Raw genomic sequence first — 72,089 nt, forward strand, 5'->3', positions numbered from 1 at the left:
TTCTTAGGACGAAGAGGGGGAGATTTCCTAAGAAGGCTAAGCTTAAGGGAATGGAAGTAGAAGTACAAGCGGGGAGAGAGGGGGAGGGGAGAGAGGAAAGAAAAGAAGCGGAGCCCTACTTTTCTCTTTGGCTCCACACGTGCTAAGAGCGCTTTTAGGCTTCCTCAATCCTACTTAATCTTCAGCCACACAGTTTGCATCTCAATACCGTGCTGTTAGGTAACTAGGTGTGCTCCAATCCGGGACGACCTCGAGGGCAGGGAGACTCCACCCATCAGGTATCTCCGGGGGAGAGGCGGAAATACCCGAGCTAGCCGAGCTAGCTCGGTCTGACCTTCTCGAACCCCCGCTGTTCATGGAGGGCCTCGTAAGACTCTAAGATTTAGAAGTCCCACTTTTACCTGCCCGAGACTGTCCACACGGAATTGAGCTTCCAGTCCCAACAAATCTTCATAAGTTTAAATCTGGTCTCAGATGTTTGCTAGCTGTGTGACCCTGAGCAAGTCACTTCGCCCTGTTTGCCTCAGTTTTCTCATGTATAAAAGGATCTGGTGAGGGAACTGCTAGACCACTCCAATATCTTTGCCACAAAAACCCCAAATGGGGTCACAGAGTCAGATATGACTGAAAAATGACTCAACAACAACAATTTTTTTTTGGTTAACAAGCATCTTTTTTCCCTCTCCCTCCTGTATTTCCTCATCAGATAAAAAGAACAAAATATACTGTGATAGATAGGGACAGTTGAGCAAAATAAATTTCCACAATGACTGTGTCCAAAATGCATGTTTCATTCTATATTTTGAATCTATCACTTCTCTGACAGGAAGTGCATAGTGTGACTTTTCCTTAGACCTCTGGAATCTTGGTTCATCTTTTCATTGATCAGAGTTCTTTAAGTTTTAAGTTGTTTGACTTTATAATATGGTTGTTATCGTATAAGTTGTTCTACTTCTCACTCTACTGACTCTTCATCAGTTCATACAAATCTTTATAGGTTTCTTTTAAACTGTTCCTTTCGTCGTATTTCACAGTAAGAGAATTCCAATACTGGCATATGCCAGAGTATTTCAGTCATTCATCAATTTAGGATACTTCGTTTGTTTCTAGTTCTTTGTCATTACAAAAAAGAGTTCCTGTTAACATGTTTGTAGTGTGGGTCCAGTTTCTCTTTCTCTGATTTCTTTGAGCATAGGCAAATCAGTAGTATAGCTATGGCAATACATATGGGCAATTTAGCAACTTTGGGTGGCACATTTTCAAATTGCTTTTCAGCATGGCTGAACCAATTGACAACTTCATCAATAGTGTATTTTAGTGTACCATAGCCTCTAAAACCATTATAATTTTCCCTTTTTTCTCAAAAGGGAGTATATTGAGGTCTTTTTTCAATGACTGTAGTTTATTGTATACTTCCTGATGTAAATTATTTAAATTTTTCTTTAAGTAGTTAGATATGCTATTTGTTGCATACATGTAAACATACATATGGTATTGATGTTGACTCATATGGTGTCTTTAAGCACAATATAATTTCTTTATCTCTTTTAATCATCTGTTTTTTACTCGTTTTGTCTGAAATTATGATTTTTACCTCTCCTTTTTTTTGTATTCTCTTGGTTTTTGCTCTAGCTCCTTATTTTAGTTGTATAAGTCTTTTTTTCAAATGTATTTCCTGTTAATGACATATTGTTGGATTTTGCTTTCTAATTCATTTTGTTATCCTCTTTTGTTTTATGATTGAGTTTGTCTCATCCATATTCCAGGTTGTGATTGTTAATTGTATCTTTCCTTCTTATCTCCTATACTTTTTTTTCCCCTCTTCGGCCTCCCTTCCCTTCTTTTAAGACTCAAGTTCAAACATTGTTTCAGCAAGGTATCGTGAAAAATGTACTGACTTGGGAGAGTAAGGAAGCTTGACTTCCAGTCCAGCTCTGCCACTGCTAACTGTATGGACTTGGTCAAGTTGCTTGGTTTTTCTTTTCTCAGTTTTCTCATCTAAGAAAGTAGCTTGAACTAGGTGACCCCTAATGTCCCTTTTAGTTTTATGTCTATGATGTCTATGATCCTTTGGAATTTAAAAATCACTTATGGGCAGATGATATAGGCTTAGATGATTTAGCTGTATATAACTTCTCATGAATCTTTATCCCTACTTATATAAAAATAATAGTACTTCCAAAGTGAATAAATTATTTGGTTTTGGACATATGAGAACTCTTTGAAAAATACTGCAGTATGGGAATCTGATTAAAATATGATGTTGAGAATAGATTGTGCTTCAGTAGTGAGTGATGGAAGCAAAATGCTTAGATATTCTTAAAGTAATTCAGGCAAAATGATGAGATGTGCATTATCATCATCTTAATGAGAATTTTTAAAAATAGTACATTTTTTAGCTTTGTGCTTTCATAGATCATGCATTTGGATATATTCGTCTTTGATTCTGGAGACCTATTTTAAACTGTTTGTTTTGAAATGTAAAATTAATGAAATTCTAGTAGCAAAAAATTGGTCGTAAACTATATGCCTAATATTAGCAAATGGCTGAACGAATGATATATAAACATAATGGAATATCAATGTTATGTAAGAAATGATGGATATGAAGAATTCAGAGAAACGTGGGAAAGTCTGTACAATGGGAAGGACCTTTATATATCCCCTTTTAGACCAAGTGAAATCTAGTAAAAAAAAAAAAAAGATGAACAAGAAAGAAGTTGAAGCTCTTAAAAATAAATTTAGAAAAGTTAGGTTTAATAGAGCTCTAGAAATTATTCAAAGGGAGTAGAAAGAAATATTAACTGGTGTAGAGTAAATAAAGCAGAACAAAATGAACAGGATATGGTTAAATCTACAAATAACAGTGCAAATGATGCTAATACTAAAAAGGGACAAATAAGGTAAAATACAATGGCCAGTGTTGATGCTAAATTATTAAAATGAAAGTATATGTCCTTACTTCCTGTTAACATCTAGTAAACCATAGGAATAGAAAGAGATGTATACTATCAATAGCCATCTCTTTATTAAGTCATTTTGCTACTTGTAAGAGGTTTCTTTGAGCATGTGGGACACTGCATCTCTTGACTCTAGGCATTTTCTTTTGCTTTCTCCCATACTCTCTGTCCTTATCTCTGTTGCTCCTGGCTTCCCTTCAAGTTCCATCTAAAATCCCATCTTTTACAGTGGTAGTGCCACATTCAAATAAAAAGAGAACCCTGGGACCACAAAATGACTTAAAAAAACCTCAAGAGTTTTGTAGCCAAACTTTTATCTACAGGAATGGTCAAACCCTACAAACTCTTAATTTTAGTGCCTTCCCTCTTTAAATTATTTCCTATTTTTCCTGCATATAGGTTATTTGTACATGTTTATTTGCTTGTTGTCTCCCCTTTAAATTGTGAGCTTCTTGAGTGAAGTGAGTGTCTTTTGCCTCTTTTTGTATCCCACAGCCTTAGTACGGTGCCTGACACATAGTGGGCAGTTAATAATCATTTATTGATTGACTGACTGTCTCTAACACTTACTAGCTGAAAGAAAGTCATTCAACTTCCCTAGGCCTCTTTATGTGTTTCTTCATGTGTAAAATGAAGATAATAAAATGAGTAATACTGACTTCACAAGGTTGCAAGGCTCAACAAAGAATAGATGTAAAGTATATTACAAAGTTTAAAATGCTGTTTAAATGCGCACACTTATTATTAAAACAAAATGTATCCAATTAAAAAAAGACTCCTATGTAGAGCTAGCAGTGGCCTTGGAGGACATCTATTCCTGCCTTCACATTTTACAAGTGAGGAAACTGAGGCTCAGGAAGATTAAGTGATTTCCCCAAGTTTCAAAAAAGTTGTACATATCACAGCTAGGATTTGAACCTACATCCCCAGACTCTGAACACGGTACAGATGTTGCTGCAGCATAGACTATCCATTGGTACTCCCATAGCACACTGGTATTTCAAAGGCTTTTTCTTACTAGTAGATGCTGCTTATGCACCTAGTTTGTGCCAGTGAAGCTTGAGGATTTAAATTAAATTGTACAATCAAAGAGACTTCAAGAAGAAATATGTTTTCTATGACAATATCTCTATGGATATATGAGGCAGATTTCTACTATGCCATAAATGCATTCAAATCAAAATGATGAATTATGAGTACCTTGGCAGCACAAAATAAAACCAAGACCTGGTAGGAATTTGGTTATTTTTGTCAGTCTGATGATACATAAATGGCTTCGCTTCCTGCTGGGGATCCACAGCTGTAGTAGGCTTCCATGGAGTATAGTTTTAGGGCATTCCAGGCCTTTGAAGCTTATTTTTTTCTGTGACAAAGACTCCTAGATTTAGAGCTGCCTGGTCAGGGCAGCTAGGTGGTACGGTAGATGGAACACTGGGCTTGGAACCAAGAAGACTCATTGTCTTGTGTTCAAATCTGGCCTCAGACACTTACTAGCTTTGTGACCCTGGGCAAGTCATTTTAACCCTGTTTGCCAGTAAAAAGGCAAACCCTGTTCACCTCATCTGTTACAGAAACTGTTGCAGTTTTTCATCTGTGAAACCAACTGGAGGAATACATGGCAAACCACTCCAGCTGCTCTGCCAAGAAAACCCCAAATGGGGTCATGAAGTGTTGGATACAACTGAAATGACTCAACAACAAGTGGCCTAATATGACCCCTTCGTTTTACAGATGAGGAAACTGAGGCTCAAAGATGTTAAGTGACTTGCCTAAAGTCACACAGAGAGTAAAACAACAGAGATTGGAATGTGATCCAGGTTCTCTGACTCCAAATTCAGCATTCTTTCTACTGCCTTGGGCAGAGTGAATGGCTCTCTTTTCTGATTTTGTTTTATCAGTGATTAACAGTGGTATTTTGAGTAAAGCCAGGAGTTCCTTGCTGAAAACCCAAGCACATGTACACATAAATACATGCATACATGCACACACATATGAGTTTGAGCTAGAGAAAGGATTTTTTTCATTAGGCATATCTACATTGAGAAATGTAGTTGGTTCTGGTAGCAGTAGAATAAAATACGCTGAATATAAAAAACATGCTTTAACAAAATAAGAATCAGATTTTTGAAAATGAATTTTTGTCATTTTTGTCAAATTATGAGTATGACATTAATGCAAGTTTTTAATGACTTGAAGCTGTTTCAGATAACATAATTACTAATGTAGGTGCTAATGTGGAGAATATGAGTTACTTTGGATCAGTAGTGGGGAAAAAAGGCATTACGTACCAAGCTGCACAATTCCTTAAATAGCCTGAATTTATTTCAATTGCAAAACTACCCAACTGCAAAGAATGACAAAAATGCTATTGTTGGGAGGGGGGAGAGACCTTTGAGAAGTTATGAATGTCTAAAATTTTCTGGAGTTATTTTTTGCATAGATTGATTCATATTTAGATTAGCTTCCTGCCAGATGGAAGAAACACACAGTAAATCAGCCTTTTGCAGGAGATAATCCAAAAAGAAACTAGGAGCTGTTATTAAAAGGGTTTTCTCTCTCTCCTTTCATATTAATAGCACATTAGCTCACAGCAAGTGTCCTGGAAAGTTGAGAAATAACCAGGGGGTGGTCATCAATGCATTCTCTAGGAGCTCTGAATATTTTTCAATCTATCAAGTCTAATAAATAATAAACTAATTGAATCACATAGCTTGATCACATGACCGTGCCACTCACCACCAACATCCAGTTAATTGTCACATTTCGTCCATTCCACCTCTCCAATTTTTGCATTGTACTCCTCACTTATGCAGCCAAGACCTTAGGTCAAGGTCATATCACACCTTGCCTAGACTACTACAATAGCCTACTAATAGGTTATCTCTGCCTGCAGCCTTTTCTTACTCCAATTTCTTAGCCATATAGCTGCCAAACTGATAATGCAAAAGTACAGGTTTGATCGTTGCAGTCTTCTATTAGAGAATTTTCATTGGCTTTCCTTTGCCTCTAAGATAAAATACAAACTCCTCAACCTGTAATTTAAAGCCCTTCACAATCTGGCTCAATCCCATCTTTCCAGAATCATTTCACCTTACACTTCCCCACACTCAATATTCCTGTCAAATGGACCTATTTATTGTTTCCCATTCATTGTATTCTATCTTGTCTTATGCCTTTGCACAGGCTGATGCCCCCATGCCTGGAGAGGCCTCCTTCCTCATGTCTCCCAAGAGGCCATTATCAACTTTTCAAATGGCAAGAGTCAACAATGAATCAAGTCTCCACCTGAGAATGGACCCCCATTCCAGACAAATCCTAGAAGTTTTAACTTCGTAGCCCTGGAGAGGTCTATACTGGTTTCAACTTATCCTCTGTCCAGACTACTGGTTCTTTGGGTTGAGTTTCTCTCAAAAGTAAATCAACTCCATTGGGTTCAGCCCCAAATTCAACTGACCCTTGGGAATGGAGGAGACACCAATCATTTGCCTGTTTTGTATCATACATCTCATCTTAACAGAGCCTGTTAGCGATCATAAAGTTGACCAAGTTTAGTCTTCACTTCCAGGCTTCTCCTTCCAAGTTTTTCAGTTGATAAAAGTAAGAAAAAATGGGTCAGGGATGTTCCTGAGCCCCACAGTTGTTAACTCCCCCCTCCCCCAACCTGTTCAAATTATTCTGCACATGTCTTATACGTATTTTGTATTTAATTTTTTGTGTGCGTGCTTTCTCCTGGTAAAATTTGATCTCCTTGAGGGCGGAAGCTGTTTTGTTTTTGCCTAGGTGTCCTCAGTGTACGATGCCTTGCATCTAAAGATAAGAGACTGGAACTGTGATTTCATTGTTATGTGGAACTCGCAGAGAAGGAAACTCTCTCTCACTGCATTTTGGCATTCTCTGTGCCTCAGTGGTCTTAGAGAGTTGCTTAAAGATGCAGTAACTTGTTCAGAGTCACAGCCGGTATGTGCCACAGGTGGGACCAGTCTTCATGGTGCCAGTGTCAGCTCTCTTGCTTATAAAGAGCTTGATGTTTAAAGTAAAGTAGTAAATAAGTCATCTACAGGGGTCCCCTCACCTCCTTTTCTCCCTTATCTCATCATAATCTATTTATTTACCAACTTTCTCTCTATTTTCCTTTACTAAGCCCTTTTCTTTGTCTGTACTCTGACTTCAAATCCTTTAATGCCAGTGTTGGGGAACCTGTGTGGCCCTCTAGGTCCTCAAGTGCTGCCCTTTGACTGAATCCAAACTTCACAGAACAAATCCCCTTAATAAAAGGATAATAAAAAACTTGGACCCAGTCAAAAGGCCACACTTGAGGACCTAGAAAGCCACATGTGGCCTTGACACCACAGGTTCCCCACCCCTGCGAAAATCCCTTGGTTCTCTCTCAGGCCATATCCCCAAGTTTTACTGATTATTCTGTATCTCTCTCTATAATTAATCTATACCTATGTCACTGCTAATAAATTGCAGCAAAAATGCCTTCTTGATTGAATCATTTGAGAAAACAAAATTAGAGTCTGAAGGTGAATTAATCCATAAATTTTGCCTGTATTTAACTTAATTTATAAAATGATTCTGGTAAAACAGCAACTTTGTTTCTGAATATATTATTATGAAAATCAATGGACTTGAACAAAAATGATATTAGAAAAAAAGATAATTAGACAATGTGGAGGAAGAGATAATGACAAGTTAATAAAGGTCACGATGGGTATACTTTTGATTCACTCTCCTAAATTAAAATGTGAAATGGCAGCAAAAACCAGTTACCATTCTCCTTTTGGTTTAAAAACCGTAGCGTCATTGGAAAGTCATGGCAAATTAAAAAATGCCCTAAAATCTATGGCTCATATGAATCACATACACAGATATATACACATATGTATATATGTATATATATGTGTGTGAGTGTATACATACATTTTACATACATACATATTTATATAGATAGATAGATAGATAGATAGATAGATAGATAGATAGATAGATAAAATCAAGAACAGTTATCTTGATAACTTGGGGTAACTAGGTGGCCCGGTGAATAGACCTGGTGTCAGGAACACCTGAATTCAAATCCAGCCTCAGATACTTCCTAGCTTTTGCAGGACAGGTAACTTAACCTGTTTTTGCCTCAGTTTTCTCAACTGTAAAGTGGGGATAATAGTAGGATATTGTGAGGATCAAATGAGATAATATTTATAAAGTGCTTAGCATAGTGCCTGGCACATAGTAGGCACTATATAAATGCTTCCTCTCTTCCCATTCCCTTATCACCTCTATCAAGTCATAGACTTAATTTTTCTCTTTCTTAATTTCCCTTTTCATCTTTTCTTCAGACTCTTTTCTTTTTGACCTGGTTGGACCTCTTTGGGGAAAGGTTCGCAGTCTATGATTATGATCTGGAAGAAAACTCTGAGGGCATCTTGATCAGTGAACCACTAGTCAGTAAAGAATGATCCCCGTGGGCCACATATTGACTTAGTTTTAAAATGTTACGTTATCTACTTTTTATTTACTTTTTTATTTTTGCTTTTACTTTACTTTTTTTTATGTTTTATATTTTATTTTATTTATTTTTTATTTCATTCAGTATTTCTCAATAGTATTTTAATTTGGTTCAGTCTGATGCTGTTTGCTCAGGTGACAAGGGTAAAAAGTGATGCAGATCCCACAGGGAGCCTTTCTACTATGCTGTACCATGAAGCCAACTAGATGAAATGAAACTTTTGTATCCAGGGCTGGAAAAACCTTCATCCTTCCTCTTCTTAAAAACTATTTTTGAAACTTGAAGTGTGGTTGAATTATTTCTAAGATGTTATCAACCAAAAATAAACTCATCATTTGATGACGTTTGGTCTGGACCTAGGATTTCACTGTGTAGGGAATTTTGAATGTAGAAACTCACTCTGCAGATGCAGATCAGCTCCTCCTCTGTATCTTAGAATCTTAGAGACTTGTCCTGAGCACTTAGAGGTTAGATGATTTATCCATGGTCACATGACTAATATGGATTGGAGACTGAATTTAAGAGCAGGTCTCACTGACTCCAAGGCTTCCTATCTCTTCATGAACTACATACACTACACTGCCTCTATTTGAGGAAGTATTGATGTGAAATGTTCATATCCCGGCTACATTTTGTCTCTGTGCTAATCACTTTTCTTTCTTATTCTAGTTTTCGTTTTAGTAGAGTAATGAAATCTTCAAATATCACATTTGGAGAAGACCTTAGAAGTAATCTCACAGATAAGGAAACTTACAGTCAGAGAGAATGGACTGGCCAAAGATTGCTTCTGTACATGGTTTGGTGGAGTCAGCTCATACAAGCTCTTCCATGCAATACAAGCCGATTTTTAAATCTTCATCGTGAGCATTTACACAAACACTACAAATTAAGAACTGATTTTTTTTTATATTGCTGATTTCTAGACTTAAGAAAATGATGGAGGAAATGTTAATAATGCAGATTAAACTTAAAAGTGTGCCATGTGTAAAATGCCCCCTGCCCCTATTCAGTTGTTAAACATTTGCCAGGACATTCCTAGTTCAATCTTCTATTTGCCCTGTGCAGTAAAACGAGGTTAATATCCATTTCCCTCAAGAGAGTTATGGTAAGGATTTGAGAGGTGTGAATATTAAATATGGAAGCTGTTATCATAACCAGCCAACCAGAGCTTCTACATCTAGACTTGTGTTGTTGCCTCTAGGGGTTATGCACAGTTTGGCTGCCAACATTTCTATACTTCCTTTTGAGAATTCCCTTCAGAGCCAGCTAAAGAAACTAATGAGAAAGTCTGTGTCATCCCTTTGGAGTTACAGCTTGTTTTTGACCAAAATGTTACCCCTCCCTCCAAATCACCAGTTATATTCAGTTCAACAAACATGGGTCCTGGAAAATGGGTATACAAAACCAGAAATGAAATAATCCTTGCCCCCAAGGGGCTTGTATTCTTGGGGTGGGGATGGAGTGGGGATGGAGTGGGGAAACACAGGCAAAGAAATAAGAAAACACAAAATAATTTCATGAGGGCCATGACTTGGCTTCAAACAATTTTAATCTATTTCCAAAATCATATCTACCATCAGATTTGCTACCATTGAAAATAGTTTCAAGAATATGCAACATATTCCCTAATAGCTAACTGCAATTAATCAATTAGGAGTTAATCAATATAGGAAGCAAAGCTCTATGTGCCTCAGTTGCCTTATCTGTAAAATAGGAATAATAATTCTTCCACTGCCAACTTTTAATGGCTATTTTGAGACTCAAATAAAACCATAGATGTTATAATACTTTATAAATTGTAAAGCAATATGGGAATTTTTTAAAAACAGTGTGAATGGCTGGTGATTTCTGTGCCCTATGCTTATACTGATTATTCAGGCCACCATTGTTGTCCTTCACACTTGGACTTGTCCTCATGCTATCTAGTCCCCTTGCTCCTTTCTTGTGTTCCCATTAACTTCAATAACACCATTTATGAAGCACCTCTTATGTAAAAGACACTGTGCTACCACAGGAGGAACAGACAGTCTCACAAAACAGTCTCTGACACCTTACTTTCTGTTCTTTAAGGTAGTACCTAGATAAGCTGATAGACTAACTAACCCATGCCAGTGATCCAGTGGGTCCTAATGGGCTAATGTGGTGCTTCCTCTCATGGAGCAGGCAGTCTAAGGAAATGTCTTAAAAGAAGTGGTCTGAATAGGGATTTCAAATCTCATGACTAGCAAGTAGGGCAGAGAACTATGGGTAGGTAGTGAGGTAGTGCAGAAAGAGATGTGGACTTGGAGTTGAAAGATCTGATTCAAGTTTATGTGACTTTGAGTAAATCAGTTTCCCTCTTTAAATGGCAAATTTCTTTTTTTTTAACATTTAAAAAATATTTTGAGTTCCAAATTCTGCCCCTCCCTCCAACCTCCCACCACCCAGTGAGAAGACAAGAAATATGATGCCCACTATACATATGAAGTCATGCAAAACATATTTCCACTTTAGTCATGTTGTGGGGGGGGGGGAAAATAGAGAGGAAAAAATGCTTCGGTCTACACTTAGAGTCTATCAGTTCTCTCTGTGGAATTGGATAGCATTTTATATCATGAGTTAAATGGTTGGTTTCTTATCTGCAAAATGGGATTAATAATGCAAAGTGCTAAGTAATCACAAAGCAGAGATGGGGTAAGGCATTCGTATGCTTTTGGTAAGACTGAAAAATGACACCCCCTGTACCTCACTGGGCTCAGGAGAGTTCTGAACCTTAACAGTTCGATGGGTAGCTTGGCCCGTACTATAGTCTGATGAGGAACTCTTTAGAGCAAGTTTTCAAACTTGCTCCGAGTGTACCCCATCTGCTGGGGTACAGGACTCATGTTTGTTGAAATGAATATAATTGGTGATTTCGGGGGAGGGGTAACATTTTGGTCAAAAACAAGTTGTGACTCCAAAGGGATGACACAGACTTTCTCATATGTTTCTTTAGCTGGCTCTGAAAGGAATTCTCAAATGCATGTTTGGAGGGGCATAACTATTATATGGATATGAGCTTTACTCTGTGGGTCTACAAAATGAGGTATTGCTTCAGGGTAATAGATACTGCATATATATACCAGTGTTTTTAATGTGCCGATCTATTCATATTTCCTTAGGAACAAGCTAGAGGCTCTTGTGTTGAGGGTACTTCAGGCTAAGATGCACTTGATGTGCTTGCTGATTATAAATAGGAGTAACAGTATTAATGGCGATTTCTCCTCCTTTTTCCTCCTCAGATCTAGACTGCGTGGCTTATTGTAGATCATAAGTCCAGACAATTTGTCCGAGATACTAACTCAGACATACTGCTTGTGGCAGGCAGACAAACCAGCACACTCTGTGGGGTGATGAGGGCCTGCAGCAGGAAAGTGGCTGTATCAGAGGAGAGGTTTTGTTTTGTTTTTTTCCCAAGAGATGTTGCTTCAATAAAATCAATCGTCAAACCTTGGCAACAGATTAGATGTGGGGCATGTGGGAGAATGAAGAGTCGAGGATAGCATCTAGATTGTGAGTCTGGCTTACTGAGTGGAGGACAGTGCCTTCAACAGTAATAGAGAAGTTTAGGATGGGGGAGCTTTTGGGGGTACAGATAATGAGTTCGGCTTTGAATATGTTAAATTTAAGACGTCTGTAAGACAATGGGTTAAAGGTGTCAAATAGAAAATTAGATATTCAAGACTGCACATCAGCAGAGGATAAGTAGATTTGACACTCACCAACACAGAAAGGCACATGACAAAGTGAATAGAGCTCTGGATTTGGAGTTGGGAGAACCTGGGTTAAAATCTTGACTCTAACCCTTCCTAGCTGTGTGACTATGAGAAAGTTGTCATCAGCCTCTATGTGCCCCTGGCAAACTCCCTTGAATTTATCTACTAAGTTATAGATGAATGATGGTGAAGGGAGTTCGCTGCACTGAAGAAGTTCCAGTTCATGCCACAGATTCTTGATCCAGGTTGCATCTACAGACAGCCAAGTGGAAAAGTCAGTTGAGAATTCACTTAGCCAGAGAGGAGTGGTTATTTAAAAGACATACAAGCAAAAAGCTCCCCAGCTTTTTAGCTTAATTCAACCATTACACACCAAGATCAACTTAATGTGTGAGTGTAGACACGTTTGGAGTTTCAGCTTTGATTTTATTGACTGATTGCCAACAATAACCCCCACAAAGCATGTGGTTCTTCCCGTGGGCCGCAGCTCTGGAGAGGGCCAGCACCACGTGGTCAGGACATTGAAATTCATGAACTTACTTTCAATTTCACAGACCATAATTCTGATCTGACAGGAAGCGATGGGGCTCAAACCAAGGTCCCTTCGTGAAGAGGGACCCATAATTACGTGGGCTGCTGAATGTCCCACTTTTGTTTGTTAAACAATAGGCTACTCTAGGCTGCTCTCCTAATTACATAATACCCATTCCTCTGCATGCATTACGCTAGCCACTGACCTTGAACATTTTCAGGTGAGTCTAGTTAGGGAAAGGAAAATCCATGTTCAAAAAAAGAACAGTACACTCCTGCACAAAACTCCTAGAAGATTGTCATTAATTAACTGGATATTTGTTACGTTACAGTTATGGATTTTGAGACCTATCTTTTATTTTCATGTATGGGATATTAGCGGAGGCACAATAAATGCCTCTGAAAGATTCATTGTCTAAGATTGATCTGAAGAAAAGGATTATTTCATTTGTAGATTTCATTGTGAATTTTATGATCATGGTTTTATTTTTGCTACTTACCTTTTCCATGCGTACAACTTTCCAGAATAGATGTTATGGCACATGAGCTTCCTAAGAGATAGTGAAAGCTGAAATCAGCTAAAACTTCCTTTATCTGCATTTCAGACTGTTAGAGATGCAGTAGTGCATCTAGGTTAGCATGAAGGTGAAAAGGAAAAAGTCATTGAATACAATTGAAATAGTACTTTCAGCCTAGAAAGGCTTCAGTTCTTTCTTAGCCAGGGGCTCTTGTCCTTCTTTCTTGTTTGCACTTTGGGACCATGAGGGCCAATTTCCATGTTCCATTCTGCCTGTGACTTGTATTTTTTGTCATGAGAAAGATTAGGAGGAGGTAGAATGGTACCCTGGAAAGAAGGCTGGATGCAGAATCACAGCACTGGGGTCCATGTCTCAGCCACCCCTGAATACAGCTTCAGCTTTAGAACGATTCAACTCTTATTTTGACTGCCTGAGCATGAAGGATGAAATAAAAAGCACCAATTGACATGTGTGCAATACTACCTCTGCAACTTCTGCCTGTGTTACTTTGGGCATCACCTAACCTCTCTAGGCCTCAGTTCCCTCATCTATAAAAATGAGGGGGCTGGAATATGGATCCCTTCCAATTTTGAATTCATGTTTTTGTGATCCAGTGACCTTGGAAAGCTCACTTGATGTCTATGGGCTCGTTTCCTCTTTATTTTATAAAATTAGAAGGGTGATTTCTAAAGTCCCTTCCAGCTCTAAGTCAGTGATCATGTTTTCCCAGACCTAATGCAAACTTTCTATGCTCTAGCCAGACTGAGGTATTTGCTCTTCCTTGTATGTTGCATTTGCTACCTGTGTGTCTTTGCCTAGGCTGTGCCCCATGCATGAAAGGCTCTCCTTCACCTCTGCCTCCTGGTGCTTCCAACTCTAGTCAAGGCTTAGCAGAGGTGGTACTGCCTACAAGAGGATTTATCTGACGCCTTCCCCTAAATTGTTAGTGTTTACTTAGTGTTACTTTGCATTCAATTAGTACATATTTTGTATTTACTTATGAGTGTACATTTTGTTCCTCCTTCCTCAAAGCAATCTTCTTCAAAGCAGGTACTGTTTCACTTTGGTCTTTGTATCGCTAGTACCTAGCACATAGTAGGTTTTCAATATTTTGAATTGAATCAGATCATGCTGCAAGTGAAATCTTGTTACATGGTGCTTGTCTCATATCAGTGGGAGAAACTCACAATGTTGATGTTCTCTTTGTCCACCAATATGGTCTGAGGCAGGGAAATCTATTCTCCGTATAGCATTAGCAATCTTTAGAAATGACTGTGCTGAATGCTTTCATGGCCAATGCATCATATTCATTAGAGCAGGTATGTGGTAGTTCAAATGCTAATAAAAGCCATGTGTACACCATCTAATTGTCTGTCCAGCCAGGAACTGTTTGGGAGAATTATCACCCTATAAAAGAAGGCACTGATGGTGAATCATGAATTTTCCTTTTAACCACAATTTATTACACATTGAGAAGCATATGACTGTAGATCATCATAATGGGAATAATAATGACATAAAAAGGTAATACCTTTGTACAACAAAACTAAAGGATGAGAGCCACCCAAGGAAATGGCTGTGTGGCCCAATAAATATCCAACTAGGGCAACTTAATAGAATCCAAGGGAGAATTGCCTGGATTTAAGAGTTCCACAAAGAGTTCTGTGTTTCTGGGGACAAGGATTTGAAAAATAGATAGTTTGACTTTTCCTATGAATCCGTAACAACCTTCTGTCCTGAAAATCACCTCTATACTTCCCATGCTTATAGGCATTTAGAGGACCGTTTAGGTTGAATTTTAAAGGACAAATTAAGAGAAGATGAGGAGAAGTCAGTCAACCAAAAAACATTTATTAAACCCTTACTAGGTGTCAAACATTGTGCTGAGTGCTGGAACAGGACCTAGAGATGAGCTCAGGAAACACCTGGATTTGACTTTCAGAGTGCCTTAGCCTCTGAGTCATTGTCTGGGCTGTTGAAGATTGTAAAGTTCCTCCATAAGGCCAAGGAAGATTACTATATGCCATCCCCTTGGTGTTGAAATGAGATGGTTATTTTCTATGGCTATTACCAGTACACAGAAACATTTCCCCAGAACTGTTTTGGCCACATGTGAAGTCACATACTATTTTGTGCCCATTCCAAAGACTGGAATGATGATAAGCTCCCAGATGGAGCCAATGAAACTCTCCTCACTGCTCTCTTTGATGATAAATGAATGAATAGTGTTTATTAAGTACTTACTATGTACGAAGCACTGTGCTAAATGTTGGGGGTATATATAAAAAGTAAGAGAATCTCTGATCTCAAAGAGCTCACATTCTAATGACAGAGATAATAGGGAATGTTTCAGAGCCAAGTTGAAATGGCTTTTCTTTTCTCCACAAGAATTTCTTCCTGGGGATGATGGCTGTAGGGGCTGGGCTAGAATCAGGACTGACTATCTAGGTATTGCTACCACTTATTGGATTCTTGGGCTTGCCTGTCTCTTGGTGGCAGTTGGTCAACAATGGATGTTACTGGTGGTAAGGAAGGTAGGACCCTTCTCTACAGTGCTTGCTCCCTTCATTGATAGCTGTGGGGCCTGGAAACAGGACCAATGGTCAAGGGGAGGGGGAGGGACTGCTATTCTCAAAGTTTTTGGTTTAAGGGCCTGGGCCATCACCATCAGGGTTTGAGGAGAAGTAATGTTTGAGGTGCTGGCAGTAGTTTAGCGTCCCTGGCACAGACTGCTTCCTGTTTCTCCCTCAGGGTGCCTTGCTGCTTCACCCAGGCTGGCTTGCCTGGACAGAATGCCAGATAGCTGGGATGTGTTAGGGTGGCATGTCAAGCAGTATGGCATAAGGGGAAGAATATTGGACTTAAAGTTGGAAGATCTTCATTTAAATCTTGACCTTATGACCTATAAGCAGTGTGACCTTGACCTCTCTGAGCCTTATATGTAAGATGTGCACCAGAATGCTTACACTGTGCGCCTAGACAAAGGGACAGTCCCCCTTTAAAGAACTTAAAGTCCCCTTTAATAAAACCCTGAGTTCTGTGGCTTGCTGTGATGTCAACTGTTACCCTAGACTGAGTTTAAGAAACCCCAACAACTTACATAGAAACAGAGTGAAAGGAAATCAATTAATCAGGAGTGGCATTATGAAACCAGAGCAGATATACTGACATTTCTACATGTTCCAACCACTTGCAATGTTATAGTATCTTGGCCCATTGGCATCTCTGTACCAATGATCATAAACTATTCAGAGGAGCAGGCTCCGGACATGTAGGTGTATATTTTGTTAAAGAGATAGACATAAAAAGCAATGACGATCTTAAAAATAACTTTATTTAGTTTTTCTACCAATGGCACTTTGGAGATCCATATCTAAAAGTTCATTTCAAATGTGATTTGACTTTCCTCTAGATTTTCTCAGGTTGGCTCTAATTTTATGCTAATATTTATGGAGATGAGAACATATTGCAACCTGTTATTTGTTCTTTGTGTGTACCAACGTGGTGATGGCATCATTGTTGGGAATATCTCTTGAAGCTACATAGACTTTTCCCTTTGCTCCAGAGGCAGAAAATTTTTGAAAGATGAAAGGCTTTTCTAATCATATGCACATCTCTTTGCATAATATTCTTTGAGCATAAGGCATAAAATAAAAATGGTATTTGGTTGACATCATTCTTCATAGGTAATAAGATTATTGAATGAGCAAGGACCCTTTTATTCACTCTCCTCTGTCACCTCTGTGTCCACTTACTCAGTGATGACATTTCTTGTCTTTGTGTTTAGAATTTGAGTATGATTTCAAATTTACTGTCCAATAAATGTGAATTTACATAATTCCTTGATTCTCGACTTCACAAGTACAATATGGGAGGGGTACGGCAGCTGCTCATGTGAAAATAAACTGGAACTAAAAGTTTAAACAGGAGTCAAAATCTCATTGTTGGAGTTAAAAATGCCAACTAAATCTTGGGCTATGTTAAAAGAGGAATATATCCAGGACTAGGGAAGTGTGATAATCCTCCTCTCCTCTGTTCTGATCAGACCACACCTGAAGCATAAGGTTCAGTTCAGGGGAATATCCATAGCCAGGTAACCAGCGCCGGTACTCACAGTATTCCAAATAATTGTTTTGGGTCAGACCTGTAGCATCGTGACCTCCTGCAACATGGCCCCCTGTGAAAGGCTGGTAGATTTGGGAAATTCAATCTGCAATGCTACAAGTGTTCCTGGAACAGCATTATCTAATGGCAATATTGAGATACTGTGTCAGCAACTGAGAGACACACTGAAAACAAACTAGATGCCCTGAGCAAACACAGCTCTTGGAATCTACAAGGAGCTCAGTAGAAGCTATATCATGCCTAAGAATTTCATGAATTTCCTGTGAAGGAGAGAAAAAAGGTTATCAATAATCAGGAACTAAGAGTTTACTCTTTTATTACACAAGTCTTCAAATTCTTAGCCTGACATACTTATGGAACAGTGTACCCCTGGTATGGAGAAATGTTCTATTTCAACTCTCCTTATTATACTATCTTAGTAAATACGCATCTCTAAAACCTAATTAATTTGGGTTGGCTAATTGATATCAACTAATAATCAATGGAGAACGTACTAGATAGGGGCTCATGAGCTATAGTAGCAGAAATACCCCCAGTCTTTTGATGGTTTCCCCAGAACTCTGAGAGGAGAGATAGCTAACTATCTATGTGTACCAAATCAAATAGGCTAGTGGGAGTTGAGAGAGGGAGACAAAAGCCTGATCTACACACATATGACTTTAAAGGTTCTTTGTAGCTCTAAAACTATAATTTTATAAACTTTTATTCATTAGAAAAAACTATTCAGAGCAAAACTTCCTAGATGCCTCTGAATGATCCCAAATAGTAAAACGTAGTTCTTTCAAGAGCTTCGCTGATAGTAATAGGGAGGCAGATTTATGGAGCTGTGTCTGTTAACTTTGTGTGCTCATCATTTCATTGCTACTGCCTAATTCTCACTATTTGAAAGGTGATTGTAGACAATGAAAACCAACTGGAAAATGGCATAATTTATTTCCTTTATAGAGTACATTATAAAGTATTCTAAACAAAAAATTCTTCAGATTAATAGAACTTCATACATTTATTCTTACTCTAGTAAAATTTTAAGTGGAATTGGAGCAAGATCTTTCACCTATAGCTCTGAACAGCTTCCTTCTCAAAAATGACAGAATATAGATCTATTAGGATCACTTTGTTGACTAAATGATAAATATATTATGTGTAAAATGCAATTTTTATATTTTAATGTGAACATGTGAAGGGATGAAATGATTTTGAAAGTCAAAATAACAACCCAGCCACAAAATCCACTACTGTGGAAAAGATCTTTGGCAGACATTTATTCATCGTTGCCATCCCAGGAAATGAATGGAGTGTTGCCATATTTAGTTGACTCTACTATGGAATATTCCTGGTAATGTAGGATCGGCTTTGGGAGGTTCTATACATGATAGATCTCATCAGTATGGGGAAACCAATTCGACATTCATTGAACATCTACTGTGTGCCGAGCCCTGCTGTGTTGGATGCTAGGGATACAGTGACAAAAATGAAACCATCCTCGCCCTTGAGAGGCTTACCTTCTACTGGGGGAGAATGTGAGACATGTCCACAAGTAATTACATATCAAGTATATACAAGGTATGCAAGGTAATTTCAAGGGAATAAGCTGGGTAAATAGCTTGGGAGGATGAATGAAGTCTTGCTGGGGAACCACATGGACTTTGGGTGGCTCATCTGAGCTGTGTCTTGGAGGGAGCTAGGGGTTCTGTGAAGGCATGGTGAGTTAGAAGTACACTCCAGATATGGGGAGTCACCTTGCCTTTACAAGGCAAGCTATGGGAATCCCCTCCACTAAATCACAAGCGTGAAGCTTAGTGATAAAACCCAGAACTAGAGAGTTGCCTGGAGCACACAGATGTTAAGTGACTTGCCCTAACTAATGTTGAAGGTGAGATCTGAGCAAGATCTCCCTAACTTCAAGCCTAGCACTTTCCATTACTATATTCTGTGTCTCTTTGGGTATTTGATATTATTAAATGTTTATATAAAATATTAATGAGTCTGGGTATTTTTGGAACCCAGAAGAGGTGTGTGTGTGTGTGTGTGTGTGTGTGTGTGTGTGTGTGTGTGTGTGTGTGTGTGTATATAAGCAAATACTGAAAGAACTCAGCACTTAATGTTCTGCTTCCAAGTCTAACATTGTTTAACATTTCCCTACCTACTCCCCCTTGTAGAAGGTACAGATATCATTTGCTTGCTTCCAGCTATATAGTTGATCCTGATTGGTTACTGAAAGAGAAAAACTGATGAAACAGATTTCCACGCCTGGGAGGAGAGGCAGCTTCTGGCTGGTGCTTTCTTGGATGCAGCTCTTGAGAAGATAAAATGCTACCTTCCCCACCCTACCCCCCAAGGCAAGTGAAGGAAGGGTCCTTCCCCACACTAGCATAATAGTGGAGTCAGGGCCTTCTCTGATGCCAGTCTCACATCTACTACTGCCTCACCCCCCACCTCCAAGTGGAGCATGAACTTGACTAGCCAAGTTGGTACTAGAGGCCCATGGCCACCTTACCTCACCTTTTGTATTTGTATTTTGTATTTCCTTTCCTCTAGCTTGGGCTTTGTGAACATCAAAAGCTTCTGTGAGTCAGCAAGACAATGGTTATAGTGTTCACTAGAATGGTTAATTGTGCTAACCATGGTGGCAGCAGCAGACGTGAGCTGGGATCCCTGAATGAGCTTGGCATTAGAGAGCAAGAAGTCAGTAGAAAGAATGATCAGACTTGACTTAGCATTTGATCACACCATTGAGGTGAAATGTAAACTAGTTAATTAAAAGCTTTGCAAAACTGTTTGTCCCAACAAGGCTTGAATGACTGTACTTCCAAATGACAGTACTATGAGTGATGAGTTGTTGGATTCTGTACCAATCGTTCTATGATCTTTACGCTTAGTGTTCCATTTTCTTTGTGGTAATAAACCACCTGTTCCATATCTGATTCATGTTTGCACATTGAGTACCTTAAAAAAACCAAACTATCTACCCTTCTTTGGAGAAACCATAGACGAGAGGCAGAAGCAACATTTTAATTAGCAATTTTCCCCAGTAGTGGGGCAATGAACGTTAATTAGGCAACTGTTAAGCACTGTGTTAAGCACTGGAAATACAAAGAAAGGTAAAGGACAGTCCCTGCCCTTAAGGAGCTCATAATCTAATGGGAAGACAATATGCAAACAACTATGTACAAACGAGCTGTATACTGAATAAATTAGCAATAATTAGCAGAGGGGAAGATCTTAGACTTTAGGCAGTGATGGGCCAATGAATGAAAGATTTGAAGGACCTGCTTCCACCACTGAAGAGTCAGGCTTCTCCTACAGCTGGTAACTTTTAATGTCAGGCAAAAAATGGAGATGACTGTAGGTCATCAACCCCTGTAGCCTCAACTAAATAGTGCCTCTATCAGACATGCATCCCTAAGGCACCTCAGTTAGTCAGTCCGGTATTCCAAAGAGGACTGGCATTTGGGAATTTTCCGGAAGATTTATCCAAGGAGAGTCATTTTGAATTCCATCTGGAGGTAGACTGCATATGTTGACATTGAGATTGTTAATATACTAAGATTTTGAGACATGCTCAAAATGGCTTTAAGGTAGAATAGCTCGTTCATTTTGCTGAATGAAACAATTTCACAGAAATTGAAGCATTGTCATTTTTTGGGAAAGCCAAGTCATGGTCTGTATGTACATTCTTACAGGACATTGCTGTACATCCAAGCTGATATTCTGATGGGGAGAAAGTGAGATTCTTCAGGAAATGGCACTTGGCTGTCACTATAGACCCAAGGCAAAGAAAAGAGTGAGAATTCGAGGTGGGGAGGGGTGACATGGGCCTCTTTGTGAATTGGGTCACTAGCTGTCTTTGTTCCATTTTCATGGGCTCCAGGGTCAGTGGAGAACAGTCCTATCACTGGGCTTGAAAGGAGGGACATTATCATACGCATTATGAAAAATACACTTCACATGATAGAGTACCTGCAAAGTTCCTGCTTATTTTACAAACCACATTTTCTGAGCAGTGCTGTCATAAACATAAAGAGCACCACAGTGATCGAGAATCCGCTATGGCAATGTATTTTAGTGACGAGTCATATTTCTCCCCCATGAATTTATTGGTAGGGAGAAAATTGCTCTTCTGAAAAGAAGTAATATAGATATGTACTATCTTTGTAGCAAGAAGCTCTATTAAGCTTCATTCTGGAACCCCTTTCCTGGACACACTATATATAGCAGAGGAGGCAACAGTGAAATGGATGGTGTAATGGTCTCTGCCTTATGAAAACCTGAGTCCCAATCTTGCCTCCCACACATGCTAACTGTGTAGCCCTGAATAGTCACTAAAACTCTCTGAGAATTGGGAACTTGCAGCCCAAATTTACCTTCCTGAAACTTTCACCCTTTGATCTAGTTCTGTCTTTTGGGGTCAAACATTCTGTGAAGTTCTCTTCCACATGATATCCCTTCAGATACTTAAGGATAGTTATCATACCATTCCTTCTTTTTTCTAGGCTAAACATCCTCAGTTTTTTCAGCCTATCCCTATTTGGCATACATTAGAGGAGAGAAGAGGTTACCTATTTCATAAAGTTCTAAGGCTGTGTTTTAGTAACTAGCAATGTATTAGAATACCAGATGACCCAGGAAGGCCATATCTATTTGAAAAGCATTGAACAGGTGATTTGATTGCTGAAAAGTAAGTCCTACTTCATCATTAAGGTGCTGGAAATAGCTAGGCTGTAAGTGACCCAAGAGGAAATCTATCATAGCATCCTTGATGTAGAGTTGGAATGTTCCTTAAAGATCATCCAGTCTAACCCTCTCATTTTACAAAGGAGATGTTACAGACTGTAGTTCAGAGAGACAAAGGAACTGACCCCAAATTGGCCATGTAGTAAGGAGAGCCAGCAATTTTTAACTAGGTACTCTGATTCCTAATGCTACTACTTGCATTGTTTTGTTTTAAAATGGCAGGGCATTAAATTGCCTCACAAGATCATCTAAATTATAACTTCCTTGGCCATCTCCCTAACCCCATACCAGTCAGCAGGCTTCATTTTTCCAAACTATGCAGTAATGAATAAATAATGCTGACCATAAAGCAGATAATGTACGTGAGATGCTTTGGAAACCTTAAGACCATGTATTAATTTCATCTGTTATTATTTTTAAATTCCCATTCCCACTCTTTCCTTATGAGCCATCCATCCCTCCTTCAGTTTCTGGTCATTTCTTAGAACTACTTGTCCATAAGAATCCGTGAAGGTTGCAACTTGAGTGGTGCTTTCTCTTACTGTACTTTATGGAAATAGACACAGTTCCAAAAAGTGCTAAATTTAAATTGTGCAAATCCAATTCTCATTTTCTCCTTGACAAACATGATCATTTCAAAGATGCTTTCTCCTCGTTTCTGAATGATCTTTAATGGACAGTAGCTCTTAATACTGGCAAAATTATCTTAGCCTCTAAGCCTCTCTATCTAGTAGTGAATAACCTGTGAATCTATTTGTAAATGCACATGGGGAGTTTCTCACATAAAACAATTTTATGGGGAATCCTTTTGTAAAGCAAGAATCTTCTTGTAATGAGAAGACTGCAAGCCAAATTTATTGGTATTTTAAGTTTGGCTTTTTATATTCTAGTTTTCCTTAAAGCAAGATGCCTGTATGTACCCTATAAATAGAATTCACAGTAAAGTAGGAAGACCCAGGGCTTAACTGTGTTATCTCAGTGAAATACTATAAACCAGGTATGGTTGTCACCACTTACTACTCTCAGACAGGACCATTGAAGAGATGACATTAACAATCAAGTATATCCTTGAGAAGAGATTATTTTAAACAATTGGCTTTTCAGGGATCAGATTTGGTTTAAAAATTTATTTATTCATAATTTAAAAATAGGACATGACATGACAGGAAATGAAATTAACATTTAAGATCATCCAAATTGTAACTTCTTGGCTGATCCCTTATATCCACCTATAGTCTTCAGGCTGCAAACCCCCATCCTTAGTTCCTCTGTGCTAACAACAGGTAATAATGGACATTACCATCTAAGGGAACTCTTCAGTGGGAAATCCTTGCTGCCATTTATGATGTATTTGTTTTCTTAAATGAAGAAAACGGAGAATGCAAAGCATGTTCACTGATATTTAAAAGAAAATAACAACTTTTAAAATAGGATATGGTAAGATTACAAAATAGAGAGAGTAGAGGTAATCAATGGAGAACTAGCCACTTCTGAGGCATAATTATCCTGGTAATTATAGCTGTGTAACTCGTCCAAGTTTAGCTGAATTTAATACATATGTAAATGCATGGCATTGGATTTACTCACTCTCTTTCCATCCTCTTCACTGCTTTTCTATACTCAGTGACCCAGCTGGGATTTGACTTTTATTTTGATATCATTTTGTAAATGCCATTTTCTCATAAAATATAGTTTCTATTTGGAGCCAGCCAGCCATTTCTTAATTGTGAGATACCAATGCTTCTGCATTAATACTTGAACAGTGACTCTTGTTGAAAAATAATTTCATGATCATTCTCTGATATCCAAAGTGAACTAAAGCAATCACAGTAAACAGAAGAAAGAATCCACCTGTTTTCTTTCATCCCACACATTATGGAAACAATACATGGGTTGGGAGGGGGTCCCTCATAAGCTAGTTCTCTGCCGCTAGAAATACTTCAGCAGATGCTGGATGACTGTCAGAGATGCTATAAAGAGGATTTCCTTATTGGATTGGAGATTCTGCTGACCTTTTAAGATGCCTTACAACTCTAAATTGTAATTGTTTGTTACCTCATTGGGAACAGATCACAGAATTTAGAGTTGGAAGGAATCTCAGCAGGCCTATAATCCAATAGTCCAATCCATATCCCACCACAACATACCTAATGAGTAATCATCCAGTTTCAGCTGATTGAAGCCCCTCAATGAGGGGGAGCCCATAACCTCCTAAGGCAATTCATTCCATCTATGGGTAAATATAGCTGGTAGGTTTTTTCTGACATCAAATCTGATTTTACCACTTTGCAACTTATGTCCCAAATATAGATGTAGGCACGTTTTCCTTCTAATGACAGACAAGTTAGACATGAAACAAGTCATGCAGAAGAGCAACTGACCACTGATATGGGACAGGATCAGAGCAACAACAAAAATCTGTAAATACCTTGCATGGTATTTTTAACATTGGGCACCTTAGAGGCAAAACCCCTGGTAACCCCACCCTAGTTACAGCTCTGTTTATCTTTGTCATTGGCCAAATAATTCCATATGAAGCAACACCCTAAATGAATCTCATTTCCTTTTTCCTATAATCACTGGAAGCTTTTGTAGGGACCTGTTGATAATGTTTCTTGGCAAAGGTACTCCTTGTATGATATACTATCTGCTTCACATGTCTACTCTGAATTACTTATCTAAACCACCATGGAGAACTTATCATGCTGAGGCCCTGGGCTTCACAAGCCATTTGTTTTATGATCTAAGAACTTATGGAACTCTGGCATCTGTTGCCTTTTGTTTCTGATTATGACTCAAACTATACTATGTCCATATGGTGTCTCAACTATGATGAAATCCAAACTCATATCGAACATTTCCACATAAACTTTCTGATATACTAAAACTTTGAAAAGGAAGATTGTAATTGAATGGAAAACCTTCTTCTCTTACAAAATGTGATTCTGCTTCGTGATGATCTTCCTTTGACATTTTTTTTTGTATTTCTATATGGGTTGGTTGTATTTTTTTTACCTGAGTACTTTTGAATGGTCAAAGAAAATGTTGGACTCAGACTTTGGAAATTACTGTATAGAATTCTGTGCTTTGGTAAAGTGAGTAAATTGGGCCTTTGATTTCAGACTGAATCTGTTTTGTGAGGACCAATATCACTAGTAGGCTGGCCCCTTGGTGTTAATTTTGGTTTTGCACACAGGAACCCAGGAAACAAAGAAAAACAAAAAAAAATATCCCTTGGCTCTGCGCAACACAGCTCTACTTTGGCGTTGATAGTGATAGAGTGGTCTGAAAGGAGGCAGAAGGTATTAAGAATAATACAGTTTTAAAATGATTAACCAACTTTAATTTGACTATTGATACTCTAATTGTGAGATCCCAGTCCAATGCCCAATGAATGAACATATTGATGGGGGAGCTGAATCTTATCACTTCTGGCTTTCTTGCTAATGTAAGCGAAATCAGAAGAAATAAGGAAGTTGAAGTTAAATGATGAATATATCATTTTATGGTCTCAGAGACCATCAAGTTCAACCACATTCTGCAGGTGAGAAAACCAAGACCCAGAGAAGGTCACACACCTAGCAACTGACAGAACCATCATGAAAACATGTAGCTTATGTGCCAGCATTACTTATCGAGAATGCAGTGGTAGAGATAATCTGTAAAGAATTTAATAATACCCTCCATAGTGAATCAATAAACACTAACATTTGGTGACTTCAGTGCAAAAGGTGATGGGGGGGGGGAGATGAGGTGGGGGAAGAAATATATGGGGAAAATGGTTCAGGAAGAATGAGAGGCCAAAGACTTGTAGATTACGTCAAAGCTTCACACTTAGATATTTTTAATCTTTTCCTTCTTGCATTTGAGGAGTTGCCTGGCTCAAAATGGAGGTGAGCTTATCAGGTGACAATAATGAAAGATAGATATCCCCAATTCTATATGGGGATCTCCAATACATTTTTAAAAGTTTTATTGATGCCTTTTGTTTTTCATACCATAATCATATCTAAAAATATCCCATCTCCATTGAAAGCTTTTATAGCAAATAAAAGTAGTTCAACAAAACAGACTGACAAAACGACAATCAGCATATGGGACATTCACCTCCCATCCCCTACCCACCTAGCTATGAAGAGGAGGGGTGTTTCAACATTTATTTTCTCAGACTACAAGGAGTTATTGCAATTATATAGTCTCGGTTTTATTGCTTGTGAACATTGATTTCATTTGTATCATTGTAGTAATTGTGTATATTGATTTCCTGGTTCTGTTTTCCACTCTCTGTATTGGTTCATACAAGTCTTCTCATGTTTCTTTGAATTGTTTATATTTGTCATTTTGCTAGGAAGCAATAGCATATCCTCTTCTTCCCCTGTCACCGCCCCCAGCCCAGGCAGCTCAATGGCACAGTGGATATTGTGCCAGGCCTAGAGTCAGAAAGACCTGAGTCCAAATGTGACCTCAGACACTTACTAGATGTATGACCTTGGATGAATTCCTTAACCCTGTTTGCCTCAGTTTCCTCATCTGTAAAATGAGCTGGAGAAGGAAATGGCAAATCACTCCAGTATGTCTTCCAAGAAAACCCCAAATGGAGTCAAAGAGTTGGACACAACTGAAATGACTGAACACAACAATAAGAGTAAACTTCTAACATATTAAAAGAAACTGTCACAGAACAGACATAGAGCCAGACAGCTGGAAGAATTCTGATGTTTATCAGTGGAGGAAGCATTCATACCAATAAAACCACCAAAAATGGTTGCTATGATTTAGATGAACCATTGAATTTCATTAAAGCAGTAACTATAGGAATGAACCATTGGTATAGTGGAAAGAGCCTTGGAATTGTGAAGGTCTGCATTTCAGTATTGTTTCTGTCAGTTGCTTGGTGTGTGACCTTGGGCAAAGGATATCCTCTCTGGGCCTCAGTTTTCTCACCTGTAGAATGTGGTTGAACTTGATGGCCTCTAAGATGTTTTCAAACTTTCTCTGAGTCTATGAGTCTTCAGGACTTCTCTGAGTGTATGAGTCTCTGATCTCTAATATTTGTGATCTGATGAGTCAGTCCATATTTTCCCTCTCCAACCCCTTTGTGATTTTATATGCTCTAATTAACTTCCCTTTCAGCTGTAAAAAATGATCTGCTTCAAAACAATTCAATTAAGCTAAATTTCTTCAAGATTATTGAATTCAAAGGGGAAGGAATATAGAAGCCTCAATTTAAAAAAAAATTGAGGAGGTAAAAATATAGGAATGATCGATAAGTCACACACAAAGAGATGGTATGTTTCAATGATCAGTGTTTTCCCCACAAAACAGAATAGGAAGAAAGCTCCTTTTACATATATACACACTTATAATATTTATAGCTAATATGGCTGACATGACTACAAATCAGCTCATTTCTTTGGCATTAGGTTTGCTTCTATCATGATTGAGCTATAAATAAAGTGCTATCTTTTTGGAGTTCCATATACATTTTGCCTTTGCTGTCTTAGTCTTATCAATTTTATAAATGGATTTTGGTCTCTGAGTCACAAACAGCTTACTTCTGAGACAGCACTACCTGCTCCGTTGTTTAAGTAAACTTGTTTTGTCCATTGCCTTGACTTTTAATTATAGATAGGTTGCCAACTTGATACTCATCATAAAGGTTGGGAGCATCTCATCTTGTCACCACTTTCACCTCTGATTAACTCTCATATCCTTAAATGTCAGTCTGAATTTAAGAAAACACATCCAGTCTACACTGCACTGCAGTGTTTAGCAAATTATTGTTTTCAACAACCCTGATTTCTGGAAAGACTCCCCTTTTGGTAATAATTCTGCTTTATTTTTCCCTTGCATCACAGAAATGAATTGAGAAGAACTATAGTTTATTTTTCAAAATTGTACACTCGTCATAGTTAAATGTCTGTAGTAACCAGATTTTATTCAGTATTTTTATCCATTCATTCATTCATTTATTTAACATATTAAGCCCAATGTATAGACATTATAGATGTAGGCTTTGGCTTAATGGAAGGAAATATTTCTAAAAAGTTCAAGCCATCCAACAATGGAATGAACTCCTTCAAGGGGCAGTAAATTTCCAGTCCTTGGTGGGATCAAGTAGAAGTTGAATCTCCTTGGTGGGGATATTGACTACCGCTTCTGGGAGGTGTGGAAACAGGTGATGTTAGTGATACTCTAGTGCTATTGAGTGCCCACTACCTAGCTCATAAGGTTGTCATGAGTTTCCGATGAAATAATACTTGCAAATTGTAAGTCCTTTATAAAAGTAAACTATTGTTGTTAGTATCACAATTATTATTACACTATCTTAGGTGTTAAAGAGAATAAAGAAATATGACATGATCCTTGCCCTTGATAAGCTTGCAGTCTCTTTGCAGGATGAGATATATGTACACATATAAAAATTTAAACACCAATATGAGGGAATATAAGATTAAATTTGCCAGCATTCTTCTTATTTATAATCCTGTTACTAATAAAAACAACCAGTCGATCAATATTTAGTAAGCACCTCTTATGGGCTTGTTTCCTAGGCACTGTGCTATGTGCCCAAGATCCAAAGGCAAAACGAGATAGTCTCTGCCCTCAAGGAGCTTAATTATTATGGTGATTTCTGATTCTGGGCACAATAGTAATGCCTTCATGATCAGTAAATAATAAGTCAACTGGACCCCTCCTATTTTATCTCAATTTATACATTTTTATTAGAATAAATTAACTGCCTCCAGACCAAACTCATAATAATTACAGCATTACTTTGGGCATTTTAGCTCACCTGCTAATGGTCCAAATTATGACTATAAATAAAAGATGGGGGAGGTGTGACTGGATGATAGTTTAATTTGATGGTTTTAGTGGACTGAAAGCTAAAGCAGAGTTAATAGGGTGATGTGACAGCAAAAAAAAAAAAAAAAGTGAACGTGATCTCTGACTGCATGAAGAGCGGCAGTGTCTAGGATGAGACTGTGACAGTACCGTTGTCCTCTGCCCTGCTTAGACCATATCTGCAGTACTATGGTCAGTTCTGGATGCCACATTTTATAAAGGACATTGACTTCTGTAATGTGACCAGGGATAATGAAAGACTTCATTCACAGGCAATATGAGCATTGGTTGGAGGAACTGGATAAGTTCAACCAGGAAAAGAGAATACTTGGAGGAATATGACAACTATTTTTGAGCATTATCTCCTCATAGGATGTAAGCTCTTTAAAGGACCATAGATTTAGAACTTAAAGGAAGTTTAGAATTTTTTTAAGCCTAAGTCCCTTATTTTACAGAAGAAGAAACTGAGGCCCAGAGGGGTTAAGTAACTTGCCTAGTGTTGAAGTAGTAGCAGAAGCAAGATTTGAATTTAGTTCCTCTGACTCCAGATACAGTACTCTTTCCCTGTCTATGTTTACTTGTGTGGTTTCCATTTGTGTCTTTTTATCCCTTAGTACCTAGCACGGTGCCTTGAACATAACAGGTCCTTAATGAGTGTTTTTTTTAACTTTTATTTTCAAGTATATAAAGGGCTCTGACATGGACACAGAATTAGATTTGTTCCTCTTGACCTTAGGGGAGTTACTAGGAGCAGAAGGCAGGTTTGGACTTAGAACTAACCCAAAATGGAACAAGTTGCCTTGGAAGTGATTGATTCTTTCTCATTGGATGGGTTCAAGCAAAGGATTAGTAACTACCTGTCAGGGATGTGATGGGGTATGAGTTGGAGTAAATGGCTTCTAAGGTGTCTTCCAACTCTGAGATTTTGTGATGCTGTGAATATGGTTCATTTCCCTTCAACAACCATGGACCAACTATCTGTTGTATAGGAGTAATAGATTTGAAATGCTTAAAAGTAATTAATAAATGCACAGAAACCATTAGATAAGTCTAATAATCCAGTCTAGTGCTTAAAAATGCTGCATTTGGCTTTGAGGCTTGTTCCTAAGAGTATTTTAAGGTCAATATCACATTGATTATTATATTTGTTATTTTACAGCTGGACTCAAGTAATCTTTTGTCATTTTGTTGTTCTGTCCCTTCTGATACTGTTTATAGGTTATAAATCTAAATCCTTCTGCTTGTAAAGAAAGCGACCACAGTAGAAATGACTTTGGTTGGACAGAGCTTTCCATATTGTTTTTTGACAGATGCATGCCAGGAAAAAAAATAAAATGTTCTTATCTACCATTTGTTGCTGGTTATGATATTTCAAATGCATTTTGTAAGCCCTCCCTATGTGGTAAGCGAATGATAGAAAATATACAAAGTACTCTGCCCTTCTAGCCAGGTGGGCTTTTACCATGTCTTGCCCAGATCAAGGCCTTTATCTCACTTCCTAGCCATCTCTGGATGATGGCACCTGAGTACTTCTCCCTCTTATCCTTGTCATCACCCCTTTGTGTATTGTCTTTCCCTGTTAGAATGTAAGCTTTTTAAATGCAGGGATTGTCTTGCTTGCTTATATTTGTGTCTACAGCACTTAGCATGGGTCCTGGCATATCATAACCACTTAATACATGTTTTCTCATCTTTCTCTCTCTCTCTCTCTCTCTCTCTCTCTCTCTCTCTCTCTCTCTCTCTCTCTCTCTCTCTCTCTCTCTCTCTCTCTCTCTCTCCTCTCCCTCTCCCTCTCCCTCTCCCTCTCCCTCTCCCCCTCCCCCTCCCCCTCCCCCTCTCCCTCTCCCTCTCCCTCTTCCTCTCCCTCTCCCCATGTAAAGTACCTGATTTCTTGCCTCCTCCACTTAAACTTAAAAAAATATTCAAACATGAGTTTAGAAAGTTTTTAAAATTAAATAGACAGAACAGCAAAATGGTATGGACTTACTCAATGAGGCACCAACCAGATTTTGCTTATGCTGTGGCAGTGCAAAAGGCCAGTTCCTTTCTAATGCAGTGAATATCATCTTTGGTGGGTGAGGAAGGTTAGAGTATTATGTTCCATGATAAACATGTTAGATTTATCTATCAAAAATTATAGTAAGTGGATAATTATAATTAAGCTTATCTCTTGAAAGGTATAGTATTAGAATGATTTGCAAGCCCAAGAATACTAGATTTCAGTTATTATATGCCTATTTTGTGAATTAGAAAACAAAACATCCAGTAATGCCAAGACAAAATTTATTGAAGCTGTTTTTAGACAGAAGTGGATGAATTAATTTGACAACTATGCATTCACCTGGTAAGTAACTTTAAATCCATATACCAACTTTAAGAAAACCCAACTTAGAATAAAATAGAGTGTATACCTAACTTTTACATGCAGTTCTCACAATGAAAAGTATGGACTAATTGCCTTTAAAACCAATATTTTTCTTCATCTCCCATAAGGAAAAAAAATCATTAGTGTGGAAAAAAGGGTTTTCTTCATAGAACAGTCAATTCAAAGTGATTCCATTAATTCTGTTTCTGTGAATGCACATGTTAAACTCTGTCTTAATTCACTTTTACCTCTGGGCTCATTAGATGTTGAAGTCGTTTCGCATAGGTTTGTGCCATGGAATTAATGATGGACAACATGAAGTAGGATAGCATCACAATAACCAGCTTCTCAAAAATCCAGGACATCCAATATTCTCTCTCTGGCATGCTCCTTATTGCAGTTTTGTGGTGAAGCTTCAACTTCTGTGCCTCTAAGTACTCTTGGAATAATTTCTGCAGAAAAGGACCTAAAGTGGGGACAGAGCCAACCAGAGCCATCATGTGTCCCATGATGTGTTTGCTGAAGGCCATTACAACGAAGAGTTTCTGGATGTGCATCTTCACTACTGCTTTTCCAATGAAGGTTGCACCAAAGAAGGTCCAAAAAGGAACCAGGAAGTGTCCACATGCTATCCCTGCCAGATCAAATAGAGGATTTGGAACTGAAGCACAGACCAGTATTCCAAAAAATCCAACCTTCTTGATTAGATTCTGTACAGCTTGCTTCATCCGGGAAGAAGCATTTTGAGGATCTTCATAATCTCCCAATATCTCTTCAAACTCCTCACGTTCTTCTTCATCAGTTTCAGTCTCTGACAGTCGGGCTGCCCTGGCCATGAAATAAGGGGGCAGTTCTCCTATAGCTGTGCCAGCACCCCACATGCAGGCTTCAAGCCTAACCTTTGAGAAGATGGTCCATAAAGAGACAGATCCTTCAATGCCTTCTTCATCTGGGCAAATAATCCTATCAGGATAGGGTGGCTCTGGGAAGTTAATACTGTTGCACTCATAAGCAGCTAGGGTAACGGAAGCAATGTGAGGGCCCAGGTAGAGTAGAAAAGTTTGGAGACCTGTTCCGAAGCCAACTGAGGAGAGAATTCCTAAGCCAACCCAGTAGCCACACCACAGCAGCTTTTTCTCCACATGGTACAGATACTCTTGGTGAGCTCCTTCGATATAACAGGCAGCCCCAAGCATGATGAACATAAGCAGAGCTAAGGCCACTAAGCTTCGACACCAGCACAGCTTGACAAGCCACCGTTTCAACGTGATCAGAATTTCTGACAAAAAGTAGCGCAAAGTAAGGAGTGGCTTCTTCCACAGGACAATGTTCTGCTTCACCTCCCAATCTAACCTCCTCCTTTCAGCCATCCGCAAACTTGCCTCCAGGAAGACTTTCTTCAGCAACTCTGGCTCCAGCCTTCTGGCTTCCCCCTTACGAGATTTGGGTTTGTTTGCCAATTTAGGCATTTTGAAGGGCCAGTTTTGGCTTCTGGGCTCGGAGCAGCCCACCTTCTGCCCCTCTCAGCCGTTAGACCGCTAAGACTCTGAGGGCAACGGGTTCTGTTTGCTTACTTCATACAGGTAGCTAGGTTACACCTTACTTCCACCAACTTCCGGTCGCCCCTCCCCCCCACTTCCGTTCATCGGTAAGTATTTAAGTGCCTCTTGTGTGGCAGGTGTTTGCCACACACTGGGGATATTAAGGTAGTTAAAATATAATTCCTTCCCTTGAAGAGCTGGAGAAGGAACTCCTGACTAATAGGTAGTGGTCTTGGGGTGCTCTCGGTCCCCGGGGTCACTTTCTTTTGTTTCTTCAACACTCCCTCCAGCCCCCCCTCCCCCACCAGTCCCCAGGGGGCCTACTAGGCCACTATAGTCACAATGGGTTCTCAGTAAAAGCTTCTCTCATTGGCCTCCTTTGATTCTCAGGCCATCTGCTTCGGAACAATAGCACCCATTCTCACTGGAATGTGGCTCCAAGGGGAATCAAGCACAGGAATGTAAACCTCCCTCATGAAGCACCCAACTAGATCTCTGAGCTAAATTGCCTACCTAAAGTGGAATCCCGATAAGAATCCATTTCCATTCATTCTGCGGTCCCCCAGCATCAGTCCGCGAGTGGCCTTTGCTCCCTCAGTTTTTCCTTATCAGAATTGATTAAATGTAACCATTCATTTTGGATGGTGATATTAAGTAAGGCCTTAGTATTTGAATCTGACCAAATTAGACCCATCACAATTAATACACAAAGTGACCCTTTCTTAATTCTTTTACCTTCAATGATTGCTCTAATTGAATTCGAGCAAAATTTCCTAATCAGTATATTATATTTCTTCTCTAAAAGAAAATACAAAGCATGAGGTGGAGTGGGTTAGGGATAGTTGTGATCTCTGGTATCTATGTGGGCAATCTGCCAAACACTTAGAAATAAAACTTATCAACATGAGTCTTAGGAATATAGTGAGGATCTAAAATGTATGTTGAATCATAAGTCTTGTGGGTCATATGGCTCAAATTTTTTTTTTAAAACCAAACAATTCTACTGCAGTAAAATAAAACTAGTGTATCCATAGTCTTGAATGAATTTGAACTTTTATCAAAATATATGGAAAGTTATCTCTTCCAAATGCTGGTAAATCACTAAGATGAAGCATCTGGTCCATACTGTATATGGAGTGATAAAAATTACTAGTGTAACTATTTGCTTTTTTGTTGTATGAAGACAAATGCATACAGTGATAGAAATCTCAGGAATATCATTAATTTTTTCTGGATAGGTTTCAGTGATATGAGAGATTGTCTGCTGTAAGAAGCTGTGAGTCCACTGGTGAGAGTGTAATTTAGTAGATAATGCTTAGAGTTGCCAGAGGCTCAGAGAAACTAAGGGATTTGCCCGTTGTCACACAGCTAGCGTCTGAGAGAGCAGTGAACCCAGGTCTTCTTGATTCCAAATTCAATACTCTCTATTCAATAAATCACACTGATTTAAGAAATGGAGGTCAGTCATGAATGACTAGCCTTTAAAGGACATTTCTTGAGGATGGTAACTTTCTCGGTAGATTATGTTACTGCCAGTAACTAAGCTTTAGAAACTAGGTGCTGAATACTCGCTTGGTCTATGGGAGATCTTCATGTACCACATAGTTTTCCTTCTTGGACTGAGGCTATAAGGCCAGAAGACCCAAATATTAGGTATTTGCTGACTCAGATGTCTGAACAGAACTCTCTACTGCCTCCCCGTACCAATTCTACTTCCAGATTCTCAATGTTTGGAGTGACCACCTGTGGAAGTCAATGCTACTGCCCTTGAACTGATGTCAGGCTCAGATATCACAGGATGCTGGAGGGTAGGGACTCTGATTGACTGGTTCTTCCCTCATCCAAAGGCTAATATACTCCTACCTCTTCTTCTGCTTATACCTATGATTGAAAGTCACCATCTACTGAAGCAAAAATCCTTTCCGTTGCTTTTTCTCCTCATTCTCTTATCTCAGTCTTCATATCCAGTGACTTCATATGCCTTTCTGCTTTATTGTACCTACTTAGAGCCTCTATTCTATTGTTCATAAACTCTTCACTGCAATTCAGCTCACACTTTGCAACTTCTTATAGTCAAAGATATCTAGCTTTCCCCAGAAGACGCAGCATCTCTGACTAATATCTCTGGCCTTGGTGCTTGTTTTCCCATCCGCCTCCACCCTGACACAGTGGACCTGTAGGAGACAGATACTCCTTTTTCTTCGCTACTGCTTTCCAGATTGTTTCTTTGCCACCGTCACTTAGCAACCTCCCCTCTTTTGATGTTTACTCCATCCATCTGTCTCACCCATTCCAGATCTTGATTATACTGACTGGGTTGCAAAATGGCTAGAATTCTGTGCCTGGAGTCAGGAGGATCTGCATTCAAATTCAGCTTCAGACATTTACTAGCTGTGTGACTCTGGGCAAGTCATGTCACCCTGTTTACCTCAGTTTCCTCATCTGTAAAATGTGCTCGAGAAGGAAATGGCAAAGTTCACCAGTATCTTTGCCAAGAAAACCCCAAATGGGGTCACGGAGAGTTTTGGACACGACTGAAACGATGGAACAATGTTATTTTCCCTACTTCAAGTTCCATATCTGAGTCTTCCTTTCTTCTCCAACCCTTGTCCTCGTACCTGGAGACTTCAGTATACATGTCATTCATTCAAACCTACTGACCTCTAAAGTCCAGCAAAACAGTATGGAAATATGTTCTTCATGACTTCATATGTATAATTGATATCATATTCCTTGTCTTCTCAAGGGTTGGGAGTCAGGAGGGAGGAAGGAAGAGAATTTGGAGTTCAAAACTTAATAAAAATGAATGTTAAAAATTTTTGCATGTAACTGGGAAATATTTTTTAAAAGATAAGTGAAAATATATTAAAAAAATGAAATCCAACCACTCAGTGGCCTACATCTTCATTCTAACTCACTCACCCACAAGAGTGGTCACACTAGAAGTCTTACCATCTTACCATGACTCTCCTGTCTTCCTGATTTTCAAATCTAAAATTCCTTTTTCTAAAGACAAACTCTTGTCCATTTAACTCTTATTCTGCCTCGTTTCTAAGCCTATTTTCTTCACGAGCCCTACAGTCTCCTCCTCTCCCGATCCTGTTCTTCTATTCCATCATTCTTTCTCTGATCTCACATTCCTCCTTTCCCAGGCTCAGCCATATGTTTGATCAGTTCAACTATACACTCTTCTCTTTAAAACAAACAAAACGAAGCCCTAACATGCTGTGCTATGGTCATGTGAACCCTTTTAAATGTGAATCCTAGGTAATTGCCACCGTCTGCCTTCTGTGGCCTTCTCATATGCTCCTTTACAATACTGGAAAAAGCCACACAGTCATGTGAATGGGCTCTCCTACAAATGTATGCCACCAAAAGTCAACTTGGTCTTTGTTGCTGCATAGAATTCTTTTTTATTCTTTCCTGTGTGACTGTACTTGGCGTCAGGAAAATTGGATTCCAAATCCTTCTTCTGACACTAGTTAGGCAACCATGGTCAAATCTCTCTGAGATTCCAGAAACTCCTTATCACAATCAAGTATATATTAAGAACCCACTATGTGCCAGATGCTGTGTTAGATGCTGAGGATACGAGAACAGAGTGGTTTAATATAAACAAGTATGTATAAACAAGTTAACAAATGTATACATATGTAATATGTACAGTACAAGTATAGAGTTACTAAACACACATACACACAAATGTAGCTCCACCAAGTTATAGATGGGTTATGGTCTACATAGGTGAAGGGAGTGATAGACTCCTCCTGATAGATCCACTAATCCTTACTGTGTCCCTTATAAGTGCATGTTGATAACTACCTCATACTCTCTGTTATTTTAATTATAATGCTGTTTTGGTTGTAGGACTATATGTAGAAGTTCAGTATCTAGAATCGTAGATCTAGAAGCCATACAAGAAAAAGTCGTGGACAGAGGTGCAAGGAGTTAAAATTAGATTTCCCTTTTTTTTTTTTTTTAAAAAAAAAAACTTACTGTTTCTTTGTTTCTTCTTTGCTAAACTATTTAGTAAGGGGAATGTTGGACATACTGTTTCCTTAACATTTGTTAAAGTCTCTCATATTATTATGCAAAAAAAATGAAGACATCAGGGCTAGACAATATAATATAGTTAGATGAATTCAGAACTCATTGAATAACCATGCTCGAAATGTACTTATTAATGGTTCAGCATGAGCTTGGAAGAAGGTCTCTGGTAGAGTTCTCCAGGATTCTGTGCTTGGTTCTTTAAACACTTTTATCAGTTATTTGGATAAAGATATGAATGATATGCTTATCAAAATTCTAGATGACCAAAACCTGGGAGGGACAGCTAATGCACTGGATAACAGTTACAATCCAGAAAGATTTTGATAGGCTGGAACAGCGAGTTGAACCTAACACATCTACATTTATCCTTTTCGTATTTCTAGCCTTACTCCTTGTTATCAAAAAATCAGTTGAGATGGGGGTGGTATGGCTAGACAATAGTTCTGAAAATAATCTGAGGGTTTTAGTGAGTTACAAGTTGAATACGAGTTAGCAATGTGGTATGCTAACCACCACCACCACCACCTAAGCCTACTTTGAGAGAGGCTTGGAGTATAGCACTAGGGAAGTGATTGTACTGTTGTACTCTACCTTGCTTCACCTACACCTGGAATACTGTATTCATTTCTGGGTGCTATATTTTAGAAAGGACATTATAGTGGAAAGAATGATGTAGTGAATACAGCCTTGAACTCAGAGCCAGGAAAACGTGGATCCTAATTTTGTCTCTGACATGTTAATAGCTTTTGACCATGGACAACTCATATAATCTCTCTGTGACTTAGTTTCCTCTTCTGTAAAAAGGAGATAATAGCTGCATTATATGTGAAATGCTTTACCAACTTTAAAAGATTGTATATGTGTCAGTTATGTTTTTTGTAGGGTGGAGAGTGTGCATATGGGGGAAATGAGAGTAGTTAAGAGCCTTGAACCAATATTTGATCAGAATTGAATGAAGGAACTGAGGATGTTTAATTGGGAGAAGAGAAGACTTAGGGGATGACATGATAGCTGTATTCAAATATTTTTTCATTTTTATTATTTTTTATTTTCAGTGTTCTATAATAACTACCACATAACTTAGATTTTTTCCCTCCCCCCTCCCTTCCTGAGATGGCATACAATTTTATATAGGTTCTACACATGCATTCCTATTACATACATTGTCACCATAGTTGTGCTGTACAGAAAAATTAAAGTGAATAGGAGAAATATAACAAACCAAAACATGATATAAAAGAAAATGATCTGCTACATTCTGCAATTGAATGCCATAGTTTTTTCTCTGAATGTGGAAGGCATTTTGCTTTAAAAGACCATTGGGAAATTTTTAAGTCCTTGCATTGCAATGAAGTTCTAAGTCTACCCGAAAAAATCCTCACACACTGAGGTTGTTGCTGTGTACAAAGTTCTCCTGATTCTGCTCCTTTCACTCAGTATCAGATCATATAAGTCTTTCCAGGCCTCTCTGAAGCCTTCCTGTTCATCATTTCTTACAGCACAATAGTATTCCATTACATTCATATACCAGAATTTATTCAGTCATTCTCCAATTGATGGGCATCCCCTTGATTCCCAGTTTTTGGCCACCACAAAGAGTGCTGCTATAAATATTTTTATACATGTGGGACTCTTTCTCTTTTTTATGATCTCTTGGGGATACAATCCTAGAAGCAGTATTGCTGGGTCAAAGGGTATGCATAGTTTTTGTAGTCCTTTCGGCATAGTTCCAAATTGAACACAGCTCCACCAACGATGAATTAGTGTTCCAGCTCTCCCACATCTTCTCTAACATTTATCATCTTCTGTTTTGTCATGTTGAGCCAATCTGATAGGTGTGATGTGGTATCTCAGAGTTGTTTTGATTTGCATCTCTAATCAGTAGTGATTTAGAGCATTTTTTCATATAACTATAGATAACTTTAATTTCTTCCTCTGAAAACTGCCTGTTCATATCCTTTGACCATTTATCATTTGGGGAATGACTTGTATTCTTTGTACATTTGACTCAGTTCTCTATATATTTTAGAAATGAGGCCTTTATCACAGACACTAGTTGCAAAAATTCTTTCCCGGTTTTCTGCTTCCCTCCTAATCTTGGCTGCATTGGGTTTGGTTGTGCAACAACTTTTCAGTTTAATGTAATCAGAATTATCCATTTTGCACTTCATAATGCTTTCTATCTCTTGTTTAGTCAAAAATCCTTCCCTTCTCCATAAATCTGATAAATACACTATTCCTTGCTCCATTAATTTGTTTATAGTATCAATCTTTACATCTAGATCATGTACCCATTTAGACTTTATTCTTGTGTGTGGTGTCAGACATTGGTCTATACCTAGTTTCTGCCATGCTGTTATCTACTTTTCCCAGCAATTTTTGTCAAACAATGATTTCTTACCCCAGAAGCTGGAGTCCTTGGGTTTATCAAACAGTAGATTGCTATATTTATTGCCTACTGTGTCTTGAGTACCTAGCATATTCCACTTGACTACCTAGCATATTCCACTTGTCTGCCAGTACCAAGTGGTTTTGATAATTGCTGCTTTATAATACAATTTGAGATCTGGTAGAGCTAGGCCACCTTCCTTAGCATTTCTTTTCATTAGTTCTCTTGATATTCTGGACCTTTTGTTCTTTCAGATGATCTTTGATATTATTTTTTCCAGCTCTAGAAAATAATTATCTGATAGTTGTATTCAAATATTTTAAAAGTTGTCATGCAGAAGAGGAATCAGACTTCTTGCATGATTGGTAATTCTATTTGACTCTAAAAGCAAGGCCCAGGAACAATGCCTAATAATTGCAAAGAGACAAATTTAGATTTGAAATAAAGCAGAAGCCTTCTTAATGACTAAAGTTGTCCCTGAATAGCATGGGCTGCCTTTGGGAGGTGTTTGTGCTTCTACTCTGGAGGGCCTTAAGCAGAGACTGTGTGCCCACTTGGAAGTGATACTGGAGTGGGGAATTCTTGCTCCTGTGTGAACTGGGCTAGGTTGGTGTCTTCTGAGGTCCCTTTTAGCTGTGCAGCTCTATGATCTAGTCTAGTCCTGTCATTTTTACAGAAGAGGAAACCTGAAGCCAGAGAGTGGAAAGAATTTACCTAAGGCCACCCAGATACCGTAGCCACAACTTGAACCCTGTTCTATTGCCTCCAATTGTAGGTCTCTTTCACTTATGATGCAATGACATCATTCTGTCTCCATGACCTGGCATGAGTAATATGGCAGCTGCTACCCTGAGGCTGATCCAAAAGAGTCACTGTAACTTTTGCATTTTCCTAATTTATCCCAAAGAATGTTGGGCCTCCCAGCTGGCCTGTTGTTTTTGTGTGGTTCTAGCAATTTCATCTGACTTCTTGTCTGTCTGTTTTGTTTTTATCACATCTCCTGCTGCCCCATTCTTGATAACTTCCAATCTCTTCTGGTTATAGGAATTTTCCTTGAGCTAATTGGAGACATTTCCTAGAGTTGGTGAGTAATAACATTCCTTTTTACTTAAATTATTCATCTTAATTATTACTTAAATTATTTACCACACTTACAGTTAACTAACTTTTAGGACAAACCTTTTTCCTAGAGGAAATGGAATTCAGCTATGCAGTCTTATCCATTTTCAGTAGTGATTCCCTTTGTGGTTAACCAGTCATCAACGAGATCACTGACCTTTACATACAGATCAGTGTCCTTTATCCACAGGCTGCATAGGACATTTCCCCAAGGATGGATAAGACTAAGCCACATGGCTGCGAGTGTGGACGTAATTGCCTGCTAAAGTAAGTGACTCCAAGTAGGTCAGGTTAACCTTGAAGGAGTTACTCTGTCTTTTCATGATGTGTGATTTTTTCCCATAGGATATTCATTCTCTGAAGATGGGTGATTATGATGTGAATATCTTTTCCAGTCTTTTGTATTTCCATAGAAATGACAACCATATATTGAAATCCCACATGTGTTGGCCTTCATATATGAATATAACGTTTATTGATCTACCACCAGGAGGATGGTTCATTACTAAAAGTTAGCAGCTTCCACAGAGTGGCCTGTCCGAAAGACCATGAATGGTAGACCATTGGGTGCTGTACAGGCCACCCTCTTGTCCTAACACAGCAGGATGGAGTGGAGAGAGCCCTGAATTTGAAGGAAGGCTTCTGCTAGTTATTACCTGTATGTTTTAGGACAACTGATTGTTCCTCCCTAGGCCTTAGTTTACACCTCTCTAATATGCTTTTTGAGATTTTTTTTTTCCTGGAGTGGGTATGAATTTTCACTGACTAGTGTTTTTGAGCAAGTTGCCTGAGGTTGGGTTCTAATTTGGGGCTAGAGAAGAGAAACTCCGGACATATATCGCATATATCACGTGATGTTTTCTTCATCCATACCAGATGATAGCCTAGCATACTTCATCGGTACAAAAGATTCCACTTCAGTGGACGTTTCTTAAGTACTTAATATGTCAGGAGCACCTGCTCCTAGTTGCCACTGCCCTTCTCCTTCTGTCAAAACACCTCACGAAGCTGAATGGAAATATTGTGATTATTTTAGAGGGACGCTAATGAAGTAGCTTTATTTCTACTGAAAATCATAGTCATTATTTTTTTGTGACAGAAACAAAAGTATGGACATTGTCATAATTAAAAAGATCAACCTATAGAATACAAGTGGTCAGTTCATAGATTGGATTCTGAAAAACTCTAGAAGTAAATAATATAGAAAGTTAAGACCTAGGTTTAGCTGCAGGTTCCATACAACTATGGACCTTTGCCATGTTGCTTGATCTATATTAGTTTCAACTTCTTCTTCAGTAAAAATGGGTTAATAACTTCTCTGCTGATTATAACATAATGTAGACCTAGTACCGCATTTGGAGTCAGAAGACTTGGGTTCCAACTCCACCTCTGACACTTAACTATAACCAGGGACAAATCACTTAAGCTCTCTGAGCCTTAGGAAATTCTCTTAAGGCTCTAAGCTATAGACCAATCTGCAGAAAGTCACAGATCAGTGGCGTTCATCTTCTCTGTGTATTCAGGAAGCATTTATGAAGTGCCTACCCTGTGCCCAGCACTGTTCTAGGTACTGAGCATCTGAAAGACAATACAGTCCCTCCTTTCAGGGAGCTTGTATTCTCTTAGGGGAGACAAGGTATACACATATAAGTAAATACAAGATAATTGTAAAGTGAGTACAGAGTAGCATTAGGGATGTTGGAAGCATCAGGGAAGGCTTTCCCTAGAAGGTGACAGAAGATTGCCTTCCATTCTTGGGATGTCCATAACCTGTGCAAAATAAGGTCATGGGGAAATGAAATGTTATGTAGAGGGAGTAGCAGGACCACATGAAAAGATGGTGATAATCACAAAAAGTCACATCCAGGTAGCCTCAAGATATTATACCCACTAAAAAGAGAGAAAGAAATGAAAGAAATGCTAAAGTATGTTGACAAAGCTATTTAGGATAGCAGTCTAATATATCACTGTAAAGACTATAAAATGATGCAAATACATCATGTAAGATTTTTATGAGAATCAAATGAAATGAAAGGTACAAACATGCTTTATAGGTAAATAATAAGGGATGGTATTTCTAAAGTACTTTGCATTTTGCAAAATACTTTACAAATATCTTGTTTTGATCCTTACCTGGGGAGGAACCTGGGGTGATCGATGCTATTATTTTCCTCATTTGGTTGCTGGGCAAACTCAGGTAAAGAGAGAGTAAGTGACTTGTCCAGGGTCATACAGCTAGAGAAAGTATCTGAGCCCACATATGAACTGAGCTCTTCTTGATTCCAGGTCTAATATTCTATCCACTGTGCTAAGCTCTAGATAAACTTTAGGTGGTATTATTTTAACCAACTGAGCTAACCGGTTGCAGAGTAAAAGAAATATGGAAAAAGATGCTTAGGAAAATGAAAAAAAAACTAGCCAAAAAACGGTGAAAAGTCTGAGTAATAGTATTGTCCAAGTCCTACAGATGGCTTCTGCCCTATGAGATCATTCTCTGAGTTAGGCTGATAAGATCCATTTTCAAAGGAGAGAAGAAAAGAAGGAAACAAGTATTTATTAGATGCCTACTCTGTACTAAGCACTGTGCTAAATGATTTAGAAAAAATATTTAATTTGAGCCCTACGATAACCCTGGGAGGTGGGTGCTTTAATTATTCCATTTTACAGATGAGGTAAATAAAGGTTAATGACTTGCTCATAGTTATAGAACTAGTAAGTGTCTGAGGTCATATATGAACTCTGATCTCCCCCTCTCTAAAGCCCAGAGCTCTGTCCACTGCACCACCTAGCTGTGTCCATTCAGACTAATGAGACTGATATTTGAAATATGGAACAGATAGGAAAAGATAAAATTTGGATATAGTCTGGGACAAACATAATCTATGCAGATATAGGATTTGTAATTTTCTGAGTTTGGAGCTCCAGGCATAGAAAATCCATTAGTATATCAGTCCTAAGCCTGATAGATATAGAGGTTAAGTGACTTGTTCAGTCACCTAACTAAAAAGTATCAGAAGTGAGATCTGAACCTGAGTCTTGCTCAGTATGCTAACCACTGTGTCACACTGCTTCTATCTGAGAAGATAAGTTTAAAAAATCTTCAGTTCCGGAACAAAAAGCTTAATGCTCTAGTATTTCCTCTGTTCTGTTTTTGTAGCTTCCCTTCCTTCCTTTTATTTCAAATGAATTGACTCATTACTAAAAGTTAGCAACTTCCAGAAGGTGGTGCCCTCCTAGAGTCCATGGATGGTGGGCCATTGGGTGTTGTACAGGCTGCTCTCTTGTCCTAATACAGAGTGGAAATTTCTGCATTTGAAAGAAGGCTTCTGCTATTTATTACTTGTATATTTTAGGGCATCTCACACCTCCTCCCTGGGCCTTGGTTTATATGTCTCTAAAATGTCCTGATCTCTAAAGGTTCTTCTAGTTCTGAAATTCAGATTCTGCATTTAAGAACAAATAAATAAAAGCTACTCACTGAAAAGATTCTTTGCATTAAAAGTCTTACATTTAAAATCTTTAGAAAATTGAAAAAAAAAAAAACCATAATAGTAAGAGCCATTCCCCAAGAGATAAATCCTCAAAGTACATGAAGTCAGTTTTCTGAAGCGGAAATGTAAACTAATAGAAACTGCCTGAAAAAGTGTTCAAAATTGTTATTTATCAGAAGCATGCAACCTAAAACAACTATAACGTATCACCTTATTCCCATCAAAATGGCAAAGATGATAAAAGATGGAAAAATCCATTTCTGGTGGGACTGTATCAGATACATTAGATATTATTCTGATACATGCCTGTCTAATAGCAAATTTATTTTTTGGCTGGGTCAAGTTGTAAAGTAAAGCTCTCAACTTTGAAACAAACATTCACATATTCACATGGAAAAACTGATAAATGCAAGCTCTGATCACACTTGTATCTAAGCGAGTTTTATTCCAGATTTGATACAAAGAGCACTGAATTTGGAGTCTGAGGACTTGGGTTTCATTATTTGCTCATCAAGTTGCTACCTTGACTATGGCCAAGTCATTTCACTTCTATGGAACTTGATGACCTCTAAGGTCCTTTCCAGCACTATTGCTCTATGACCCCAAGGATCCATGGCATGACAGTTCCTCCTGGTACAATGTTTTGTGACACTTCAGTATATTTGGGGGGGAAAATGTTTACTTACCAATAAACAATAGAGGAAAGGAAATTATTTGTACAGTTCTCTCCACGTACTGTTTCTACTATTCTTTTTGGTTCTAAAGTTTGTGTTTCTAAAATGGCAACCTGACTTTTACATAACTTGTAATTTTAAAATGTTCTATATTGTCACGTATCCTTTGCCCTTCTGTAAAAATCTTTTATGTGTCAAGTAACAAAATTGGAATGACATGAACATGTGTAAAGTTCCCCATTAATCTACCGAAAGGGAAAGAGGAAAGTAGATACGGATCTGCTTATGCTAATAAAGCAAATGAAATAAACATACATATGAGTGTCAAGTTTCTTATAGTAGGAATACAGTGATCTTCAGATGACAAGAGAATCCCTGCTGATTCTGTATCTTGACCCCCAAGTCTGATATTCCATTTGAGTAAGTACTCTCTCCATCAGTGCAAATCATAAAGTCTTCCACATCTTCTTCCCCTGTGTGTGATTCTTGTTTCCTTCCAAAATCATCCATGGAGGATCTACCTAACAAGCCAGAGGCCTTCTTCTAGGTATTTTAACGTTCCATGGGAATCAGTTCTGCACATGGAAACATCCATTTGTTCTCTCTTACTTTTGTGACATGGCTGCTCCATCTCCTTTTTTTAATGATGCATATTTTTGATGTTGCAGTTAACAATGTTTTTAAAATTATTTTCCTATTTTGAATTTAAGGAGTACCTAAACGGAGAGAAGATTTCTGTATAAAAAGTAGCAAAGAAAAAGAAGATTATATGTTTTGCAGCTTTTCATGTATTCAGCAAACAAATGACACCAAGGTTGAGAACCTGAGAAAATGTAGGGATTATAGATTCTTTGACAAAAATAGGGAAGTTACAAAAATAGGGATGAATTTTCTTTTGAGGAGGAGAGATGATAATGAGTTCTGTTTTGTAAATATTAAATTTGAGATGTCTACAGGACATGTAGTTAGTGTCATAGGATTGAGGTTCAAGCAAGAGACCAGGGCTGGAGATGAGAATCATCTGTATAGATTATAATTGAACCTAGGGCAGGTGACGATGTCATTGAAAGTATGTAAAAATACAGTGCCCAGGACAGAGCCCTGAGGTACGGTAGAGTTGAGGGGCAGGGTGGATCCATTAAAGGAAAGTAGTAGGACTTCCCAAAACAGCAGAATAGGAAGGTACTCAGAGCGCATTATATCAGACATGGGAGAGATATTTATTTCCTAGAGAAAAAAGAATGCTAAATGTAAAAGGCCAATAGCACACATTAAGACAACAACTTATAAATGGGATTCAGTAACTTATAATTACTGTTACAATCTCCTAGGGGGCTGGTACTTAAACCTAGGGATGTCATGTGGCTCAAATGAGATAATAGATATAAAGCATTTTGCAAACCTTAAAGCTACTAATATAGCTACTATATAAATGCCAGCTATGGCAGTATGCACATACTTTAAGTTTAATATATGCATTACAAACACTTTCTTAAATCTAGACAATCAACAAAGTGATAAATCAAGCCCTGATTTGCATTGAATGACAATTTCTGGGGCACAAGTGATCACACTGAAAATTGAACAATTGGCTTTTTACAGTCTGGTTATATAGCTGGTATACCTTTAAACCTCATCAGAACATAAGGTAGTTTATAGGGTTGCTAAGTAGCTGTTTTACTTTTTACCTTGGTGCTGCATTGTCCAAACGATTCTAAGTATTCTGGCAAAACAGCTAGGAGATCAGTTCTCTTTGATGAAGAAACTTCCCTTAACACCAGTCAGTTTTACTCAGTGGATCCAGGACCTACAGAATTTTCAAGCTCACATCCATCTCAAGATAAGGCACTCATTCATCTAAGATCAGAAAAGAACACACGCAATATGGAAAAGACATCCAGGGACTTGGGTAGGAACCATCCCTTACCTTGCCCTCATTGGAAGCTTTGGAGTTCTGTGATCCTACCCTTCTGGAGATCCAAAGGAAGAGAGGACTTAGTGGCAGTTGTTATCTTTTTCAAATTGGTGGAGCACTCCACCACGTTTCTGTCATGGGCAGAGGAAGGACCAAGGAACAACTCAAAGTTTGCCACCTCCTACTCAAATGCCAAATCTTTTTGGTGCTGGGTTAAAACATGCCCAGTAGTCGCCAACAGGTTTATCATCTTGGATGTGATGAAATGATGAGTCACACGTGTCCTTGGAATTTCTCAAGTTTCTAGAGGACTTTCAGGGTCAGATTCCCTGGAATGACCCTATAGATCAATTCAATTTCCCCTTTTTGTATGTATTATGTGCATACTTAAGTACATATGTTTTGTCTTCTCTTTTATAAAGTCCTTAAGGGCAGAAGCAATCTCACTTCTGTCTTTGTATTCTTGGCACTTACTATGGTACTTGCCACACAGCAAGTGTTTGCTAAATGCTTATTGATTCATTATCCATGTTAGTCTAATTGTGAGTTAGTTTTCAATTTCTTGATAGTTATCCATTGTTTTGTTTCTCTTTTATTATCACAGATTGCCCATCTGACTTGACAAGTTTGGAAGTTCACCATCACGTGTTCAATATTCTTCATCTATTTACCTGGAAATGCCCATGTGGTCATTCGAGGGTTGACCTGGAACAGATAGGAGGTAGGAAAACCCTAAGCCTTTTTTCTTTGTACTCTCCTAATCCTGTGGTCCTCAGGTTGCCATGGCAATTCTATATTAAGGCAAAATTTTTTCTGTATCTGTCAAGGACGATGTGTCTCTTCTACTACACTACTCCTTTGATGCCTCATTGTGAGGTGAAAATGACCCAGAGTTCTTGAAGGTTGTGTCTGCAGAGCACTAACAATTGTAGGTTCTTTTAATCTGGAAAACCTTCCCCCATGAGCCTGGTAGTCATTCGACTGCAAAAGGTCCAAGTCTAGGACCACGGGAAACACTGCAGCAGCAAGAGCTACAGTGTACTGCCAAAAAGACTTTTATTAGAGTGATAGAAAAGATAAGAGAATAGTTTAGATTTCTCACCAAAGGGGAAGACCCAGATAATATTTCTTTTGAATGAGACATAGGATGGGTACCTTTCAGCCTGATGGCTTTGATCTGGGTAGAATCTTAGCAATCTAGATCAGAGAAGTACTTTTTATATGAAATGGAATTCTTTGGAAACCAGTTTGGCAGCTGGATCTTATATAACAGACATCACCCAGTGGATTGATACTTGGGCCTTATACAACACATAGGGGCAAGTAAAGGAATTCTGAATCACTACATGTCTGAAACTGAAATATTTTGTTCAATCTGTCTCTATGTAAGTAGATTCTTCAGAATTCTCTGTAAAACACAAGGACCAATGTAGACCAATTCAGAGAAGTTTCTCATCAGAGAAATGGCCACAACCTGATGTTGAGTTTATTGTAGAGGGGATTCCTTTAGTGTATAGATTGGCCTGGATGGTCACTGCAGTCTCTTCCAGCTCCCACTTTCTATGATTCTGTCATTTTCTTGGCCTCAGCATCTCATTAAGGCTGTCTACTAATGTATAAAGAGGTGGTGATCTGCCTCAGAGGAAAAAGCACCTTGCTTAACGAAATCATGAAAACTGTTGAGGTATTGAAATAAGTTTGGGGTTCTACAGCTTTCCCTGCTTTTAGTGCATGAGAATTGCTCCTGTATTAGAATTACAAGGAGATTCTGTTTATTCTTTATGATCATATTCTACTTTTCATAGACTCTCCTTCCAACCTTGACCATTCTCCTCCAACTTTAAAATAGCCCACACTGTAAAAGCTGGCCTGTGAAGAGAAGGCAGTCTCTTTAAAACTCCTAATTATTGCCTCAGGCCTGTGATTTGCACGGAATACTTAAGGATATTAAGCTATTTTCTGTTACCTCCCAACTAACTACATTAAACTCAGCTCTAAGGTTGCACTTGTGCTAAAATCACAGCTTTTTGTAACAGTAAAAATGTTGGGTGCCTCAAAGACTTCTTAAAACTCAGATTCCTAAGAGGTAAGTCTGAAAGGAGAGCAGTGCATTTGTTGGCACTAATGGGAGGGAAGGGAGCTGGGCTTTCATGCCCATATTCTTTCATTTGAAAGGGGTATTGAAAGGAATGGAAAGGTACAGCTCTTTTTGTTTACATGACATTCAAAGACTTGAGTGGTACCATTAATGGGCCATCACAACCAATTTACTGCTGGGGTGCTGTTAGCATCCTGTCACGTACAGGGGAGCACATCAAAAATACAAATAAAATCTTTCACTAATGAGATGGGATCACATTACTTTCAATTTAATCATGTGTATTTAATCTTAGGAACTTTAAAAAAAACAATTTATATCTATTCTGGGTAAGAAAAACGTGAATATTAGCAGTGGGAGGTCTGGTGGATACTGTGTATTTTAAAATTAGCATAGCCTACACTGTCAGAGAAATCTGTTTCTTCAATTCTTTTGACATCCGTGATATTCCCTTTGCTTTAGCTAAAAAACAGCTATTTATTATGGTGCTTGAGTGTTGTCTGTGACCTCCCTTGTTTACTTATTACTCTTTCCCAAGGGTTTTTTTTTTATTCTGGTTACAGTATGTGAGTATTCTACGTTATAGTGTGATCTTCATTATAATAGAAAGAAAATTCTTAGTATTTATCTATCCAATAGAATCAAAATAATCCTATAGTATTAACTTGACACTATAGTACTGATAAGGACTGGACACGTGATTTCATTTTGCAAAAAATGTCATTTGCTGAAATGACTGGAACAACTGCAATGTTTCTTTGTAATTCATGATGTCCAGCTATCAAACAGTGAGTGGTTCAACCACTTAGGCACAATCTTCCTTTCCTCCCTGATGATATTTTACTTCTAGGTGCATAGGCAGGGATCTGTTTCATTCTATCCAAAGGATTCCTTACATTGACACATATTCTGTTGGGCTCCCATGTGAATGTTGTTTCTTCCCCATTTTCCATCCAATTACTCTTTGCTGCATCAGGAAGGACACAAATTGTGTGGTAAGAAGTTAGATTGAAAATCATAAGAAACTTGTCTCAGGAGGCATTGTGGTTTGTCCTTTGTTCTCAAAGAGGACCATGACATCAGGGGGATGATGCTATGACATGCAAGAGAATTGGATTTGAGCAAGGGAGGGATGGCTGTACAAAGTCACTGGTCTCACTTTCTCCTCCAGAACCATCTGGGTCCAGGAGCCAGACATAGATCAGAACAACTGGAGATGGCCCAGGATGCAGTAGAAGACCTTAGCCCTTTTAAGTTAAGGTCTTTTCAGTTTCTCACTTTGAGGTGAGGCAATGACCATTTAATGATTAGACCTGTTTAAAAAATGAGTCAAGGGTTGGCCCCTTTAATAAAAAAAAAGAATCAGACTGGGAGAGGAAGACCCATAGGGTTGCTGGCCAAAAGAGAAATTACTGTTTGCATTCACTCTGAGCCATCAGGGCCCCCCAAAATAACTATTAAGTGGCTAGTTCCAATAGGACAACTCAGCTCCTCTTCTCCTTTCCCCTCTTCTCTCCCCTTCCCTCCACTCCCCCCACCCCCAACGTGGGGTATCATGCCCTTACCGGAGACTGTGCTGCCCAAAGGAAGGTAAATTATAATGGCTGGAACCTACCTAGTTATCTTGGTGGGTAATGGGTAGATTTCTTTCTTAAAAACCATGCCCTTAAATCCGATTCACTCTGGCTCTCATTGAGTGACCCACAATAGATCGCTCAGGAGGCATATGCTTAGTCTCTGATGTGCCTGTAATGAAGTGACTTTCTTTTCCCTGACTATGGTCCTCAACCACTGTAATGGCTTTGCCTTCCTCTGAATTTTGATTCCATATAGCACTCCAACTGTGTCCCCCACCTGTCTGGTTTTCACATGATATTTGTATGGTGGTCTCTGACCCTACCTCTGTGGCTTTCCCCAAGTCATGAAAGAACAAAAAAAAATATCTTATTGGTCCACATAACTAGCCAATAGCTGTTGAGAGCAAGCCTGCAACAGACAACATAGCTAAAATTTCCAACTTCTTTTTTAAGTTCAGGACTTCTTAATCACTAAGGCACATCCTCCCTATATCCTATGCCCATTACATTCTCAGCCATAGCTGCTTTGCCTCTCCCCAAATGTCATTCATAAAATGGCTTGCTATGTTCCATCTTCATTCTCATTGGTATACATTGGCAGAGTTGTACCTAGATCTGCTCTAAGGTTATTGTCTTTTACTGCATTTGTGTATTGGTGCCTCAGTTCAATCCCAGTTTATTATAATTAAGCCTCTGATGATTTCAAATTCCTTTGGCTTTCCGAAGGACGACCCTCTGCTCTGTTGATGTCCAGTGTGTTTGCTCTGTGTTTCTGCTGAAGGATTCTTTGTGTTAGCACCTGCATTTCTTGAAAGAAAATTCTTGGAAAAATATACACAGCAAAAGATAAGCTGAAAGTGCTAAGCTTATTTCTAAAACTTGAACATCCTGTTCTTGGGTTTGGGCCAGATGCCCTATCTCTGAGTCCCAACTCTTCCTTCTATTTTTTTCAGCTCCTAGTTTCATAAATCTTTGGCTGCTGTAACAAATACATTCTCCAACTTTTTGACCTGCTTCCTCTTTCCCACTGCATTAGGTATCAAGAGTCTGTGTCTCTAAAACTACCTCTGATACTAACTTTTAGTGTGACCTTTTACAGGTCCCTTCTTCTCTTTGTGCCTTTTTGTTCAATCCCTTTCTGTCATTTCTGACTCTTTGTGATCCCGTTTGGGGTTTTCTTGACAAACATACTAGAGTGGTTTGCTATTTCCTTCTACAGTTCATTTTACAGATAAGGGAACTGAGACAAACAGGGTGAAGTAACTTGCCCAGGATCACACAGCCAGTAAGTGTCTGAGACCAGATTTGAACTCAGGCCTTCTTGACTCCAGGCTCAACACTCTATCCACTGTGCCACCTAGCTGCCCTCTCTCTGCCTTAGTTTCCTCATTTATAGAATGAGGGAATTGAGCTAGATGATCAGTAATATCCCTTTCAGCTCTAATATTCTGTGATACTAATAATAAATTTTCTTTCTTCTGAGCTTAGTTGTCAAAACAGGGACAGCATTAGTCCTTTGGATGGATCCAGATTTTGGCTATAACCTGTAATATTTATGCATGTCTCACTTTTTTTCCTCTTACTTTGTCTACAACTTTCATATGGGGAAATAAAAATTTGAAGGACCATTTTGAGACAAATAACTAAATACAATTGAACTTAGTGATGTGTTATATATAAAATATATATATATTATATACGACACATACACACACACATATATAGCATATAAGTGTATACATACACAGTATCCCAAAAGTCTTAGTGTATTTTAAAACTTTAGTAACTTTAAAATGGACTAAGACTTTGTAGACACCTTGTGTGTGTGTGTGTGTATATATATCTATATATATCTATATATATCTATATCTATATATGTATATATACCCGCTTGTCCACTGAGCAGCATTACCAAATTACAAAATTTCACACTATTTAGAAAATCTTTGACAATCTTTCAAGGGGTAAATATTTCAACCAAGGTCTGAAGTATGAAACTGAAATCCTATGTGCAGATTTTCTTAGTGAAGGAAAAAACTACCAAACAATCCAAAGGCATACTGTCCTGACAGAAAAACAGAAGAAATGAAATGAAACATGAACAGTTTTTCTGCCAGAAGAGAAGGCCTGCTCATTTCTAAAGAAACAAACAAGGAGTATGAGAAATTAGTCATTTTCCAGACCATGATAAGCATGTGTTACAGGGAATCATACATTGTTGGCAGTGATTTTTCTAGATGATGATGATTCAGAGAAAGAATGCAAGGAGGAGATGTGGGCAATGAGGAATTTGTCCAGTGCAAATTATGGCCTGGGGCAGATTTCATAAGTGACCACTGATGGAATGATAACTATTGGTTAGGGTATGTGTATGTGTATGTGTGTGTGTGTGTGTGTGTGTGTGTGTGTGTGTGTGTGTGTGTGTGTGTGTGTGTGTGTGTATTGGGGGAGAGTGTGTGAGGGGGAAGAGCTTGAGTCATGAGAATCTTTTGTGCCAAGGATACCAGGAGGAAGTTGGAGACTATCCTGAGTAGGATGCCAAGATTGTAAATGGCCAAGACCCTGAATCATGGCCAATTCTCAGAATTTCCTGATGATCAGTCATGGTACTTAACTTTGCCATTATACAGTGTCAAGTGGTAGGGTCAGAGATGGAATCTTCATGATTTTGAAGCTCATTTTGATGAAATAAGGCTGTTTTTTTTTTAAATAGAAAGGTTGAATCTTGAAAGTGGAAAGAAATGGAAGGAATTGCCAAACCCTTGTGTTTTAAAATTCTACATAAATCAATGCACAGAATCGTTAAAGCTTAGGGGAATGCTTGAGCACATTTGTGGTGATATTATCAGTATTCAAGAGTACGTTGGGCTGATTTGAAATACGCAAATGTTGAAAATCAATTTCTTTTTTATTCTTGAGCTTACATTCTAAAACAGTTTGGAGGAATATCATAAAGTCTTGTAGTGTCATCTCATTTGAGGCTTGATGGTAGCCCTGTTCAACAGAGCTTCATTGAAGTAGGCTACTCTGTAATTATATGCAATGGGAATGTGTCCCTGTCTTCTGTGTGAATCTGTTACTGCTGCTCCCTCCCGAATACTTAGGTTGAGTATGTGGGAAGAAAAATAGGTTCTTGGCTTAAGCCTTCATCCTGTGCAGACTCTTCTCAGAGTACAAACAAATCGCTGAAATCAGATAATAATTTCAAAATAATGTAATTGAACCATATTGACAAAACGTGACAGAAAAACCCTGCAGTAAGATTATTCCCAAACCCTCATTCCAATGGAAAACATTTTCCTCCCCTCCTCTCACTCTCTGCCTTCCTCCCCAGGATCCTATACCAGTAAGGAAAAATTGACCAATCCCAGGAGAGGGAAAGAAGGGCTCATGCTCTGGAGAAACTGGAGCCAGAGCATTCTAGAATTTCTGCTAGAATAACTGGGAAGCTTCTTGTCTCTTCAGTTCCAGGCTCTACTGTACCATTGTCAATCACAACCAACTCTGTCTTTTAGCTGTCAGTGTTTCAGTGTTGCCCCTGATGCTGCTGGTCACCCCTCCAGTCTGGAGCCCTTACTTTGTCCAATAGTTACTTCTCTGCCTTAGATATCAAAGTTCTTTCCTTGCATGGGCCCTCTAGCTAGTCATATGGCTGTGTGTGTGTGTGTGTGTGTGTGTGTGTGTTTGTTTGTTTGTTTGTCCTTCATTGCCAAACAAGTCCATGCCATCAGGGAAATGATGACACGACTTGCACTTGACTTTGTTTTGAGTGAGGGAGGGCTGTGCAGGTCATCAGTCTCACTTCTCCTCCAGAGCCATCTGAATCCAGTGACCAGATATTCATCAAGATGACTGGAGATGGCCCAGGATGAGGAAATTGGGGTTAAGAGACTTGCTCAAGGTCACACAGCTAGTGAGTGTCAAGTGTCTGAGGTGCTGTGCCCTGAAGTCCTAAAACCCTTATTCCATTGTTTCTCCTTTAGGAAAGTGTTCTTTTAAATTTCTTTCTTCCCAGCTAATTGTGTGGTGCCTATTGTGAATGCTTGTTTAGAATGGTCTCTTTTAGAGACCTCCTGGGTAACATGCCTGGAAGTTGCTCTTCACATATTTTTGTCACTTTCTTCTACCAGTCTCTCCGATCTTTATTTTTGTTGTTCAGTTGTTTCAGTCTCGTACAATTCTTTGTGATTGCATTTGGGGTTTTCTTGGCAAAGATACTGGAGTGGCTTGCCATTGGGCATTACTCCAGCTCATTTTACAGATGAACTGAAGCAAACAGGGTGAAATGACTTGCCCAGGGTCACACAGCTGGTAAGTATCTGAGGTCAGATTTGAATTCATGAGGATGAGTCTTCCTGACTCCAGGGCTAGTGCTCTATCCACTGCATGACCTAGCTGCTCCCAGATCTATATAGGTGGTGCCAAAAGGGTTCTTCAGAGAGATGTTGTAAAACACTTCACCACATAGCTCTTCTATTCTCTACAGATGCTTATTTTTTCTCCTTCCCTTTCTACTGCCTCCTAGAGAAAGCTAGTATTAGGAACAAATATGTATATATGTGTGTATGTGTAAAAGCATGCTATGCCTACTTCTATTTGTCAGTTCTTTCTTTGGAGGTGGATAGCATTTCCTTCACAGGTTCTTTGTATTTGATTTCAGTGTTTATGATACTCAAAATGAACTAATCATTCTGTTTCTGTTGCTGTGTACAGTGTTCTCTTAGCTCTGTTCATTTCATTTTTCATTATTTCATTTAAGTCTTTCCTTGTTTTTCTAAAATCAACCAGCTCATCATTTCTTATAGCACAGTAGTATGCCATTACAATCATATACTACAACTTGTTTCGCCATTACCCAATTGATGGGCATCCCTTCAATTTCCATGTCTTTGCTACCACAAAAAAAGCTGCTATAAATATTTTAGAACATATAAGTTCTCTTTCTTTTCCCCTAATCACTCTGGGAAACAAATCTAATAGTGGTATTGCTAGATCAAAGGGTATAAACAATTTTATAACTGTTTTGGGCATAATTCCAGATTGTTTTGCAAAATGATTGGATCAGTTCACAGTTCTACCAGCAGTGAATTAATGTCCCAATTTTGCCACATCTCCTCCATCATTTCTCACTTTCCTCTTTTATCATTTTAGCCAATATGACAGGTATAAGATGATATTTCAAAGTTGTTTAATTTGCATTTCCCTAATAAGTCATGATTTAAAGCATTTTTTTCATATGACCATAATAGTTTTGATTTCTTCATTACAAAACTGCCTGTTCGTATCCTTTGACCATTTATCAATTGGGGAATTGACTTCATCATTATACTTTTTTATATCTCTTTTTTTATTTCTTTTAGGTACTCTTTTAATTCTTCTGGCTAGGACATTCTCTTTTCTGAGGCTCTTCTTGTATTTCTTATAGAGTTAATCTCTTCTTCTGCATTTACACCTTGGTCTTCCCTCAGACCAAGCTATTTCTTTATTGTTTGGAATTTTGTTTTGTTTACTCGTATCCCCAGCCTCAGTTACTGCATTGAAGGTTTGTGCTTTGGTCAGACAATACTCCCTTCCTGATGAAATGGACAATCCCTGTTTGGCCCTAGTTGTTGCTGAGATTAGATCTCACCTTCTACAGATTTTCTGGCCTTCACTTACACTGTGGCTTAAGCCTATGCTACCTGGATTCTATGTCAGAATTCCCCTTTTCTATGAAAGGCAACCAGCATCATTTTAGTGACTGGCTCACTGGGAATGTAGTAGAGAGGGACATCGTAAACCAGGTGCCACATTAATTGAGAAAGCTGGAAAGATGACTTTGACTTCAGTAGATGGCATGCACAAGGATGAGGAGAAGTAGTAGAGGAGTTTTTAAATGATTGATCAATAGTTAAATGTCAAAATAGAGAAATCATTGTAAGTTAAGGATAAATCATTCAGCTTAGTAACTTTGCTATCACTTTTGACATTTTTGTGATATGGAAAACTGGGATCCATTTCTGGGAGTTATTCATACTCTCTTTGAAAGAAATAGCCTACAAAATTAAGACAAATGTTGATATTCTTAATGAACTTTCATGAAATTTGCTTGTAGACAATCTAAATAACATTCATTCAGTTGGTGAGAAAGATGTTACTACTTTGGAACTTACAATTTGTAGTTAATTAGAACAAAGCAAGTTCTCAAAAGATGCAAATGGATCTGATATTTATTTTTCAAAAATATTTAACGTAAGGAAATAGCCTAATGCCTGCCCAGATGCAATTAATTATATTGATTTGGAAACATTTCATTTTCAGAACTTATTTCCCTTCTGGTTTTTCTTTCCATCTGGGAATGACCAATAATAAACAAATGGGTATTACCTAATGATAAAACTTTATACAAAGAGGGTAATTAATTTTATAAGCACTCAGGTAAATGCTGAAATTTAAATATTTGTATTAGAATAAAACTAACAACATATAAGGATTGAAATCTATTACAACTGAATATGATCTCTTTGCCTTGTAAATTCTACTTATCTCACAGCTCACCGAGCTTGTTAACACACTAGTTTCACAAATAAGAGTAGCTCGTGTGAAGTAAATATACATGCAGATATACATCTACCATGAATGAGATGGAAGTTTTTCAATAGAGAAACACTATGGTTTAGTGGAAATAACATGAGTTAGAGCTGGGTTTGAAGGATTTAGATCCCGAAGGAACCTTAGAGATCATCCAGTCCAACTCCTTTATTTTATAGAGGAGAAAACTGTTGCTTTGTTTGGCCTTCAATTCTCAAAGAGAAACAATGACATCAAGAGGATGATGTCTTGACTGGCAAGTGAATTGGATTTAAGTGAGGGAGAGCTATGTAAAGTCATCTGTCTCACTCTCTAGAGGAGAAAACTACGACCCAGAGAAATGAAGTGACCTTGCTAAACTTAAAGCAGTTCATGAGTAGCACAGTTAAGATTTGAACCCAAGTATTTCAACCACAAATCTAGTACACTCTACTCTGCTTCTCTGGGTTCTAATCTTAACTCTTAACTTTCATTAGCTATCAAATTTTATATAAGTCCTTACCTTTAGGAGACTTTTTTAATCTGAAAAATTATGAGGCTAGACTAAACAATGTCTAATGTTACTTCCAGCTCTAAAATTCTACGATTATAAAATGCAAGAAAATATTATGAGTTCATTTAAAATTCTGTGTTGACATTGATCACTTCCTCTTGCTAATTTGTTTACTTGTACTTCTCCTAGTGGTCTGTGGATCCAGTAAGATTTTAAATTCAAAATGCTTTAAATTTTAAAACCTAAATTTAAACTCCCACAGTCCAGGGAAATGTAGTCTACATAGTTCATTGGGATTGGGGCTTTGCGTAACTTCTTAAAAATGAAAACTAACCCATTGGGGTTTGGTGCATGGCGTAAAAATCAAATAAGGTCTGGTTGTAGGTGACCTGGCCTAAAATAGTGGGCTCTGTGATATACTCACCAACCAGCACAGGGAGTATCCTCTAAGCAGAGGTGAAAGAGATGAAAGAAGTAAGTCCTCTAGGACATGGTCTCTGATCCAGGCCCCAGGGAAGCTAGAGAGGAGAAGACTGGGGAATAAAATGAGGTCAAATATATGATTTTGTGGAGGTTGGTAGATAATAAGCATCTTGAAGATAGGAGTTTTTTTGTTTGTTTGTTTGTCCTTTCTCTCTCCAGTGCCATGTACATAGTAGATAGTTTTTTTGTTGTTCCCTCATTTCAGTTGTGTCTGAATCTTTGTGACTCCATTGGGGTTCTCTTGGGAAAGATACTAGAATGATTTGCCATTTCCTTCTCCAGTTCATTTTTACACATGAGGAAACTGAGGCAAACATTTTTTTTGTGTGTGTGTGTAGGGTCACACAATTAGTAAGAGTCTGTGGCTGGGTTTATCTTCCTTATTATAGTGCTGGCACTCTATCCACTGCAGCGCCACCTAGCTGTTCCTAGTAGATGCTAAGTAAATGTTGTTAAATTGAATCCAGTGTCTTAAAGAGGGGAGAGACTGGAATCAGGGAGATAAATTAGAAGATTGTTGAGGGAGTAGGGCCTAAATTAATGTAGTATCTGTGTAAATAAAGAGAAGGGTAGAAATACAAGGGATGTTATAGAGGTAAAATTGACAAAACTTGACAGCTTATTATATGTAAGGATGAGGGAGAGGGATGACTAAGGGCTGCCAACCTGGGTGATGAGAAAAGTGACGATACTCTCAATAGAAACAAGCAAGTCTGGAGGGGTGGGGTTAAAGAGGGCAAAATACTGTCTAAACACATACTTCACTTTCATACTTGTGAGGTAGATTTTTTTGTACCCAATTGTAAGACTTTACATTTATCCCTAATGAATTTTGTCTTATTAGATAAAGTCCAGTGCTCTAGGTCAAGGGTCAACACACTATGGCCCAGTAGCCAAATCCTGATGCCTCTTTTTGAATAGAGCTAAGAATGGATTTTACATTTGTAAATGAAGTGTAGACAAATTATTCTTATCTGGAGGGCCATACAGAAACAGCAGCTGCATGTCTCAGGGTACAATTTTATCAACCCCTGCTCTAGATTGTCAAAATCTTTTTGCATCCTTATTCAGCCATTTGGTGTTAGTTGTCCTTCCCAGGTTTTTGTCAGCTGCAGATTTGGTGATCTTGACATCTATACCATTATTAACTCCATTATAAAGTTTTTAAACAACTGAGAGCAAATGGATTGCACTGAAGATCTCCTGCCAAGTTATCATTAAACTATGAATGACTGCTCATTGAGTATGGTCACTAAACTAGCATTATTGTCTAGTCTGTTTTTAATATGAATATAAAATTAATATTAAAAGTCATAGTATAAGAAGTAGAAGAGAAACTTATCATAGCTATAGGTAGGAGACCTATAACTAAACAAGTAGTAGAGACAATTACAAAAGATAAAATAGATAACTTTGACTACATGAAACTGAAAAGCTTCTGCAGAGACAAAATGAATGTACCTAGGATAAAAAAGGAAGTAATTGATTGGAAAAAAAAAATCTTTGTATCAAATTTTTCTAATAAGGATTTGGTATCTAAGATATATAAACTCACTCTCTTTTTCTCTGTATATATGTATATAAGACATAAATATATGTGTGTATTATATATGTGTGTATACATGCATATACATGTGTGTATATGTGTATATGTGTATATACACACACACATACTCATATGTACATATAATAACCATTCCTCAGTGGATAAAATTAGAGTAGCTATTTGGTACAGTGGGTAGAGTACTGGGCCTGGAGTCGGGAAGATTCTTCTTCCTGAGTTAAAATCTGGCCTCAGACACTTGCTAGCTATGTACTCTTGGAAAAGTCACTTAACCTTGTTTGTCTCAGTTTCTTCATTTGTAAAATGAGCTGGAGAATGAAATGGCAAACTGCTTCAGTATCTTTGGCAAGAAAACCCCAAACTGAAAAACAACTAAACAACAACAACAACAACAGCAACAACAACAACAAAATTGATAAAATGGTCAAAGGATTTGAAAAAAGACACTTCTCAAAAGAATTGCAAAGTATTCACAGTCAGATGAAAGAATATTCCAAATCACCAATAAGAATAGAAATACAAATGAGAACAACCCTAAGATTTCACTTCACACTCTTCAGTTGGTGAAAATGACCAAAAAATAGCAATAGTCAATGTTGGAGCGGTTGTGGAATGGAATGGTAGGCATACTAATGCATTGTTGGTGGAGCTGTGAAATGGTATAGCCCTTTTGGAAAGCAATTTGGAATTAAACAAATAAAGTCACTAAAATGTCTCTATACCCTTTGAACCAGACTCTTTTACTAGGTTTATACTCCAAGAAATCCATCAGTAAGAGCAATGTCCCCCAGATATACCAAAATATCTACAATAGCACCTTTTGTGATAGCAAAGATTTGAATGTAGATACTCATCAGTTCAGGAATGGCTGAACAAATTGTGGTACATGAATGCAATAAAATAGTACTCTGCTGTAAGAAATTATATATATGATGAATATTGGGAAACATGGACAAATCTTCATGAACTAATGCAGAGTGAAGTTAACAGAGATAAGAATACAATATACGCAATAACTTCAACAATGTAAAGGGAAGGAACAAGCACATACCAGCATGTATCTGGAAAAATGGGCCCCTCCCATTACAAGTATATTAGCCTTTGTAACTGACTTCTGATCACTTTCTCAAACTCCTCATCTATTTCCTTTTTTTTTGTCCAGGTGGTCTTTAATATACTCCATTGGTAAAGTTATTTTTCTCCTTCTGTCCATTGACCTTCACCCAAGTATTTCCACCATGCTTTCTCCCTACAGTTCCTAGATTTTCTCATGTGAATATACTTTCTTAATAAGTAGTACCATTCCACACTGATTTAACCTATGATATTTCTTCCAAGTATCACACTCATGTAGGGTTTGTCCCGATCATGCACTTTTTTCCACCAAGTTTCAGTGAGGTCAAGTTTTCCTCCTTTCACTAGGAGAGCAACTTCCTCTGTCATAAGCTCTGTGAGCCTCATTTTCCTAATCTGTAAAGTGGACATTATAATATTTGTACTACTTTCACCTTCACAGGGTCATTATAAACCTTCAAGGAGATATATGTATTCTGTCATATTGGAATTCTCCTATCATGTATTTTCTCTGTCTTTTGGGGTCAATCTATTCATCTTTTAACTAGAGCACCAGCTACCTGGAATATTTTTGGAACTCTGTGTAATCAAGTGAAGAGAATTGCAGCTTTTAGAAAGAGTAGATTTCTTCACCTTACCTCACTGCTACCCCTGAAGAAGAAAAAAAGATGCAGTTGTGCTACTATTATTATACAAATAAATAATACTTTCTTAAATTTGGATTACTTTCTAATCAAAGCACATTCATATGTGTAACATGAGTCTCAGAGCCCATTGTCATGGAACTCCCTCATCACTGACAGAGATCAGTGTTCTGGTCTGTATGATAGTCAGGGCAGATTTGGGGAAGGAGAGAGAGAGGAGAGTTCTTCAGTATCTTTAAATGTTGGCACTTTCTTAGAATTTCTTTGGAATCTTCAGAAGGCTTCTAGCTTAGAGAAAAAAGATGGAAGATATCAACCCCGCTTCAGGTTGGTAAAGGAAAAGTCTCTGACATGAGAGGAACCAGCAGTCTCCATCTTGTCCCTAACCCCAGCTTGCTATGCTAGAGACTCTGAGGAACTTCCCCTTCTGTGAGATGTGGGACTGAGTCACTCCTACTTGGAGAGCTCCTTCCTTTTGTATTGTCTGGTATAAAGTATCCTATGTATATTTTTCTCTGATTTCTGTTTGCTATGAAATTGAATAAATGAGTTTCTTTGCTAATTGCTATTTGCATTAATTGGAGAATTGGTATTTGAAGGGAAAAGAATCATCCCTTGGATATACACCTTGAAGTCCTCTGTTTCCTCTATTAAATGAACAGTGATCAGAAGTTACCTTGAAACGTGGCATCCCCTAGATTAACAAAATTGAAAGGGAGCAGATAGAATTCTAGCCCCACTGTGTCTGAGGAGAGCAGACTGATCAGCTTCTCGCTCCAACTTTCTATTTCCCCTTCTGGCAGTAATTAAAGTTTCCTTTGGAGAAATGGGGACGGGGGGGGGAGAGAGAGAAGATTTTAGCCACACAAGGATACCTCCATGCTACATGTTGAGAGACAGCCCTAGCAGCATATGCATTATCTCATTTTCACTTTCCAACATCCCTAGGGTCATAAATAAGTGGTTTATATAAATATTATTCTGATCATTTTAAAGATGAGAAAAATGGAGCTCATAGAGGGTATGATACAGTAAATAGTGGGGCTAGAATTTGAACCCAGGTTTTTGAATCCAAGGCAAAAATGGGTTTGAGTTGCCTTCCAAGGATCACACTCACTCTGTAATGTGACTGTTCAGAGAATTTCCGACAACTCTAATATCTTGTTAACACTCTTTTTTCTGACATTAAAAAAATACCATACAGGCTCATGAAGGAAAAAATGAACAAACTAATGAGATGGAAACTGCTTTATAGCAGGGTATGGACAAGATAAAGTTACAACTTCTGGGAAATAATGCCAACCTTCAAACCTATGAGGAGAAAATAAAACAAGCCGCTAATGCGCACAGCAGACTTGCAAGGGATAATTGAGCACTTCACATTAGAATTGAGCTGTTAGAAAATCAGAGGAGAATCTTCAGTACTCACTTGCTGAGGGTTCCAAAAGGAACTGAATATAAAGGTAGGCCACTGACCTTTAAGAAATGACCTGCATGGATATTGGGTTTGAAGTAGATAACTTTTGCTTTTGTTTCTGGAAGCAGAGGTAATTAAAGTCATGCCTAATAGGCAACTGTGCAAATGTAGATCATGACTCTTTTGTCATCATCTTTAAAAATGTTAGTGGTCAAAAAAATCCACCAGGGTACCAAGACAAATCACATGAAGCCGCAAGTACAGAAACTTAAGAAACCTTTCCTTTCCTTAGCCTAATAATATTTTGGATAAACAATCTGAAACAACAGGTTTCAGGGGGTACTTGGGAGATAAGCCCAGCAGCATGATACAGTGAAAAAGCTGCTGGATTTGGAGTCAGAAAACCAGAAGAAGACTTCCTATCCCAGATCTACCACTTCCTAATTGAGCAGCTTTGGGCAAGTCCCTTCTGCTCTCAAGACTTCAGCTTCTTCATCTGTAAAATAGGAGTAATAATACTTGTACTACCTTTCTCAATGGGTACTCTGAGGAAAGTGATTTGAAACCTTAAGGTACTATATACATGTGAGTTATAATTAACCTCTCTAAGCTTCAGTTTCTTTATTTGTAAAAATAAAGATCCTGAACTGTCACCTCTATAGTCCTTTATGACTCTAAGTCTATTATCCAAAATGTATTGATTTCTGTTTTGACTGATCTGACTTTCTATTAATTGACTTCTTATATAATGTGATGATCTGTGCCTATAAAGTAAGATTACCAGTTAGGGTTTTTTTTTGAGTGGCTTATATAAAAACACTGAAGACAGTTTCCCAGGAAGAGACATTAGGTGATCAGTGACTACACCATCACAATCAACATCTAACTTTGAGGATCGGCACTCACTTGGATGTACGTGCTAAGTATAATGTGCATGTATGTCAGTGCTTCGTAGTTAATTTTGCTATCTACCTTATAAAAGGGGAACTTCCAAGGAGTTGGTCCTTGTCTTCTTCTAGGTGTCTTCTTGCTCTTTATTTTCTCTTCTTCTTAGGGTGGTAACCTTGGGAATTATTTTTCCAATTCAGACTATGGTTTAAGGTTGTTACTGAGTATTAGGGCAGAATTTTGTGGGACATTATGCTTAACCCTAGATGACTGTTGTTAGCCATGTCTAGCCAGAATCACAGAATCGCGGAATTATGAGGGACCTTAGAGGTCATCTGGTAGTAAACTTAGTTGAACAAAATGAAGACCTTTGGTGTCTTTCTCTCAGGCAGCCCTTTTCACATCTGAATATTTCTAACTGTTAAAAAAAATGGTGGGGCTTTTTTCCTTGTTCTGTTTTGTTTTTACATGAGACAGAAATCTACTTTGCTGCAACATCCATTGGTTTTTTCCTCTTGGTTCTCTGAGGCCAAGTCAGTGAGTCTAATCACTCCTCCCCATGACTGCCCAAATACTTGAAGACAGTTACTGTGTTTCCCCTCCTCTTCTCCTCTCTTCTCCAGGTTAAATATCCCTAAACATTCTTTCATCCAATAATGCAACATTGTCTACAGTTACCTCCTTATTCTTGGATATGCTCTAACTTGTCAAGGTCCTTCCTAAAATGCAGCTCCCAGAACCAAAGAAGATAATACAGGTATATTCTAATTGAGTCGTGGTGCAACTTTTTTACTTAATCAACCAAGTTCCTCCTTATGGGACAGTGGCAGGTTCCAAGTATTTCCTTTTGTGGTTAACGCCATCTTTTAAAAATGCTGAAGTAGGTATACTTCCACTAGAATTCTAATCTGATTCCTATCGTGTTTATAAAAATAATCCTATTCGAGCAGAACAGGTTTTTTTAGATACTATCAACCTGGAAAGTCTTTGATTATGGACCTGGTAGGGAAATATATGGCTTTTGTTTAAGGACTAGTGCAGCGGTGGGGAACCCGTGGCCTCGAGGTCACATGTGGTCCTCTAAATCAGCCCTTGGATGGAATACAAATTTCACAGAACAAATTCCCTTAATAGAAGGATTTGTTCTGTAAAACTTGGACTCAGTCCAAAGGCTGCACCCAAGGACCTAGAAGGCCACATGTGGCCTTGAGGCTGCAAGTTCCTCACCCTGAACTAGTCTAAGTTTTAGAAAGCTCATCACTACATTGTTGAAAGAGCGATGAATTTTTCATTCGTAGAATTTTTTTAAATTGAATTATTTTATATGTTTTCAGTGTTTGACAATCACTTCCATATATCTTAGATTTTTTTCCACTCCCTCCCCACTCCCTCCCTGAGATGACATACAATCTTATATGGGTTCTACACATACATTCCTGTTAAAGGCATGTTGCATAGAAAAATTAAAAATTCATAGAATCTTTTGAAGCTCTTTTACTAAGTTGCCCATGTATCACAATCTGACATCAAAGGAAGAGATGCCCATGTCACCTGAAGCATAGATCCCTGAAGTATTGAAGTAAGAGAGGAGACAGGGACACCTAGGATGGCAGGGCAAGTCAATGCCAGACCTAGAGTTAGAATTTGTACTCCTATCCATTGCATTTCTGAGCCATTCATAGCAATACAGAAGCAGGTTAGCTTACAAGCTTGACACTGAATTAAATTCAGCTGACAAGCTGACAAGCTGACAAGAGGGACAACAGAACTGAAAATAATCAGAGAAATGTTTGAACCCAGCTGGGTAAAGAACTCTTTGCACGTCTTACCTAAATCATTAATATCTAAAGGAACATGTGTGTTCAGCCCTCTTTCCCCCTAAATGATGGACAAAGGGCTACTTTTTGTGCTCATTTCTGGTTTTCTGTGACCTGCGTAGTAAGCAAAGTCATTTTCCAACTTCAAGGTTTAATTCTAACCAGCTCCTTGGAGAATGTACAGTTGTCTTCATTCTCTTCATTCATATGAGATTCAACAACTTAATTCAACTCATCGAATATTAATTAAGCACCCATTCTCTGCAAAGGCATTGAGCTGGGTGCTAGTGATGCAGAGATGGAGCTTATATTCTGTAATAATATTGCTAGTGTTTCTGTAATGCCTCAAGGTTTATTTCTTGTTATCTTCAGAACAAACCAAGGAGGCAGATGCTGTTATTTATCCCCCTTTTACAGATGAGGAAATGGAGCCTGGGAGCAGTTAGGTGGCATGCCCAGGGTCACACAGCGAGTGAGTGTCTGAGGCAGAATTTAAAATTGGGCCTTCCTGACTGCAACTCTGGCTTTCAAAGTATACACAAAGTAACTCAGAGGTAAAGGTTACTAATAATAATTGGAGAAATAAGGAAAAGCTTCATGTATGTAAAGTGGCAACTGAGCTAGTGATTTTAGGAGGTGAAGGTGATCAGGTCTATTTCAGAGATGAGGCGAAGTTGAGAAACAAAACACTCTAGCCAGAAGGTACTTAGAGACTTTCACATCCAATATCTTTATTTTATAGTTTCTTAACTGAAGCCCATATAGGGAAAGAAATTTGCTCATTTATATACACATACATAGATACATATGTATGTGTATATATGTAGGTATGTGTATATGAATATGAACATACATATATGTGTTTATTAAAAGGAACTAATTTACTATATTCCTTTCTGAATCAGTGCTTTAAGCCATAGAAAAGTCAATATAATCAGTCACACATCGACTTAGGGACATTCCAGTTTAAGTTAAAATAAATTAAATTTTTTAAAAATGAAAGCCATTGAGTAAGATAAGAATACACCTTCAGTGATTTGGAACCCAACAGGTAAAAGAACTTAATATCCTTTCAAGCCAACCATTTTGTAATTTCCATTAATAATGTAACTGTCATACCAGAAAAGGTGAATTTAAAATAATGAAAACAAAATATACGAGTAATCATTTTTCTGAAAACAGGTGTAAAATGAATTCAGATATTGTTTGGCCTGAAATACACAATAATAAAACATTTTGTTTTGTACTAGTGGCAGTTTCAACCTTAACACTTCAAATCCAAGCTGACACATTTGTAGGCAGTGGAATTGACTAGGATGTAAGTGATATGTGGTGACTGTAATTTCCTCTCTGATAATGCTAAGTGTTGAAAGCTGTACTCCAGTAATGTGGAGCAAGCAATGTCTCACTTCTGTGTATATCGGATTTTAGTGAGTGGGAGAGAGTCAGTGAAACATCTGCCTCATTTAGTTCAGTTTTGCCTCCATCGTGGATGCCTAGTTGTACGGGGTTATCCAAGCATGTAACATGGGGTACATATAAAAATGCCTCCCAGCCACCAACATCCTTTTGATTTGTTATGTCAAAGCTCTGATTTTTTGGTGTAGCCATCTTTGAGATTTTCTTAAAATTGATATAAGATACAAGATATTTCTAAATAGCTAATTTCAGTTTTAGCAAATTTACATTCTCCCCTCCCTCTACCACCTCCCCACTATTTTCCCCCTACACATGGGCACGCATACACCTGGAAAGGCCTTTGCCACTGAGTCAGAAATGTCTTGCATTATATGAGGCAGCAAAAAATTGTTCACCTGTCTAGACCTGAACTTTTGGTGGAAGCTTCTCATCCATAATCGAATTCCATGGCAATACAAACAGAATTTTGTATATTTCTGGATCCTCTGTCAGTTGCATCATTGCTGAAAGATTGACTAAGTCCCACTTGGAATCGTTTGGAAAGTGGGCCTCTGCTGCCAAGATTGTAGATGGATTTTTCCTTCTATGATTAAAGAAGGCAAGTTTTTATTTCAAGGGACGTTTTAGAAAAACACAGGAAGTATACAAAGATATTTGAAGCAACAGGGGGAAAAACAAACAAACGTGATTTTTCTTGCATTTCTGAACTCACGGGGCTTAACTATTTCTTTAAACTAAAGATGGAAAAGGAGCTATAATGAGACCACTACCTCCTCTTTTAGCAAACATATGAGACAGGTTTCTTTTTTTCTGTTACCTATCAAAGTATTTACTCTGATTTCACTAAAGTAGGTGGCTTGATTATTGATTAAGTGCTTGTTTATGCATAGAGTTGCACTAAACTTCTCTGACTTAATCAGCAAACTCTGCAGCTGGATCTTTGAAATATGAAATTGGATCAGCAAGGTATACCTTTTCACTAATAAAATATGCAGAAAAGGTAGCAAACTATGGATCTTGAGTATTAAACTTGGAGACTCAATCAGCATAAAAGTCTGATTATATAAGTGAGTGGCAAAACCAGTGAAGTGCTGCTGCCTGATCAGCACATTATGCAGCATTAGCGGGTGAGGGATGCAGCTCTGTCACCAAATTTCTTTGGAGCGCTGCAGCACTGGCTCTGAAAGTACAAACAAAGGCACCTAGCCATTGGACATGTGTGGGGTTCCAGGAGGAAGAGACTCAAATTCTCCTTTCCTTTGTAACTATTATTCAAAATGACTGACATTTGGTGAAATTGGCAAGGTTGCCTCCAAATATGCTTATGTTTAACTAGAATTTTTATTATAAGATACTGGGGGGGGGGTGGGTTGGGGAACCTATTTTAATGCCCTCTAAAATTTTAGGGGAAATATTTTATTTTTTGCTAGAAAAATCTCTAAATCTTCATGATCTGAAGGCTAGCCTGCTGGTAAGAAAATGGAGGAGGGTCACCTGACCGGCAGTGGGGAGAGGGGTAGGCAAGGTTTGGGACAGCTGAGGCTGAGCCATCTCTCCTTCAGTTTCCAACAAGAGCATTAGGCTCAGATTCCATCTATTTGCCAATATCTCTTGTCCTGATTCATAACAAAAGCTACTTCCCTAAGTGTTTTTATGAGAGAAGGTAGCCCTTAGGTTACATGTGCCAGTTTTTACCTTCCTCACTAAATAATAGGTACACAAAAGACCATGGAAAATAGTAAATAGTAAATAAACCCATTTATCCATTCAAAATAGGAAACAGACATTAATAAAGTTATGCAGATTAGAATATGCCAGAAAATGCACAAAATGCTTTAAGTGCGAATGAAATACAATTTTAGCTTAAATCAGAAAAAAAGTGACAGTCTCACTAGGGGAAGTCCTCTCTCTGTAGTACCTAGAATTGCATTAAGTCTAGGAAGAAGGGGGGGGCAGTTTCCACATGTGTCCACCATTCCAAAGTCTCTTTTAGAGTTTCCTTTTCATATGTTCTATCTATCTGGAATAAGTTCCTGTAACTCACTTGTTGTAGGTACACAATGCTGCACTCAAAATTCTTTCTGCCAATCAGGAGTCATATATAGCAGCACACAAAACTATTGAAGGCATGAGTTACATACACACGTATATGTGGGGTACTTATTAATATATGTTTCCCCCCTCCCTTTTTGTCAATGGTTCTCTGTCTCTTTGTGTATGTCTGTTACACATATAAGATAAATCTTTTGTTACACTCGAATTATAGGTTACCGCTTCTTCCCTGCTCCCAAAGTCTTTTCATTGGCTGACACTTAGGAGAATATGATCTGGAAAATTCTCTTTGAGAATATAAAAATAAAGTTGTGTAATCTTTGACAACCTCTTTGGAGATACTCTTCAGAAACAAAAATGGAGGAAAATTTCTCATATCAAAGGCCTCTGGATCGCTTAGCTTTCTCTTGTGGTACCTCTATCCCATGCTGGATCTACTACAGTCTAACACACATGAACCATATTCATGTACCTCGACTGCAAAGGTATTTCAGAGAACAAACAAGCCACAATTGACATGTCTTACCAGCACCCTTTTACATAACAATAGTTCATATTTATATAGAGTTTCAAAGTTTATAAAGCATATTTTCTAAATACCCCTCCAAGCTAGATACTCTGCTTCCTCCTCTCTCCATCTCATTACTCTCACTCACTGTCTCTTCCTTCCCCAGTAGTCCCTTCCCTTTATTTCTATTCACCCCCTCCAAAAAAAGTCCCATCCCTCTTTCTATCTTCCTTTCTTTTAGTTCTTTCCCCACCCAACCCAGTGGTTTCTTTCCCACCCATCTTTGTCCTTGCAAAAGGGATTTTTCCCCACCCTTTCCTATCCCCAGTGATTCTCTCTGTCTCTCTCCCCTCCATCCTCATTGGTTCCTTCCTTTTATGAATCTCTCTTACCTTCCCAGTTGTCCCTTTCCTTTGTATCTCTTCCACATACCCCTCCCCCACGTTACCAACTGTTCCTTCCTTTTGTCACCATCTAACCCCTCTCCAATGCTTCCTTCCTTTTCTCTCTAATGTCCCTTTAACAAGTCTGATCTCTTCTTCTTTTTGTAATTCTTCACCACGCCCAATGGTTAGCTCCCTCTTTCTTTTTCTCACTCCTCCCCAATGTCCTCTTCCCTTTGTTTCTCTCCAGTTCCCCAGTGGTTCCTTCCATTTGTCTTTTTCTCTCACTGACCCAGTCACTTCTTCTGTTTTACCTTCTCTGTTCTCTTCCCTTTTCTGATCCTCCCCTCCCTCTCCCCTCTCCATTCTCCTTTCCCCTCCTTCTCCCTTTCCTCTCTTCTCTCTTCTTCTATTTCTTTGTCCTTCCCCCTTCCCTTTATTTCCTTTCCCCACACTCCTTAATGGTCCCTTCCCCATCTTTCTTCTTTTACTAGTGGTCTCTTCCTTCTGTCTCTCTTCCTCTTCCCCTTCTCCCCTATCCATCATAGCACCATTCCTCTTTCCTTTTTCCTCCCCTCCACATCCCCAGTGAACCTTTCTTTCTGTTTCATCCCTCTCCATTTTCACTTGCTTCCCATTATGACTCTTCCCTACCTCCTCAGTGGGGTCTCTCTCTCTCTCTCTCTCTCTCTCTCTCTCTCTCTCTCTCTCTCTCTCTCTCTCTCTCTCTCTCTCTCTGTCTCTCTCTCTCTGTCTCTCTCTCTCTGTCTCTCTTTCTCTCTTTCTCTCCTCCCCCCCCCTCATCATATTTCCAATGGCTCCTTTCCTCTGACCATCTTCTCCCTGTTCAGTAGTCCTTTTCTTTTGTCTCTCTTTTCTCTCATGGCACTTGAAGTAACCTGGGAAGCTTTCCAATTTTCTAGCAGTTTTAATCAAATTGAAAGTTCTATCCTGAGTAATTTTTGTTTTTCTAATTTATTAAACACTGGATTATTGATTTCTATTTTTTCTGATTCTTACTCTTCTACCCTGTTCCACTGTTCAACCTCTCTATTTATTTAAAATAGATAGATATACACATAAATTTTCAATCACGCAAAACCCATCCTCTCTCTCCCTTTTACCCTAACCCCACCTTCAGTTGACAGCAGAGAAAAATAATAACCCTGTTGCCAAGCTATATAGTTAAGCAAAACAAATTTCTGTGTTGGCCATGTCCAAAAACATATATATTTCGTTCTGTATTCTCCTTGTGCCCTCTAGCATGTGGGTAGCACATCATCATTAGTCTTCTGGAATATGGTTGGTCATTATACTGATTGAAGTACCTAATTCTTTTAAATCTATCTTTATTTTTGTCATTGCATAAATTATTCTTCTACTTCTGTTCATTTCACTGCATCAATTCACACAAGTCTTCCCATTTTTCCCTGAAAATAGCCTCTTCATAATTTCTTACAGCACGATAGCATTATACATACATACATACATACATATATACACACATGCATACATACATACATACCATAATTTGTTGTCACTGCCTCATGTAGGCAGTGGGCAGGCCCCTCAGATTCCCATTCTTTACTACCTCAGAAAAGCTACAAATGTTTTGGTACATCCTTAGTTAGAGTTTGTTTTGCCTAAAATAAATCTCTACCTTAATCTACTCTCCATCTTATTCCCCTTACTCATTGCTTCTCCCCTTTTCTTATTGTTTGCTTTTTTAGTGAAATATATTTCTATACCCAACTGTGTGTGTGTTTTCCTTCTTTTGATCAGTTCAGATGGTAATGAAGCTCAAATGCTTGCTGCTCCCCCTACCCCTTCCTTGTTAGTATAGAATTCTATTTTGGCACCCCAATTATGTGAGAATTTTCTCTGACCTTCCTCTTCCTCCCCAACTCCAGTATATTTTGCTTCTCTCTCTTTCTATTCTTTTTTTAAGATGCTGAAGACAACAGAATCACTCTTTGAACCTAATTGGACTTTCTCTGTGAACCCTGATGATGATTGGGTTCAGAAAGGACAGGTATATCATCTCTCCATATTTAACTGTAAACATTTTATCTCTCTTTAGTCCCTTCTGATTGTTTGTTCATTTATCTTAACTTCCGTGTTTGAACTTCAAGCATTTGCCATTGCTCTGGTCCTTTGATCAAGAATACTTGGAAGTCCTCTCTTTCATTAAAGATCCATAGTTCTTATTTTGCTGGATAAGTTTTTCTTGATTGTCAGCATATATCCTTTGCCTTCTAGAATATTGTGTTCAAAGCTTTTTGATCCTCTATCTGATGGTTGCTCAATTATGTACAGCCCTACTTGTGGCTCCTTGATAGTTGAATTCTTTCTTTCTGGCTTCTTGTATTTTTTTTTTCTTTGATCTAAAAGCTCTGGATTTTGACTTTGATGTTTCTGGGAGTTTTGATTTTGAGTTTTTGTTTCAGGAGGTGATGGGTGAATTCTTTCTGTTTCCACTTTGCCCTCTTGTTATAAGAGATTTGGGAAGTACTTTTCTACGATTTCTTGAAATATGATATTGAGGCTCTTTCTCTGGTCAAGGCTTTCAGGTAGTCCAGTGATTCTTAATTTTTTTTTTTC

At 38.3% G+C, this 72,089-nt stretch overlaps 1 pseudogene; it reads right to left on the reverse strand.

Annotated features, from left to right (window-relative positions):
* Nucleotides 1-31,218: 31,218 nt before the first annotated feature.
* On the reverse strand, nucleotides 31,219-32,886 carry LOC140516454 (vacuole membrane protein 1 pseudogene; annotated as a pseudogene).
* Nucleotides 32,887-72,089: the final 39,203 nt, after the last annotated feature.

This window comes from Notamacropus eugenii, chromosome X (assembly GCF_028372415.1).
Source record: "Notamacropus eugenii isolate mMacEug1 chromosome X, mMacEug1.pri_v2, whole genome shotgun sequence".
Lineage (NCBI taxonomy): Eukaryota > Metazoa > Chordata > Mammalia > Diprotodontia > Macropodidae > Notamacropus > Notamacropus eugenii.